Source organism: Populus nigra, chromosome 14, assembly GCF_951802175.1.
Source record: "Populus nigra chromosome 14, ddPopNigr1.1, whole genome shotgun sequence".
NCBI classification, from domain to species: domain Eukaryota; kingdom Viridiplantae; phylum Streptophyta; class Magnoliopsida; order Malpighiales; family Salicaceae; genus Populus; species Populus nigra.
The window spans coordinates 12,655,009-12,727,097 of NC_084865.1; the positions used below are offsets into that span (position 1 = coordinate 12,655,009).

The window sequence follows — 72,089 nt, forward strand, 5'->3', positions numbered from 1 at the left end:
TGATTTATGATTATTAATGGTTTAATGTTAGGTGATTGATTAGTATGTTGTTAGAAATAAGAATTTGTGAGTTGATTTGTTTAAATTAAATTTTTTTTATGGGTTAAGAATTTCATTTCATCCTTGCTGAAAAATTTGGACAGAATGGTCTTCAGGTTGAAGATGACCAAATTTTATTTTGGTCCTTGATTTATGAAAATTACAGTTTAATTCCTAAACTTTGAAAAACTTAGTTTGACCCCTAAATGTGTTTTGAGATCTGTACAGTGTTATTATGAGGTTAAGGATGATGAATCTCAGTCTGATAATTGATTTGGAATATTTTCAGTTTGGTCCCTCAATTTTGGGAATTTACATTTTAGTCCCTAAACTTTATGAAAATTATAGTTCGGTCCCTGGTTTGTTCTAGACATAATTGATGATGTTTTATAGGTGAAATTTCAGTATGGTTATGTATTTACAATTTGGTCCTCCAAATTTGGTAAAATTACATTTTGGTCCCTGTTTTGGAAAATTATCGTTTTAGTCCCTAAACTTAGGATACTAAACCTGGTTTTATTTTATGCATTAGGATCTTTTATTTGTGTTTTTTGGGTTGTTTTTTAGTATATTTTTGTATATTGTTGTAGGTTCTCCTAATGATCTTCAATAGAATTTTCGAGTCTTTCATCTGACATTCCTTTTAATTATATATTTTTCGGGTGAGTGTGATATATATATTGATTATATGATGAGTACGACTAGTTAATCTCTTGAATATCTGTATATGTTACTCTATTTTTCGAGTACTCATTTATTCTTGAATTTACACTTGTATTCTGTTAAACTAAATTCTATTTGATGTGATATACATTTCTTTGATGATTCTATAAATATCTATTATGTCTTGATATAGGACTTGTTAGTAACTTCATGCTAACAGAGAGTTGTTAGCCTATGTGCATATAGTATTCTGTATACTTAGCTGATAAGAGAGACATCAGCCTGTGGCGACTGATCATCCCACAGTGGTCACTTTCGGGTGTCATCTGGTCACCTTCGGGGTTTCATTAGTTTTGAATAATATAATATTTCTGAAGATTATAAAATGCTGCGTATTTTTAAATAACTTGTTTTTTTTATATGTTCGTTCTAAGGTTTAGCGTAAGTAGGGTGTCCTTTCGACACCGCTTCTATGTTGCTGGTCAAGGACCCGAGATTCGGGTTGTGACAAAACCCTTAATAATTATAAATTAATTTTAACAACATAAACTTCAAATCCTTAAAAACCCTAATCTCTTCTTTTAATAATTCCTTAAACAAATTATAATCGAAGTAACATGAAATAGAACCACTTACTTGTTACTTCTACCTTTCTTGAATAAAAAACTCAAGATCAAAAACTAAAATTCTTAGTTTTATGAGGAGAGGGTTACGACGGCCATAAGAATTATTGCAACTTTTCCTTATATATCTAGGTTAACTTAGGTTGGGTTTGGGCTAACTTAGATCTGGGTTTGGATCAAAATTTTGGATCTTACATCTTGTGTCCAATAATTTTGTGATTCGAGAGAATAGCATATTACACTTGCAACTCTTTAAATTATATTATTTCCTTAAATATTTGTATGCATTGTGTTATTTTATCAAAAAAAAAAATTGTAATCTGTTGAACTCTGCTTCACGGTATTCATTATAGCAGCATTACATAATTCGTTGTCTATATCATGAGATTGACAGAAGGAATTTCTAAGCATATCAACCTTGGTTGGCCCCAGATTCAAAACATGAACTGTAATCTACTAAAAAAGTTGCTAAGATATGTAGCTTGTTTCAACTATGATCATAGAAGTTCTAGATTAACGATTTCAAGTGTCGCTATACAGGAAAAGAAATATTTTCTACTGCATTCTATAACCATTAGATGGAAAACCGGAGATGGATAATGACAAGAGTTTCCGAAAGGTATATAGTTGGTGAAAGAATTCACTTCAGCTTCCTTGCTCTTGAGAGCTCTAATTCGAACTATGGTAGCTAGATGTGTTGTTTGACAATTCCCAGGCCAGAGAAGTAATCAAAATTCCTGAGAGAGACTGCACGATTTCATCCATGGCTGGGCGACCTGCTGGATTTTTATTCAAGCAACTATCAATCAATCTGACCATTAAAACGGCGAGTCCTGAAGGATAATTCCCTTGCATTGAAGGATCAATAAGTTGACTCAGACTCTCCTCCAGCCCACCTTCCTCAGAAAGAACACCATTTAAAACATCAGATAGCTCCCTGTTTTCCTCTCTGTATAAAGCAGCAACTTCTTTCCCAGTCATTATCTCCAGTGTGAGAATTCCAAATGCATAGACATCAAGTTTTGGACAGATAATACCATTTTCCAAGTACTCGGGAGCCATGTAACCTTTAGTCCCAACGATGTGCCTTGTCAATGCAAATTCACCTTCCGGCCCATCTGTTGACCTTGCCAGAGAAAAGTTTGCAATCTTAGCCCTTAAATCATTATCAAGAAGTATGTTGCTGCTCTTTATATCCTTGTGGACATGAGGATAGTTAGTAAAACTATGTAGATAGTTAAGCCCTGTAGCTACATCCGTAGCAATCTGTATCCTTTGTGTCCATTTCAAAAACTTTCCTTCGTTGCTGCTAACATAAATCCAATCACTCAATGGTCCATTGGCAGCATACTCGTAAACCAGGTACCAATGCCCATCATTGAAACAAACACCAGAGAGGCGAATTAGATTAGAGTGGTTGATCTTATTCAATAAATCTATCTCCTTGGACACGTCTCCGTTCATCTTCTTAATGGCAGCGAAATCACCATTGATTAGACCACGAAAAACAGACCCTTTGATCCAACAACTGGGACTGAAGTTATCTGTTGCAGCTTTCAGATCTTCATAGTTGTAGACTTTGATGGATTGAGCTATGCTATAAACACTCTCTAACAAATCCTGAGGTTCTTCATCCAACTTCCTGTTGAGTGGTTTCTCATGTGCCTCAAAGCTTTGTGACACGATAATTGGACCCGGTTGCTTCTTACTTTTTCGGAAGAGCATGAAGAAAATAATGGTTCCAATGACTAGTGTAAGAACAATTCCTCCAACAGCCCCAACGAAAACATAAATCCATGTTTTGTTTGAGCTTTTGTCGGAGTTTGGAGACGGTGATGGAGGTGAAGGTGAAGGTGAAGCTGGAGGTGGAGGTGGCACTACAGTTTGTGAACTTCTTGGTGGGTTTTTTAAAGGAATTAGGAGTGTTGTGAAGGGGTAAATCATGGGATTTTTCTCACTGATTTCATTAGCTTCAAGAGCTCTCCCGATATCTGCACCAAATCGTACACCAGCAGTTGAAACTGTATCGCCCCATGTGACTAAGTAACTTAACAGATACCTGATACCTAAATCACTCTGGTTCTTTGTAGGACAGGCACATCTAAGAGGAACAGTGAGTGTTTCACCAGCAAATATATCGACAGTTCGTGTACCCTTTTGACTCCGGATAGCTTGACAGGTTGAGAGGCCTTGATAAGTGTTATTAGCAATCAAGAAAGGAGTGTTACCTGATTGAACAATATAAGATGCGTTTGCCTGAAAATAATCGCCTGAACATGAGCAGTTGACAGGAACCAGCACCAACTGGTTTGTTGGAAATGATGTAGTCTCAGAAACTGAATTTATTTGAGAGAGTTGAGATGGGTCTGAACCCAAAAGAGTAGATATGGAGGCAACAGTAGTGTAAGGAGGCTGGGATCTGAAGATCAGATAAGCTTGGCAACTCTTGTTCAGGCCATTGCAAGAATACCCCAGAGCGGAATTTTCTGTGTTTGAACATTTTGTTGTACCTTTCCCCACGTAAGGCTGCTGAGCTTGAATCAAAGAACAGCAATAAAGAATGAAGAGAGCAAAAGGAGAAACAACAGAACGGAAGCTCATGTTGATTTGGGAAAGAACTAAATGTGTGAATGGCAAAATACAGTTCAAGAGGAATGGATATCTATTCAGGCAAAGCAGAGACGTTGCACGAGGAACTTTTTTCTTAAAAAAGAAGAAAGATTCTTCATATAACTGCACATTGAAATTCATGAAAGAGAAATTCATGAAAGATTATGCGTTTGGTATTACCGTGTAGTTGGTGTTTAAAATTATTATTTTTTTGAAAATATATTAAAATATTTTTTATAATAATATATTTAATATTTTTTAAATCAAATATATTTTTTAAATGGACTCAAATTCATTATCAAACAAAAAAAATAAACAGCATATTAATATTTAGTTATTAAACTCGATCTAAAATTAACTCAGTTAAATAGCCACGTCAATTGGTTTGACTCGGGTAAACTAAAAAAAGAAGAAAGTTGAGCTACAAGTCATCACTGATTACTGAAATGGGATTTCTCACGCTAAGGATCCCCTCGGGTCTAGGTTTCATCCTCGACAAACACCTTCTCTCTGGTTTCACAGAAGATAAGTCTGCATTTAACTCCTCCACAACGAATTCATTTGAAACATAAGATCAAGCTCTCAGGGAATTGCCCAGGTGGAACTACTTGCTATGATTTTATAGTAGATGTTCCTTCACCATTACAAAAGGACCTTGATGCGTACTTGACCAGCACACAAAGAAATTACTGCTTGTGATGAATTGATATGTAACTCTATAAAGAAGATGCATGAGCATCGTCGAAGGCGGGATTTCTTCATTGGTTTCAATCGGTCTCCAGCAGAGTTTATTAATGCTTTAACTGCTTCTCGGAGCAAAGATTTGAAGCTTGTCGCTGGAGATGCGAGCTGCAATGCAGAAAAGGAGCAGCGATCTAGTTTTTATAATCAACCATGGTATGCATTTTTGTTTATTAAATGAAGAATAAGGGAAGAAGGGGAACAGGGATTTGCATCCCTGATACAAAACGACCCTTTTGTTTATTAAAAAAATATAATAAGCTAGTCTCACCCAGATTATACTGGATTGATCTTGCGAGGCACTCGAGTTTAACCAAAATTAATATAAAACTCGGTCAAGATTCTAAGTTATCTGGACTTCAAATCAACTTACCGAGTCAAACTAGATTTTATAACTACGCGCTTAGCCAGAGCATTTCATATCTTTTCACAAGAGTGAACCAGCGAAACAGAGGTGGAGGGATGGTGCTTGATTATGTATATTAAAGTAAAATGCTGCATTTCCAACCTAAACCAATCCTTGAACGGTAAGATTAGAGGAATAATCAAATCAGAACATGGGTTTACCAAAGCAAAGATTGTCACCAATGAATAAAAAAAACATATTTAAGATATTGAATCATGGAAGAAAATATATTTTAGCATTGTTTCCAGGCTAACGTGATCTTCCTTCACCTCCCAGCTATGACAAAAGCAGACACAATCCTTCAAAACAAAACTATATATTCCTATTGCTCCATCCTTTCCTTTTGCTGAAAACCAGCAAAACGAGTTAAAAAGGCAGCCGCTGCATTTGACTTTGGACTGACATCCTATTTGTGCACATTGGAGCCGCGGCCTCCTGGAAGCAGCCCGGTCAGTGGAAAAAGAAGCACATAATTCCAACAATTAACACTGTTCACCCACTTTTGAAATGTGGACTCACTGATGAGATTTTTATTATTATTTTGGTTGTGGTTTTTTTTTTTTTGCCCTATTATATTTTTTAGAGTCAAATTAAAAAGAAATTAATTAAAATTTATTAATCAAGAACAAAATAAAAAAAAGGACCAATAAAAAAAAATTAATTTAAATTTGTTAATCATAACAAATTCAAAAGAAAAGGGTTCAATATAAAAAAAGATCAAAAAAATTTGCTTTAATCCTCGAACTTTTCAAATTATATTTATTAGATATGTCAATAATTTTTGCAATTAATTTTGATATATTTTTTTTTATTTTTAATTTTTTGATTTGAAAGGAGAGAAAAGAATTGCTGAATTTTAATGGTAAAGAAAGAAAATTAATTTTGACAATAATTCTAGCCATTAAAGGAGAGAAAAGATAAGCTCCACTTAGATGTTTTTTCCACCTTGAAAATGCTTTAAAATCATTTCTAAGCTCAGGAAGATATTATATTTCAGATTGATTTTGAGTTTTTGTGCAGCTTTTTAAGTTGTAGCTTTTTAAGTTATTTGAGGTCATTAAAGAGTTTATCAGGATGTTTAGAGTCTTTTCCAAGTAATTTGGGTGAAACATAGGTTAAAAATATATTTTTAGATTAAAAAATCATGAACCCTGATTTTTCAACCATAATTTAGAAAAATTAAACAAGGTGTTATCTAGATTTTAAAAAAGATAAAGGCCCCCACATGCAGACCCTTTCAAAATGGATCAGGCACGCATTGTCTTTTTTTTTGTAATTTTTATAATTTTGCTCTTTTTTAAATTGATGTTTTCTATGTGTTTTTTTAAATAATTTTTTTAATTTATATTTATATTAATACTCTATTTTTTATTTATTATTTTTAAATTACGGTTATTTTTTAATTATTTTATATTATTTAGTTTTTAAAGAGAATATTGTAATTGATCTTTATTTTTAAAATTTCTATATAAATAAAATTTATTTTTAAAAATAAAAAATAGATAATTTTTCTATTAAGTACAACCTTACTGATTTTTTTTCACTTTAATTTTATTTAATTAATTTTATATATGTATCTATTTTTACTATTATTTGATTAAATAAAAAAATTAATTTTACTAAAACGCATTTAACACATAATCGGCTAAATGACTCATGTTATAAGATTAAATATCTTAATTTAAATTAATCTTTTAATTTTTTAATTAAATCTTAGTTATCGTTAATTATTTTTTTATTTATTAATATAATATAGATAGTTCTTGATTTATTTAATTATATATGTAAATAAAATTATTTATTTATACTTAAAAAAATTATATTGAAATTTTTTTACATAAAAAATACATTAAAAATCGAAATAATTAATTTTTTTTTGTTAAAAAAAATATTTACCCCACAGAACACCGTAGGTAGTTAACAACAATCAAGTTAAGGAAACCAGGTGGACCCACCAAATGCCTTTTCTTTTCTTAACGAACGACGACCATCTAGAAGTCCAAAAGCAATTAATTGCTTAATCAATCTGATCCAAGCCCAACAATATATCTAATATTGTGATGGGCTAGGCCCACCATGTTTTTCTACAAGAATGCCAAGGAGGCTGGGACCCTCTTACTCTAGTTTGACCCAAATATAATAGGTTTCACTGCTCACGTTTCGCCACGGCCGAGCAAAATTGTTTTTGATGTAAAAGAAATATTAGGATAAAAAACAATCTAAGCACCAAGCATTTGTTTAAATAGTAATTTAAATAATATAAAAAAATATAACAACAATAAATAAGTTGAAAAAAAAATATGAAAAAAAGTATAAATCCAGGTTCAACTTTCAACCAATTTAATTTTAAATGATAAAATAATTGAGAAATTATTTAAAAAATAACTTGCAAAAGATATTAAAAAAAAACTGCAAAAAAAAAATAAGAATAAAGTTTGATAGAAAAAATACCTAAATTTGAAAAAACAAAATAGATCCTAGACAAAATAAATAGCTATTAAAAAGATGAGTATCAAATTTGAAAGATAAAAAAAAAATATAAATGATTAAATTGAGAAACATTTGTAATTTGATAGATTATTTAGATATTAAAAAATAATAGAGGTAAAATTAAAAAATATTATAGAGAGTTAACTCAATAAAATTAAACTGCAAAAACTAAGAAAAAAAACCTTAAAAAAATAAACAAAATTAAAAAAAACATTAACTTAAAAAAACAAAAACAAACCCAGGCGAATCTTTTTATCAAAGTTTAATCTCTAAAATTTGCAGTTTGTGAAACCTTGAACTTGAGTTCAATCAAGAACTTTAACTCTTAAAAAATTTATTTTTTAAGGGCAAAATCGAGGAAAAAATATTAATAAAAAAACTTGTAAAAAAAAACAAAAACAAAAAAGATAAAATCTGATAAAAAAACTGAAAGATGATGAAATTTGAAAAAAAAACAATTAAAAAAATAATCCCCAACAAAATAAATAATAATTAAAAGAATAAATATCAAATTTGAAAGAAAAAAAAATCATAGGGGAGAAATTTAAAAAAAAATTATAATTTGATAAATTATTTATAAATTTAAAAATAGTATGAGGTGAAATTAAAAAATATTTGTAATTTAATATATTATTTATAGATGAAAAAATAATTAACATCTAAAACTTTTGAAATCTTAGACCCGAGTTCGATAAAAAAAACTTAACTCTCAACAAACTTAATTTTGAATGGTGAAATCGTAAAAAAAAATATTAATAAAAAATATTGCAAAAGAAACAATAAAGATAAAATTTAATAGGAAATAATTGAAAGAGAATAAAATTTTAATAAAAAACAATTAAAAAAATAATTTCAAACAAAATAAATAGCAAATAAAAGAATAAAAATAAAATTTAAAAGATTAAAAAAAATAATAGAGAAAAAATTAAAAAAAAATTGTAATTTTATAGATTATTTATAAATTAAAAAATAATTGAATTACAACCTAATTTTTGACCCAATCTTTTTATAAATTTTTTAAAAAAACCAAAAATAACAAAATCAATGAAAATCTAAAAAATTATATTTTTAATATATTTATATTTTTTAAATGTCGTCTCAAAAAGATTTAAATTTCAAAGGTTTTTTTATTGATTTTTTTCTCATCGACGTTGATATTGCTTAAAGTTTTTAAAATTAAGATACAGATATTTGACTAAGCAATTAGAGAAAACGACAAGATTTCCCACCTATAAATAAGTGCACAAACAACATGCAATGGAGGGGCGATATTTTGAGAAGAAGGGGGGTTAAAAAAAAATAGCCAGAAGGGAACCCTAAAAAATAAACAATCCTTCATCATCTTCTCTGAGCCAAAGCCAAAACAATCTTACCCCTAATGCTTATTTCATTGCCTTTTCTTTTAAGGACAAATTTATAATTAAACTAAACAATAAATACCAATACATAGTAATCTATATCTTGATGCAGTAACTTGATAGAGTGAACGAACCACTTTCTTCTCATTTTAACTTCTTCTGTTCTCAAAACATAGAAAACACGTACAGCTCTTATACAGAATAATCAAGGCATGAGATTTAAGCTGTTTCAAGTCAGCAAAGGCACTGGTCAAGAAAATGATTCCCCGGGTGCATAATTTGAGATGAAAGGGGGTGCGCTTTCTTGGTGGAGGTTATTTCTACCAAGTTCCTAAGCATAGATAATTGATTGTGAAGAAGAACACGAAGGATATAGCAAGACAATAACCCCAGCAGAGAAAACTACATTCACGAATCCTGTTTCCTGCAATTTCTCGAATCTCCATTATGACAGATGAAATTCCAATCAGGAGACAGAAGATAGCACCAGCAATGCTATTGCGCAATCCATCTACCAGCCGGTCAGGCGAGATGACAAATAGGATAAAACGAGAAACTGCAGTTCGTAAGCAAAAAGTACAATTGTTGATGCAAAAATTTCAAATGTCGATGCGAAGGATAAAATAATTATCATATTCAAGAATAATGCAAACCTGGAAAGGCTTCAGGAAAGAATAGGTTTGCCGCAATAGCAAGAAAAGCAATCCAGTAACCAAATTGTCCTCTGAATAAAAGTATTAGTACTTTTAGTGAATCATTGGCTGAAAAAAATGCAAATCAACCAAAGTTATGATTATGAAACTATGCAAGCACCTTAAAACTTTGAACAACACTGTTGGGAAACTTGTGAGCAAATAGAATACAAGAAGGGTAGTCTGCACAGATGATTTCCGTCCTACTCGATTCAGGATCAACAAGAATCTGTTGGAAATGGCAAAAAAAAAGTCCAATTCCTTGAATAAGAAATTGCTAAAACAATAAATAGACTAATATTCAGACTTCAACACTAAAAACCAGGGAGACCATGTAAACAATAGTATGTTTATGTTCAGAGAGAGTGAAAATGACAAGACTGTAATGTTGTTATGCCTCCTGATCGAAGCATTTGCAAGTTATGGCATCCTTTGTTAGAATCAATGAGAAACAAGTTGTTTGAACTTCGATAGCCTTTTGAACAGCATCAACCAGATAAAATCCCATTAGGTTTTTTATAATCCGCCACAAAAAAGTACTACTACTCCTAGTATTTTTATTTTTTTAATCAGCACAAACAATCCAGTTTTTTAGTGAGGCACAAGCAATGAATTCTCCAAAAATACTCGATGCACTCACTTATCCAAATTGGAAGAGCAACCAAGAAAGGGTTTACGTGTTATCATCAAAGCTACTAAACTAGAAAGTCGTATAGAAACACAGCATAAATCCAACTTGCGGTGGTTAACTATACAAAATGAATCACCACTTAATATGAAGCATTTACTCCCAAACCATAGTATTCACAAGCACTATAGGTCATAAAAAGTCTAACTTCTCATAGATTCCTATACAACCCCACCAATATGACACAGGAAAAAGTGCAGTATGATAATTCGATGAAGTAAAGTATATAACAAGACATGATTTTCCTTCTTTTGAGCAATCAGTTAACATTGATGGTGAAAATTAAAGATGAAAACGGACTTTAAAGTATGAAAGGCTAAAAAAATTGAGAACTCACATAGCAAAGATGGTTCCACCCCATTGAAAACTAGCTCGAGCCCTGCTAGATCTTGATTCTATAGCTTCTGCAACTGCTAATGATGTTGAGTTATATACATTAAAACTTGAAGCCATCTCTGTTAATCCCGTTTCAGATTTCTTTCCTTTTTGACAAGAAATCAACTTTCAAGAATCATATGATCTTCCTTCTTCTTTCTTGACAAATCCCTCTCTGTCTGTCTCTCTCTCTCTCTCTCTTGGAAGGAATATGAGACGAATTGGAAGGAGACTGGCTGACTGTACCATGTAGACTGAGCTAATGGTAAACCACGTGGCAGTCCATGTGGCCTTATGGTTCCTCCTTCCTATCAAATTCTATTCCCATGTGAGCGGAAAACGTTATTTTGGGCTTTGTTGCCGTAATGGTCGATTTATAGGCTTGGGCTTTCTTACACTTGAACCTGAATATCGTTACTTCAATTTCATTTGATTTTTTTCTTTTCGTAAAGGAAATGTATATCACTATAGATATGTTTTATATATATATCAAGGAATTTGTGAAATGAAAAATATAAAATAATATATTTATTTAATATAATAAATTAAAAAACATATTAATTGATAAATCAAAAAATAATTTGTAAGCTCTAATTAAAAACTAAAATAAGAAGTTAATTTTTTCAGTAAAATGTAAAAGATAAATATAAATACAAATAATTTATCTTAGATATCCTTTTTATTTTATATTTTAATTATTTATATTGGATATTTATTACCATTTAAAAAATAGTTAAACTAAATAATTTTTAAAAGAAAGAGGATATTAATTAAAAATTCAATTAAAAACAAAACAAATAAAAAAAAATCAAAGGCTTCTGGACTTGAAAATCTAAGTTTGTACATCTCTCTCTCTCTCTCTCTAATGTGCGGATAACAAATCATATGTCTAAAACTGTAGGAAAATAATTTATTATAATATACAGGGTCATCCAAAACCGTAGGAAAATAATTTATTATAGATGAAACGATTGATCCAAATCTAGATGGATTACTTATAAAACAAATATATATATAATTTGGGAGGTCAAAGTAATTAGTTTTCATTTCTGTTAATCAATTTGAATATTTTTTTTATTTTAATATCAAACAGTAAGTGCAATAGAGTGATATATATTGATCTGAGTAGTGTTTAGATTTTTCATGGTTGACTGTCAGTTTTTTTGAAAGTATAGTTGTGGTTATTTTTTAAAGTGTTTTTTATTATAAAATATATTAAAATGATATTTTTTTTATTTTTAAAAAATTATTTTTAAGATTAGCGCATCAAAACGATTCAAAATATTAAAAAAATTAATTTTTTTAAAAATGTGGGTGGCGCACGTTTTCAAAAAAGCTTATTTGAGTGTTTTTTAAATTTTTATGTTTTTGTTTTTCAACTTTACTCTGCTTTTAGTATTTTTTAAAGTGTTTTTTATTATAAAATACATTAAAATGATATTTTTTTTATTTTAAAAAAATTATTTTTAAGATTAGTGCATCAAAACGATTCAAAATATTAAAAAAATTAATTTTTTAAAAAATACGGGTGGCGCACGTTTTCAAAAAAGCTTATTTGAGTGTTTTTTAAATTTTTATGTTTTTGTTTTTCAACTTTACTCTGCTTTTAGTAATTTTCAGGTTTTGTAACAGATACCTTCTCGTTCTTCTTCGCTTTGGTCACCTTCTAAATGATTATTCTAGTATATTCCTTGATTATTATATATATATATAAAAAAAAAAAAAGAACGAAGCAAAAAGTTTGAAGCCAAATCCGGCTGATATTGAAGCTTCATCCAATGGACCAAAGCTGGTGGCATGGTTTTCCCTAATAGTAAAGAAAAGAAAGCAAAAGAAAGGTTTGGGTATTTGATAAACAACAAGGCCTACCTTAATTTGGTCCAAACAAAGGATTGATTGTGAAACATTTCTTGTCGTGAAAGCAAATATTGTTTGTTTCACCTTTTTTTTTTATTATTGAAATATATTATTGGAACCATGCTTCAGCTTCAATGTTGGGTTTTTTTCAACACAGAAGGCATGATGTAAAATCCAGGTTTTTAGATTGAAAATACTATATATACAAAAACAGTGAAACTCAATTCTTAATAAATTTAACATCAAATAAAAAATTATCACTATTATTATTATAATTATTACAATTCCCATCGTTATTATTATCATTCTTATTACTATCACTATCATTACAGTTATCATTATTACTACTATTATCAATAAGTAATATTATTTTTATTATTATTATTATTATCATCATCGTGATTACTAACACTGCCATTGTTGCTATTATTATTATCATTTTTATTATTAATAATACTATTGTTATAATTATTATTATTACTACTACCACCACTAATATTATCATTATTTTTATTTTTATCGCTATTATCATTGTTTTTATTATTATTACTGTTATAATCACTACTACTATTATTATAACATGCTATTATTACCATTATTATTACTGTTAATAGTATTATTATTATAATTGTTATCATTGTTGCAATTATTAGCACTAATATTAACACCACCACCACCACTATTATTATTAGTATTACTACCACCATTATTAACATTATCATCACTATAAGTATCATTATTAATATTGTTTATATCATTGTCATTATTACTATTACTATTATTATTATTGAAATAAAAAAATCATAAACTTAATTTGAAGGATAAAATTAAAAACTATAAAAAATTTGGAGCAAAAAAAACAAATAAGAAATTAAAAGAAGAATGACCAAATTGAAACAAATATCATTACTATTGAAAAAAATCATAAATTTAATTTGAAAGATAAAATAAAAAATTATAAAAACTTTGACAAAAGAGCAAAAAAAAAATCAAAAGTAGAAAGACTGAATAAAAAAACATTATATACACAAATTAGAATTGAAGAACAAAATTAAAAACAAATAAAACTTTTTTTAAAAAGAAAATTACTAAAATCAAAAATCAAACTTAAGATGATGGATTATGAAACACCAACAAAAATTAGAGACATGTTTAGTTTTTTGGGGTAGGAGAGAAAAATAAAAAAGAGAAAGAAAAAGGATCATTAGTGATAAACCGATTATTTTTAAATGACATGGCCATCTATAAAAGAAGAGGACATGGTGGCAAACAAAATGACATCATAAAGATATTTTTTTTACTTGCAGGAAACACCGCACGTGTCACCCAAAATACATAGCACCTCCTAACTTGCTAGTATATGCACAATACACACCGACAACTTTCTCAACTAAAACAATAATAATTAAATGGTAAATTATGTTCTCACCCTTAACAAACCCTATAATTATAGAAAAAAATTAATATGAAAATACAAATATATCCATGTGCCAATGACTTAAAAAATTTAACTCCAGGGTTAAATTGCAAACGATTTCTCATGTATATTCCTTAAACTTTTTTTTTCAAATTATATTCAAGTATGTTAAACAAAATAGTGAGTTAAATTATTTATATTATATAGAGTTACTTTTCCCATACTAATCACTTGATTTTTTATCCAGTTAAGAAGTAAAAATAATATTATTTTGATAAAAAAAATAATGAAGCAAAAATTCAATTATGATCTGTTTTCTTTTGATTTATTTCTTTTTGTTTTGGATTCTTTTTCTATATATTTTTTTTATCTGTACTATTTTTGTTTGATTTTATTTTGTTTTTATATTAAATATGATATTTATTTTCTTGATTGTTGTTCTTTTTTATTATTTTTTTAATTTTATTTCTTATCATTTTATTTTAATTTTTTTATTTTTTTTAAATTTGAAAGTAATTTGATACCAAAAGCATTGAAGTACTTTTACTATTTATTTAAAAAGAAAATAACGACAAAGCTCCTAGTCAAAAGTTTGTTCCGTTTTGTCTATAAAGTTATTTTAGTACTTTCAGTGTAAAAAAAACAAAGAAAAAAAATATTCGTACCACCACTTATTTTTTAAAAGATATGATGTCGCAATAAAAAAACAAAATAACCTCTATTCTCGGACTTTATTTTTGTGTCGAGAGAAGCAAAACGCAGAAAGCACTATGGTTAGAGTGTTCAGCACTATCATTGAAAAGCATTTTTTATTTTTTTATTTTAAATTAATATATTTTTATATTATTTTAATGTACTAATTTTAAAAATAATTTTTTTTTAAATTTTTTTTTAATATATTTTAAAATAAAAAATATTTTAAAAAATAATCATTATTTCCACTTAAAAAAAGAAATTTATTTTTTAAAAAAATAAATATAGTGACATTGGAATCATCCAACGAAAGTTAATGACGAGTTTGACTGATCGTATAAAATACATTGCTTGGAAATTGCTTGGAAACTTCGCCAGAGCTCACGTATTGACTACACTTGGGACAGTTGCCTTCACTTCACTGTAAAGATGCCTGTTGTCAGGGGCTCCGGCGACTGGGAAAGCAAGGTCAGCAGTGGTACGATGTCCGTTGTCAGGGGCTCGGAGACTGGGTCAGCACTATCACTCGATTCATTTTTATTGGATTCATACCCATATTTCTACAACAATTATTATGATCATTTACAACACCATACATGTTGCTAGAACTAAAAATTAACTCAACCATCATTTTTATTATGATCTCATAAGAAACATGATTTTCCGTGTGTAAACCAACACAAGTATTTCTCCAAGAATTTATTTTATAGAAGATGCACCGTTACAATATCTGAATCAAGAAATTTTTTATTTTTACACATTTTACATAGACATCTAATACTGCCCCCACTAATATCTCTTGGATTAGATAGTACATAATTAATAAAACTCTTAACCCCATTACAATAATTCATCATGTCACTACCAGAAAATCGATAAATACAAATGGAAATATGGAGGGAATATTTCTATCGGTAAATTTTCGAGGGATTTTACCGATGAAAATATTTCCTTGGTATATACCGAGGGAATTACAGTAGGAAAAAAATTAAAACAATGCAAAAAAAAAATGATGACATGTCATTTTTACCTTCCGTCGACAATTTCGTTGGTAAACTGTGAACACTATTCATCATGTCAATTACAAAGGGAATCACCGAAGGAATTTTCCGTCAGTATTTTTCAGAGAGCTCCAGAACTGTTCACTTTCCAATTGCACTGTTAATTGTTGTTCTTTACGGATAAAATTGCCGACGGATTGAAAAGTCATCGGTGTTATTTGACGGTTTTCTGAAAAAATTCAATTAATTTAAAATTTTCATTTAAATATTACCGACGGAATTACTAATGGATTGAAAAATCATTAGTGATTGTTGGCGGTTTCTGAAAACTATTTATGAAATTGAAAATTTAAATTAAATATTACATATGGAATTACCGACGGATAATTAAATATTATTAATATTTAATTATCCGTCGGTAATTCCATTGTTAACGCGCCCCCATAAAAAGCCTAAATCCCCTTATTTCACAAGAGACAGATTCATTTCTTCTTCTTCTTCTTTACTATATGTAAAAAAACATCAATATTTATTTCTTTCTCTTCTCTTCTATCCTCATCTTCTTCTCTTTTTCTCCATGCTCGGGTATGTCTTCTTCTTCTTTCTTCTTTTATCCTCTTAGTTTTTTTAATTAATATGCTTTATGAAATTTTCTCTCTCTCCTTAGCTTCACTTGCAACTACATTAAGGTAGTATTTTTTTTCTTTTTTTTCATGATTTTTTTCACTATATTTGTTTTTTATTTTATTTTTAATTGTTTTTGTTTTTAATAATTATATAAATGTTGTTATGAGATTTTTTTTCATATGAGATCAATTTTTAGTTGATTTATTTATAGGATTTATAAATTTTTAGCAATTGCAACTTCATTTTTTTCATATGAATTTTTTTAGTTAAATTTATTTTTTTGTTTTATTTATTTGTTGCAAATTTGTTTGAGTTGATTTTCTTATTCTTTTATCCAAGCATTTTGAGTATATATTACGGAGTGTTGATTTATGTTAATTTAATTATTTTATAATTTTATAAAATGAATTTTTTTAAAATATTTTTAAATAATTACCAATGGTATTTTTCGAGAGATATACCGATGAAATGAAGTGGGTAAATGTTTTCTAACGCGCCTGTTCCGTCAGTAATAATATTTTTTTATTACTAACGAATTTACAGATGGACAAAAAATTACCGATGAAAGATTCACCGACGGAGAATTTTTGTCGGTGATTTTGTTGGTAAATTAATTACCGACGCAATATGTGTCTTACGCCGACGGAGAAAATCCGTCGATGAAACTGTTAAATCTTGTATTGTGCACACCCCTTCGACTGAAACTCGATACATTCAAGAACGATCATCCATTACTTGTATGAAACCTATATAGAATATTGATGATAACATGTATTAATTAATTATGTGAAATAAGCAAATTATCGGTACCCAACTAATTAGCTATAATTTGTTTTAACTCAAACTTATTCAATCTATTTTAACACTATTCTTAAATCATTACCAATTCTCTAAAAAAATTCAAATTCCTTCAAATTTACTAAAATTTTCAACATAACAATAAAATTGATAAAATATGAAACATGCCCATTAAGTAAGCTATTATTTATTTCATTATAAAACACATAAGTTACAAAATCAAACTCAATTTCATCAAGTGACAAACAAATATATATTTTTTAAATCTCAAACAAACTCCAACATATACAAATCATATATTCATATAACAAATTTCTACGGGAAGAAGCTATAAAACAAGTAAACACAAAAACAAACTACATTACTATATCAAAATGCCAAGAAAATCAACATTTTAAAAAATGAATTACAACAAAAAATAGGTAATTTTCTTTACTTGATGTGGTGAATCTTAAAAAAAAATTAAACTAGAACAGGGATACTAATAGATTAAGTGTTGTGATGGTTGAATTTGTGATGATGAGAGTTTGATTTATAAAAAAAAATATGTGGGTGTCGTGTGCTATTTTCTTCAGGATAAATAGGTGGGACATGGGGTCATATGTAAAGTTATAATTTAAATATTATTGATGAATTCACTTATGAGTATACGAGTATATTTTCTTGGTAATTTTGTATGTAATAATAACACGTAATTTTTTTTCATTCTTTCATTTCCAATTGTATTTCATAATGTAGTCACCAATAGAAAATTTCTATATGTACATACAAAAATTGCGAGAAAATATTTTATTTATATTTAATAATTTTCTAATAGAAATCAAAGTTTCAACAATGGCTACCATATTAATTTGAAATTTAGAGTTTTTAGTCGTATTTGTAATTAATGATTTTACATTGTCAAGTTTATCTATAAATAGCTTATGTTATATAACATATATAGTGATCACCGTGGGAGTAAGAAGAAGAATAAGAAAGTATGTTTGAGAGTTTGAAAAGGAAAGTGTCCTCCACTCCTTGTTTATGTTCTAAATTATTGAGCGAAATAAATTTGTTTTTCTTTATTATAAATCCTCCCTTTGTGTTTGTTTGTAAACCACCATAAATGCTTTCCTATCGCTCTCCCACCCTCGTGATCAAGATCACTTCAAGAACACACTAAAACATATGAAGTTGGAAACTCATTTTCGAACTCCAATTTGCTTCATCGATCGAGGGATAATAATATCCATTAATTAATTATATTTTGATAGTCCAAGACATAATATAGATCTGTCAACGAGATTATGAATAAGAAAATGATAAAAGAAAAATATAAATACTACGAATAATAATAAAAATGGTATTAATCAAACGTAAGTTATGCTTTGTTTCCGAATTTGATTCCACCTTACACCACAGGCATAACTGTTGGATTGTTTGGTCTCTATTCTTTTGACTCACGCCAACAAGGGATTCTCAAACACAAGGACAAAAGGAAAGGATTCTCTCTGTTTTTTTGTCCTCTTTTATCATCATATAGATGTAAATATATATCATGAGAATCAAGCTAGCAAATTCTCTTTTTTTATTGGATATTATTTACAAATTCAAAGTTCCAAATCAAGCCATCATTTGATTAAACTCGTAAAAATCAAGAACTCCATTACCATCAATATCAAAAACCTGAATCATGGCCACGCACTCATCGTACGACTTCGCATCTCCTAGACGACGCAGCATCCTTTGCAAGCCCTTAGGAGTTATGTATCCCGATCCCTTCTCCATTTCGAACATTTCAAAGGCCATTTTGAGATCATCAGTATTATCATTAGCCTCCCTCTTCATTAGCCTCAAAAAATCCTGGAAGTCCAACAAGTTGTCCTGGTCTGCATCGAGATCATTGATCGCCAACTGTGCCTCTTCATGTGACATGTACTCCCCTATGGATCCAAAGTATGCCCTAAGTTCTAGGGCTGAGATCCTTCCATCACCATCACTATCGAAACAACGAAAAACTTCTCTAAGCTCATCTTCTTTAGTGCCATCTTTTTTTGGTGTACATGGAGACATAGGAGAGTTAGGGGAACTTGATGTTGAGCAAGACTTTGATCTACGACGATGGAGGCTTAACCTGAGACCCTTGTTAGAGAACCACTTGAAAGATTTTGAAGCTCTTTCAGTTTCCATGAGGGAAGTGAAAACGAAATATATATATATATATATATATGTAAGAAGTTATAAAGTAACAACCGGGCATGCAAGGGTTTAAATAGATAGGGGAAAGCAAGCATCGTATTTATTTTGAAATAAAAATATTCAACAGTGGAAGTTGCAACGAAATGGCAGTACTGCAGAGAAGATGACTGGCAACGTATGCCATTCGGTATGGGAAATTGCACGGCAACTTCCTAAAGCATTAATCCAAGAATTGATTGACCACTACCCTTCAATATATTTTTTGTAACTTGCACGCTCCATATATATAGTGTCAAACACACATGCCTCCCCATGTTCAGTATATTTGCATATTCTCTTCTTTTTCTTTTTCTTTTTCTTTTTTTGTTCGAAGTAAACGAAATCCCTCCCAAAAGATAAGCAAATTCGATCTCATCAGATCCTCCAATATTTTCGGATCAAATATCACAATTAAGTTTGGTGGGAAAAAATATTATTTGACGTTATCTTTTATTATCTCACTGATTCTTCCAATTCTATCTCAATTTTCGTAATGATGGTGTCCACCAAATGCTACATTGAGTGTAAACATGATTTTTCATACACTCGAGTTGGAGTGATTAAGAGCTAGCCGTAGGGAATTCCGACCGGTAATATTCTGATATTTATCCATTGAAGGCTAAGCACACTGATATAATATTTAACGTGGTTTGACAAACCACCTACATCCACGGGAGAAGCCATTGCATTATATAGAAAGAGTACAAGATTTACAACAATAGAGAAGGAGGAATCATCCCCTCTTTGACAACTCTCAACCTCACTCCATTTCTCTTTTCTTAGTGCTGCAATGGTAGCTACTGCTGTCTGCCTTGGCAGCCCACTCTCTCCTACATTTCTCACATCTTTAGCTCTACTTTCCCTCTCTCAACTCTCTCATTTTGCTCTTTAATGTATGCCTCTATTTATAAGTATCCATGGCAGCTCCTCTTGCTCTTTTGTCAATAATGGTGGCTGCCAACTCCAGCTCTTCTTCAACAATGATGGCTGCCAACCTTTGACATCTTGGATGAGTGCACATGGTTGGTGCAACTCCAGCTGCAGTTGCAGCTGCTGCAATTGTCAATGGTTGTTGCACATTAATGGCAACCAACCCAACACTAGCATCACAAATCGTTTTAATAGATTTAAGTATGGATAGTCTATTTAAGATTGTGTGTGTGTGTGTAATGCTTAAAAATTAATATAAAAAAATAACAAATTCTATCATTATTTCTATTGAAAATTATTGATGAAAATTTGTGGATGCTATTTTCATCAAAAAATAGCGAGCAAATGTTATTCGTTGATGTTTTCATGTTAATTTTCTATTAGTGGTTAAAGAAAATGAATTAGTGTCAAGCTCTTTTTTCTTATTTGTGCCATTAAAGTTTGAAAATATTTTTTATATATAAATGGTTAGTCATTGGGATAATAATAATAATATAAATATGAAATCAATAATTTAATTTTTATCTTTTGTCACGTAAGAATCAGAAATGCTTCCAAAATAAAATTTTAAAAAATATTTTGCTGCTTTTAGTTCACAGTTTCTACTATTTTTAAATTACTTAAACTGTCAGAGTTTCTTGTTTTTTCTATCGCTAAAAAATGAATTGAAATTCCGAGAGCTAGAGAGAAGCCACAGGTTGTCCTCCCTCGGGAGTCTTTATTAGAAGATTAACTATATTTTATAAAGCCAAATTAAGTTGATTATTAAAACTGCCTGAAAATGTAGAGGAGGAGGGAGCTGATATACAACAAATGTAGGCAGAAGCACGTTTAGCCGTTTAGGTGACCCATAAAACACTTTTAGGTCTGTTTTTTTAGTGGAGGAAAGAAACCCTAAGACAGCATGACACGCTCGAGTGACGTAGGAGAAGCATATGGTGCAAGCCAAGTTGTTAAATGTCATCAGACGTGTCTTTCACGCTCACAAGGAGTTTACCGATCTCAAGGAATTGCAATACCTCGAAATGGTAGCCTTTTGCCATCACAAGGGCTAGAAAAAGACTAAAGACGAAGACTTAAATGCTGACTGTTGAAATCATGGCCAGCATCAATGTAAACAATAAGTTCTGCCTTTAAAGTAGATGAAATTCGGTGACGAATCCTTTACTTTTTCTCTACCCTTTTTTTTTTTTAATCTTAGTCTTTTAATTTTCCACATCAATGGATTTGAGCTGTAACCTAATTAACCTAACTAATTGCCTATTTAGTATTGATTTGAAATCATGTTTGATGCGTTCTCAAAAGGATGTTTAGCTTTAAAAGAAATTGAATTTACATTTAAAATTTTTAAGTGTTTTACAATGTTTTTTATAAACCAATAAAAGAAATATGATTTTTTTTTAATGTTTTCTGATTTTTTTTTATTTGAATGGCCAAGGTTTTAACTCATGAAGTTAAGGAGTAAACTTTTTTAACCACATGTTATCAATTTTGTTCTGTTTTGTTTAAACAACCGATATATCTCGTTTCAGTTTGAAAAACAAAATAAATTAGAACAAATTTTATCTTGTTCAAAATCTCGGTCTATTTTAAAAATTTTGCCCAAATTTCAACCCAAACATTAAGGCTCCGTTCCGTTCAAACCAAATAGTGATTTTTTTAAAAAAAATATTATCTAATTTTATTAGATCAATTATATCTTTCAATATGATCGTTGAATTGAGCTAAAACTTTAGGAGAAGTCTCCTTGCATATTTTTATATCTCAGGTTAAAATTTTAGGGTAATCATAGTTTAAAAAAACCTTATGAGGCTATTGGTGGTACTTTCATAATTTTGTTCAAATTCAGAATTTTGTTTAGAAAAGTTACTTTATTGTGTTTTTTTTAGATTAACTTTTTTTTCCAATTTCATCAATAAAAAATAGATTTATTGGTAAGAAAGCTTATAATTTTTTTTAATTTGCTTTATTTGGGGTTTTCATGGTATCCTGACCTAGGTCACAGATTTAAAAGGTTAACCTGAGTTGATTCAATATGTTGTTGCCTCAATATTTTTTTTCAAAAAAAATGTTATCTTAAAATTTTTTTTAGTCAAACAATATTTTACCAGTTATCTAGGTTGTTTGTGAACTCGTTGAGTGATCGAGTCATATCAGTTCAACTCCCTTTTTTTTACTTATGTTTGAAATTTGAATTGCAAAATTTCAAGTTAGTTTATTTTTGTATTTGAATTGAAATTATGTTTGTTGAATTGATATATATATATATATATATATATATATATATATATATATATCAATAGTACACTCGAAACGGCATATCAAAATACTCCAAAACTGAAACATACTATTTCAATTGGAAAAACAAAACACTAACCAAAACAGGATTGACAACCTTGCACCAAACCAATCCCTTGAGATTATTGTTATCAAATAATATAAAAACACATCATAGAGCCACAACACAACACTTCAGGAATGGTTAAGAAACACGATAATACTCCAATTTTTTTTATGAAATACTAGAGTTAAAAAAAAGAAAGACGAAAACTTTCTAAGTAGATTTTAAATGTAAAAGGATTTTATTTAATGTATTATAGAATAATATAAAATTATATTCAAGAGTTTTATTCAATAGTTTCAATTTTTAAATTGAAGTGATTTTCTTACATAAATAATTATGAAATTAATTTATCGTTCTTATACATTATAACTAAACACTACAAGATTTAAAAGTTTTACCGACGGAATTTTTCTGTCGATGTAAGACACATATTCCATCGGTAATTATATTACCGACGGAATCACAAACGTAAATGATTTGTCGATGAATCGTTCGTCGGTAATTCCGTTGGTATATTATTACCGACGGATTTACTGACAGAACAGACACGTCGGTAATAATATTTTTTATTATCAATGGAATTACCGAGGGATATACCGACGGAAATTCCATCAGTAATTATATAAAAACATTTTTAAAAAATTATTTTAAAAAATTAAAAAATAATTAAATTAACATAAATCAACACTCTATAATATATACTCAAAATGCTTGGAAAAAAAATAAGAAAATCAACTCAAAACAATTTGCAACAAATAAATAAAATGAAAAAATAAATTCAACTAAAACAATTCATATGAAAAAAATGAACTTGCAATTGCTAAAAATTTAAAAATCCCTATAAATAAATCAACTAAAAATTGATCTCATATGAAAAAAAAAATCTCACAACAACATTTATACAATTATTAAGAACAAAAAAAATTAAAAATAAAATAAAAAACAAATATAGTGAAAACAATCATGAAAAAAAAAAAGAAAAAAAGAAAAATCTTACCTTAATGTAGTTGTAAGTGAAGCTAAGGAGAGAGAAAAAATCGTAAAGCATATTAATTAAAAAAAAACTAAGAAGATAAAAGAAGAAAGAAGAAGAAGACATACCCCGAGCATGGAGGGAAAGAGAAGGAGATAAGGAGAGAAAAGAAGAGAAAGAAATAGATATTGATGTTTTTTACATATAATGAAGAAGAAGAAGAAGAAGAAGAATAATAAGAAATGAGTTTATCTCTTATGAAATAAGGGGATCCAAACTTTTTATTGAGGCGCGTTAACGACGGATTTACCGACGGATAATTGAATATTAATATTTTTTAATTATTCTGTCGGTAATTCCATCGGTAATATTTAATTTAAATTTTTAATTTTGTAAAATGTTTTCAAAAACCGCCAACAATCACCGATGATTTTTCAATCCGTCGGTGATTCCGTCTATAATATTTAAATAAAAATTTTAAATTAATTGATTTTTTTCAGAAAACCATCAAATAACACCGGTGACTTTTCAATCCAACGATGATTTTGTCGATAAAGAACAACAATTAACAGTGCAATTGGAAAGTAAACAGTTCTGGAGCTCTCTAGAAAATACCGATAGAAAATTCTGTCGGTGATTCCCTTTGTATTTGACATGATGAACAATGCTCACAGTTTTATCAACGAATTTACCGACGGAATTTCTTTCGTCGGTAATTCTGTTGGTAAATCATTAATTTTTTTCCCACTGTAATTCCCTCGGTATATACCGACAAAAATATTCCCTCGATATTTTCATTTGTATTTATTGATTTTCTTGTTATGAAATGAGTTGAGTGTTTCACTATGTATGCAAGATGCACCTAAACTCATTTGATTGTTCACAACTTTTTTTATTTATTTCAGGTACCTGAATTGCTTTTGCATTCTAGTCATTAAACTTTATTTTTTTGCAATTCCATCCCTATTGATTATGTTGCCATGCTTTTATATGTTGAGATATGTTTTCATTTGTATGCTATTGATTATCCAATGTGTCATAAAATATTCTAATATTGAATTCAAGATTAATTTTATGAAATCTAATTTTAAATTACTATTCAAAAAAATTGAAAGTTAAAGGACTAAAATTGATGTAAAAAGCAATATTTTTTTCATTTAAGATGTGAGAAAATTCAATTTGATCCGATGCAATTGATCCGATGAAATCTAATTTTAGATTACTATTCGAAAATATTTGTATGTTTGTATTATAAAAAATTTATACTCATAAATTTTATTTAACAACATTTTTTTCTTATAAAAATATACCGATGCAATTTTGTTTCATGACTCTCGTAACTATTATCAACTTTTTTATTACACGATCATGCCTTTGTTAATCTATCCCCTGGTATAACAAGTCATGATTTTATTTCCACGAATAAGAACACATAGGCACGCCTAACAAGGAATAATGGAGACTCGAAAATGTGCATGCACCCCGACTCACTTGACTGCATGCCGCCACTAAACTTAGGACAAAAAAAGTGTAACAGTTCAAGTCCGCAGATCGAGAACGATGGTGAAGGGAAGTATGATGACAGCTTTAAGAAGCATGGATAGACATGAAACGATAAGCCCAAGAGATTGAGACAGACGTGTATTGGGTTTGGATTCACCAGCTTGCAGCGCACCGTCGCTGCCTTTTACTTTTTTACTGTTTGTCTTTGAGGATTAGATCATCCATCCTTGTCCATCCTTGTCCACTCTATTGCCTTCTAGTTGGGTCTCACAAAATTTCATGTCCAGATATTACCTGTATTTTAATCTTGAACAAACAGGCCTTCACTTTTGCATATTTATAGCAATGCCCTCCTTAGATTTGGCATTTGATTTTCTCCCACCATGAGGCCTTCTATCAAAATTTAAAACGTTGAACTGAATGATTGATCCAAGAAAATGAACTGGGTATGAATTAGGATTTTGAGATTCATAGGAGCACATGAACCTGGATGTGTTCTAGGGCATGTTCAAGCCATGAGCAAATAAAGGGTGATTTCATATCATGGTTTTGTCATTTATCTTCGTTGAACTTGGTCTTTATAACGAGTATAATTCACAGTAGGGGATCAGAAAGAGAGATCGAGCGAGTTCTTTTCCATGTTACTCGTGATTGATTTAGCCTGTAGAATTCGGTACAGATATGTCAGTCCACGGCTGGTATTCCATGTATTTATAAATGTCTTTTAAAACAGTAGATCCATTTGATGTTTGATTAAGAAGGGAAATTAGTTCAATTATGTTATAACGTACCCAGTCTTTCGAGTAAAAAATCATCCAAAAGCAGTATGTTTTGTGTAATTTGATAACTGAACCGCATGGAATGGTTGGTTTTGAGTATATTGGCATAAAATCATTTCTGCTTGGAATTGTTCTATGTGAAATGCACTTGAATGATTGTCTAGCCACTGCCCTGTACAGTGGACTGCGAGCTGTAAGAAGTGGACGGCTTTTTGAGCATATCGAAGAGGTGTGATGCATCAGATATCCTCAAACAAAGAAATTGATAAAATAATCCCAGGTAGAGAAATGATATAGCTCATGCTTTATACAACTACTAGATGAATCAAGTTGTATGCAAATGATCCAAATGTTAAGCCTTCAGATGATGTTACAGACAACAAAATGGAATCCATACATGCACCAGTGCCTGAATTTAGAGTAAATTAATAAATTAAAGGAGGAAGAATGAGTCCAGTCAAAAACTTTAACAATGCAAGTGGGTAATTAAAAAAATTATGAGAAGCCAAAAACAAACGAGTACTAGCTAGAAACAAAAGTTTTCATCAAGTGTGTAAACTGTGAATCAAACAATGGCCACAAGTTGTAAAAAAGAAGAAGAAAGAACAATAGCTGTACATAAATTATGGCAGAAGATGTCATCATGCTACTGTCACTCTGCAACTATTTTCATTTTGTTTTTTTCACATTAAGTCATGTTCACCCTCAAATGGGCTTTTGGCTATGCCAATCCAAAGCATCAAAAATCAACTAGAAGAATATGCGTAAACATATCAGTACAAAAATAAAAATAAAAATAAAAATTAACGGCCCTCATTTTTTCTTACAAATATAAGTAACTCTAAAATTAGATAAATCCATTCAAACTTCGAGCATAGAACTATCTAACAAAGGAGAATATGCGGCGTCCGACATGCAAGATGATATATTTATGTCTCCGAGTTTTTGTTTCACAAATCGACCCTCGTAGAAGAAAAACATAAGACGTTTTCGCTTCTATTAAGGATTTTGACTAATCTTTGATCACTTCCTCTCTATATATATATATATCTGTAGTAGTAGTCGCTCTAGCGTCTTGTAATATATTTAATAGAACTAGAGTTTGTAGTGATATTTTCAACTTTTGTTCTCCTCCTTTTGTCTCACCAACTAAAACACTCAAATATCCCAGAGAGAGAGAGAGAGGTGGCCATGTCTCTAGCTTACTGTGTTAAGGAACAGAAACCTTGTGTTCGCTGGGTAGAGAAGTACTTCAAGGATTGCCTTTGCAGTCTAAAAGATGAGTTCTCTTTCACTTTTGGCCTCATTAGTCTGGTGTGTTGGGGAGTTGCAGAAATCCCTCAAATCATCACCAACTTTCGCACAAAGTCCAGCCATGGAGTTTCTCTTGCTTTTCTCCTCACTTGGGTTGCCGGGTCAGTCATCTTCTCTGCACAGACACACATACGTTCCTCCGATTCCAAGAGCTTGTTTTTTCATGTTAAAAATTCTTTTTAAAAATTAAAAAAATATTATTTTATTATATTTTTCAATAAAAACCACTTTAAAAAACAATAATTATCGCATTCACAGGCACAGAACCTCATGTTTCATGTTGCAACACTGCACTTAAAAAGTAAAAAGACAAAACACAAGCCATAACCAAATTTTAATTTTGATGATTTGTATGAACTGCACATATCAACATGCTATATTAAACAAAACTTTGAATTTCTTATTGTATTTTGTTTATTTAAATATCAATCTTTTTTCCTGGTGCAGAGACATCTTTAATCTGGTGGGCTGCTTACTGGAGCCAGCAACGGTGAGTGGTTAGGCTGAGTAAATTAAAGAGAGCCATAGAACTAGAATTGGTAGTGGTGGTCCTCCATAGAAATGGCCTCGAGTATTGGCTGCCTGTGCCTGCACCCACTATCTCTCAAGATTACTACGTGTCAACTTATCCATTATTACTTCTGTCTGGATCATATAAAAATACTGCTATACCAATTCTTTTTTTTTTTGCTGGATGCAGTTGCCAACCCAATATTACACTGCTGTGGTAAGTGACATCTCAATTCAACGGTCCATAACTTTCACTTGAATATTGCAAAATGAACCTCCAATATATCAGTAATTGTGATTTAATCTGGCCTTTGTTGCAAATATAACCTTGTACTGATAAGAACCAGAGGTGCATGATTTGACAGGGCTGGTCCCATCAAACACTACAGGATCATTACAGGCCAAAAACTTTTTACGAATATAAGTTGAATGATAAAAAAGCATAACCTTTCATCCCTACAATCGTTTTTTTCCCCTTCCAGACATCTTTATTATTAATTTCGTCATACACACCACCCCATTTGTATGTTAATTTATTGCATTATAATGTGTTAAGTATTTAGGTCTATTATATTTTTTAAAAATATTTTATTTTAAAATAAATTAAAATAACTTTTTTTAATTTTTAATATTATTATATTAAAATTATAGAAAACCTTAAAAAAATATTAATTTAATGTTTTTAAAAAACTAAATGAAATTTTAGAGTTACAGAACATGCTTATCTTACTTTTTAATTTTTACGCGTAGGTTGCACAATAATGAGGTAAAATACTTAAAAATGTAGCTTTATCCTAATTCCTACCTTAGCTTGCACATTGATGAGGTAGATTATATACTTATTAGGCTAGGCCATGTTTGTTTCTTGAAAAATATAAAAAATTTAAAAATATCTATTATTTACTGATTATATCAAATTTAATCTTTAAACTTTTAATTGTTTTATATATATATATATATATATATATTGTTTTGAATATTTATTTTTGAATTTCATCTCTTAAAATTTAATTTTTATATTAATTTGGTTCCTATTTTTATAATTATTATTTGCTTTTTTCTTATATTTTTTAATTGAAATTTTTTATCTATCAAATTTGATCCTTATTATTTTGATTGTTATTTATTTTATTTGAATTAATTTATGGAATATTAATTATTATTATTTTAATTTCTTAATCTTTTATTTTTTTAGATTTTTTAGATTTAATCTCTATTATTTTAATTATTATTTATTTTATTTGAGATAATTTATGAAATTATTTTTTTTCAATTTTATTCTCATTCAATTTTTTAATTTATAAGATTTGTTTTTTATTATTTTAATAAACTTGAGAAAAATAAAATATTAATAAGTTATTTTTTAATTTATTTTTTATTACACTATCAAACATTAAAAAATAATTTATTTTTCTGGAATTTACTTTTTCATAATTCATTTTATAAAAAGAAATTATTTTCCAGCAAACAAACAAACGAGATCTTAATTTTTTTCCTTTACGAGACAATTTAAGTTTTTTAATTGAGTGATTATCATTAGATACCTAATTACTTCTGGTTTTTTCCACCAAAAAACTACTACGGACATTGTTTGCTTTGTTGATCTCATGTACAGAATGCATAATGTTGTGTAATCTTTTCATGTTTAATTTACAGCTCTACACAACAAGTACTGTAGTACTAGTGTTGCAGGGTCTATACTACGATCATGTCTACAGGTGGTGTAGATGCAGGAAAACCAAAGATAATCAACAAGTATTGTTTCCTTTCCATTTCTTACCTCTTTCTTTCAGCCTTCTTTGAATGTCATGTTTACATACCAAAGGATGGCTTGTTATTGTTTTGTCTTTTAGGTTGATGATGACCAAGACCCATTGAAGCCCAAGTCAGCTGATCGTTCAGGCATTTCCATACCCAAGGCTTCTCCAAGAGCAACCCCTCGTAGAGATTTTTATTATATGTATGCACATTTTATAATGCTGAACATTTATTTTGTGTAAAGAAATTTGTTATAGGAGAATATCATTAACCAAATAATTAGTCATATTTCCTAATTAATTTCTTTTTGTTTCTTTTGGTTTCAGGTCAGCTAGATCTATGGCCGGTAGTAATACTCCACCATTTAGAAGTTACCTTAGGGCAGCCAAAAGTGGTCCATCAGCTGTGGGACTTGACAATGAATCATCCTCAGATGATGAGGTTGCAGCCCCAGTTTCTTCTACTAGCACTGTTAGTCAGCCTAGACCAATTCCACGATCGGTGAGCATTCAATCCAATAAAAATATATATACGTTGCTCTAGGAAATGGAAAATATACAAATGGTTCTGCTCAGCTTTCTTATATTTGTGGTGCCATGGCGATTTTTCCAGGCTGGCTATGGAACATTTCTTGCTACATCCCTCAACCTGCCTCTGCAAAGCAAGGCTTTGACACAAGCCTACATTGGATACACTGGACGAAGACTTTTACATGTATGATCAGTAATGATTGCAAATACTTAACCAAATTCTTAAGCCAAGTAATTTTTTGCTGTGCTAGCTAAGTTCTTACATGCTGTGGTCTATATATCACCAGGAAGGTGGCGGCACGGATCACAGTGCGTTTGGACAATGGTTAGGATGGCTAATGGCAGCTATCTACATGGGTGGCCGGATCCCCCAAATATGGTTAAATGTGAGTGTGATTAACACTGATTAACTTCCAAGTTACAAGACTATGATTAGCTTGCTTCTAATCCAACGTTGTTGTAATTTCTTTGACCAGATTAAAAGAGGGAGTGTTGAGGTGATGCTCTTATATACAATGTTCTTATGTATTTCTTTTCTGCCATTGAAGCATCTTGAATTATCCATACTAATAGCATAACCCTTTTTCTCAAAATGAAATTTATATAGGGCTTGAATCCTCTCATGTTCGTCTTTGCGTTGGTGGCCAACCTCACTTATGTGCTAAGGTCTCTTTCTGTTTTCTCTTTCCCTCACACGCACATTGAACTGGTTAGTGTGTACTGACAAGCCTTTCTCCTCATGAATACAGTATTGTTGTTAGAACCACTGAGTGGGATAGCATCAAACCGAATATGCCATGGTTGCTGGATGCTGCAGTCTGCGTGGCGCTCGACTTTTTTGTATCCTTGCTAATTAATCATACATTGCAGAATGGCTTTTTTCATCACAAACCAAAAAGAAAACCTACATATTTCACAGGAGAATTTCTCCAAGCAAGCAATTGGACATGGCTTAAATAACAATGTTACTGATGATCATTCTATTGATACCTTAACAAGCTTTGTAATAGATCATTTTGCAGTACATTTACTACCGATACTTCCTCGAGAAAAGGGTGGACCATGAAGAATGCTACTACGGAGACTACGTGGATGCAAGTAAAGCTGCTATTTCTTGATTGCAAATTGTGTTGCAATTTTGAGATTTAATCTTTCGAGTAGAGCATCAATTATCATCAATCCGGTATATGAGCTTGTATTTTTTTTTTCGTTTTTAAGGAATTGTTTCTGTCGACAATCATAAACAATGATGTGTTCGTTGCTTTATTAACGGATTGGTATGTATAGTTTGTATCAATAAGCGAGTAGCTCGAGATAATAATAAAGTGGCAAGAAGAGAGAAATGACATCGCTGATTTATATCCTATCACCTTTTCAATTCACATTGATTGATCAAAACCTTGAATTGACATGTTTTTCTTTGTGGATTGGCTTTTAAAAATAGATTGCCTTAACTTGAATGTATTGATTTTTTAAAGTTTTTTTATTTTTGGAAATGTTATTTTATATCATCCCATTAAAATAATTTAAAAACTTAACTTAAAAAAAATAAAAATATTTTTAAAATTTTAAAATAAACAGGCTCTGGTGGGTTTTGACATAATAAATTGGGAGAATTTTTCATGCAGGATACCTGTTAGGCTCCTTGAGCTAAGATAAATATAATACCAAATGTTTTAGTTTGGCCCATTACTTTTGCCAGCATGGACAGGCAACATCCTAATATTACCCATCACTGCTAGCTTTGCCCACTTAAGCTCATTGGAGAGGGCCTCTTAGTGCGGGCCCAGAGATGTGAAGATTACAATCCACAACGACAGCCCGTTCCTATTCTCCTTTTTCTTCTGGATTTCTTCATGTATCTCTCTCTCTCTCTCTCATAAAATTTGAAACTAAAAAGTTTGTTTCTTTTATGAACTCAAATTCGAGCCTTGTGATTGCTTATATAATAATCACTGAAAATTTATATAATCGTTAATTTCAGGGCTCATAAAATTAATCGAGGTACGGGTATGTTGGCTCAGACACTCACATTAAACTAAAAAAACAAAAATATTTACAAACGACTAAATAACATAGCAATCATCATATCAATTAACACCTCAACACATTATACATCAGTTTATTATTATAAATTAGACAATTAACATGTCAATCTGCTGATCATCTATTGATACGAGTTTTTTTATATAAGATAGCATTTATTACTCCCTCGTTTCTTGAATAATCATTCATAATATTAATATTGTTTCAAGATTATTGATATATGATAGCGTAACTGTGTGACATTTAAAAACAAAAACCCTTTACAGAAAAAAAATTGTAACAACACAAATCTAACAGTATTTAATTAAACTAATGTTGAAGCTAAAACGTTTCCTCACAAAATCATTTTCATCCCAAAAGAAATTAGGTTATTCTCCTCCAGCTAGAATCTGTCTCCTGTATATAGGTTTCACTTCATAGTTTTAATGTATTTTTTATTTGGTAATATATTAAAATAATATTTTTTAAAAAAAATTGACATCGAAATTATAAAACAATATTAAAAAAAGTTGATTTTAAATTTAAAAAATCAAATTTTAAACAAATAATATTTTAATCAAAATACCACATACTTAAAGTAGTTATCAATATAAGAACTAGATTGCGAAACAAGAATTTAGTTAAGAACCTTTCGTGCCTTTAATGTAGATCAAATCACAGGCCCTCTTTACATATAAAATACACACAAAATGTTGAATCGAGTGAAGATACAATTAATGCAACAAAGCCCTCTTTAATAATTTGAGGTAATCAATTAACGATGTAGATGTCATAGTCGATCGTGTGTTAGAAGTTAGAACAGCTCACATGGAAGTGCATGTGTCATGTGTGTGAGGGAGACAGGATTGCAAACTTAAGGCGTTTGGTGTGTTCGTCATTTAGTGATTTATTAGTTGAAGCTCAACGAGTCAATGCTTCTATTTTACACTAACACTTCTCTTTAATTTCAATTTTCCTGTTCCTAATCAACCTTTGATTTGATTTCGTTGGACAATCAATATCAATGTATAGTTACTTGTCAATCTCCCTTAGTTTTTTTGGCAAAGTAACAATAAACTAAGTGCGTATTTGGCTTGGCCGTGGTAGTACTTTTTTGTGGTTACGGTTTTTTAAAAATAATTTTAGTTACTTTTTTAAAATATATGTTTTCTTAAAAATTTTATTAGATAGATTTATGCATGCAAAATAAATAAATAAATAAACTATTTATGAATAAAAAACAAGTTATTTTAACTTTTACAAAATCAAAATTTGAAATGTAATTATACATGAGATCAGTGAAAAAAGCAGAAGTTATTTAACTAAAATATTATTTGGTATTGCGTTTGAGCTTTATTTTCTCAATTTTTTTTATTTTATTTTTGTAAAGGCTTCAAAATAATATTTATTTTTAGTTGGTGATATAAGAAAACAAAAACTACCCAAAGGCTGCTTAGAAATAGCTTCGTTATGTTCAAGTCAACACTACAGTATGCTACCAATATTTCTTCCCTTATTTCTCCAAAGAAACTATATAGTATATGCTTAAGGTAGGCGGGCTAAATGTGCCCACCGGCCACTAGAAGGCTACATTTCTCAGCCGTTTCCTTTACGCAGTCAATTGCCTTGTATTCAGTGGTCCTCTCGTATGTGTAGACGAAGAAAACAACGCCAACTATAGACTAGGAGAGATCAGTACTTTAGAGAAATTATATTTTCATAATTGATCTTGTGGTTTTGTAGAAGTAGGAGCACAGCTCTTGCCTCGCCTACTGTAAATTCTGTAGGCTATTTAATTTCGAACCATCAATTATTAAACTAATTGAAGTTTAAGTTAGTACGATTTCACCATGGTTTCAGCTCATCAGCGTGCACAAAATATTATTCTTAATATTCATGATTCCCCGTTTAAGATCTTGCTATACATGAATTAAGCTTTAGATAACTGATGAGTTGACTCGCATTGAGAGTCTAGCTCCTTTAACATTAGTCTATGCCTAGCAAAGAACGATCTAGGCTAAATAATTAATTAGAAAATTCGTAATCCCTATGAGTTGACTCCTAACCCCTATAATTGCAGCAAGAAGGTCGCTGTTGAGCGAAAGATCTCGCAGGCACAGTGACTAGATTGCCGGGGACACCTAGAGAGGACAGAAAAGATTAAAGAAGAAGAACAACTTCCATTAGCATCAATCACTGCTGGCTTCAGGAAATTAAGACTCAATTAGCAAGCTGTGATTTAACCCTACTGGGTTTCTTGGTCACGTAATGTGATGTGCAGTTGAACTGATCCATGCATCCCATGATCATTTCAACTTAAAACCGTACGTGGTTAGGCTAGATTCAAATCCAACTGCTTGGATTGGATGTCCCCTTGTTTATAGTTGGTGGTTTTTTTGCAACCTATGCTAGTTCTCTACTAGTTCTGACTTCCATGATTTTTACTCTTGTTTTGTTTTTGTTGGAGGTTGATTATTTAGGGCGGTCCAAGTCACCGACATCATTCTGTTTTTTGCTTGTTAATATTATTTTTTCGGGCACCAGAGAGTTGAAAATCTTTTATTTTATTTTGTCTAAGAGTCTTCTTGAATCAACAACGTAGGGGGAACCGTGGTTTCATGTGGTAATGATGTTGACTTTATGAAGTGCTTATTAATGCAGTAGTGTTGTTTTTTTTTAAAATATTTTTTATTTGTAAATATATTAAAATAACTTTTTTTAAAATTATTTTTTATATCAGCACATTAAAACAATTCAAAAAATATATATATATATATATAATTAATTTTAAACAAAAAATAAAATTTCAAATTTTGCTCAACCTCCACTCAGAACGCAATACCAAATAAAGGCTTTGTCCGAGTTCTGGTACTAGAACATAGAATTTATTTATTTTTTGAGATAAAAAAATAAAGATAAAGATAAAAAAGTGTTTGGTTCAAAATAAAGAGACATAGATATAATAGGAGATACAAAAAATTGATATTTTTAAAGATAATATTTTTTATTTTTTATTTCTAAAATATATTTGTAAAAACTTTTAAATTTTTATATTGTTCAACTAAAACAAGTAATGATAAAAATAATCAAAGAAATTTTATTTTGATCAAAAAAATATTTTAAAAAAGATAAATAGATTTTTGACTTGTGTTTATCCCAAGTTGACCTGGGTTATTAATTGAGTCTGATCGAGTCAATCTTTTTTTTATTTTTTTAAATTTATTCAGGCCTCAAATTAACTTGTCAAGTCAATCATGATTTTATAAATAAGATTATTATAATATTATTAATTTAATTTAATTTAAATTAAAGTAAAAAATTCTAATAATTTTTTAAAATATATAAGTTTAATACTAAAAATCTATCCAACCCGTCAAATCAATCGTGAATTTTCGTACCACTCATTTTTGTAGTTAAAGGTCAATTTAATCGCTCAATAAACTAAAAAATAAACCCTACTACATTGGTGGGTCGAAATCATATTATTGTCTTTATATATTAACAGCTAGCAATACTTGGAAATTTGGAGCATTGATTAGAAAATTGTATATGTCTAGAAGTTGCCAAATTTTGCACTACAACAAAGTATTTAAAACCAAAACTAGAGAAGGAAGACCGAACAGTTCGGCCATTGGCACTACACCATGACCAAGTGATACGGATTCACTATTTTTTTCCTACAGATTATTAATTTGGCAATCTCACTTTTACATGTTCATCATAATAAATAAACAGTCAAACATTATTATAAGTATATATACTATGATTTGAATATGATCGTAGGACGCATTTTTCTTTTTTCAAGCAACCCTTTGAAGAAACAATTTATAGAATTCTAATAGCTAATGCGTAGTAGCCAGTAATTGGACTTCTAATACACTTGCAGCTATGGATATATTGTCCCATATTTTCTAAAAAAATAATAATAATTGCAGACATGCACTTTTGATGAAACTTGGCAGCAATTGATGAAACCTTTTGCTGGTAAAATTTAATACATATTTAAACAAAAAAATACACATAAAAAACACTTTTCACCACGGTAATATCAAACTCGAAATAATCATGTAATCTGCCCCACTGTCATTAATCAAAAACGAACGGGAGGCTTTGCCACCAATGTAGAATTTACAGTTTAAAGAGAAACGAAGTTTAATCATGTGGTCAAACAGCCAGTGTTCGGCTTTGGCCAGACAAAAAGATCCCAAAAGGAAAGGAAAAATATACAGAAGAAGCATATCAAGAAAAGCAGCGATGAAAATAATTACACTACATCTAATATTGTAGGAGTATCCAATCTCAAGAGGTAGAAATTATTGCATGTAGAACATAGGAATGGGATCTGCCATCCATTTATTTTCTTCTTCGGGTTTTTTTAATTATTATTATTCATATGAATTGGAGGAGGAAAATTCCTCTCAAGAAATAATAAGAAAAATTAGGAACCAGCACTACGTGCTCTTATACAGTTATACCTTTTCCCTCATATTATTATATATATCTTCAAATATCAAGATCAAGTGGAAAGTAAATATATTAGATTTTTAATATTACCGTTAACAAACGAAATTAATTTATATTATAAGTTATTCCTAATTAACTTGTTTTCTTATTCTATAACTGGATTGTAAATCCCTAAAACAAGCTGTAAATTAACTCATCATTTATATTTATTATCATCGTTGTCGTTAATGTTTTAAAAATAGCATAATTAATTACCTCTATAAGTCGATATTTATTCTCTGGTTATAAGAACCTAATTCTATAAATGCTTTAATATCCACGGAATCTTGATCCAACAATTAAAAATAATCCCATTCTTTAAATGCTTTTAAGAATGAACGCGTTTAAAGAATGAACTTGCAAATCAATTTATACATTCAAAGAATCTTGATAAATCTTTATGAATGGTAGTCTTGGAATTTTAATTTAAAAAAATGAATTTATTGAACTACCAAAACAATCTCTTAAATTTCTCTGATTTAACTACTAATCTCATTGTGGTGAGAAATACCATGCCCTTTGAGGTTAACAATAGGCATTTAATTACCATCTAATAGGTGATTTAGTAGTAAAAGTTTGGAATTAAAAAATTTACTCTTCATATGATTTCAAGTTTAAGCAACTGTGGTTGCTAATATAATGACTATTGGAGGCTTATATGGTTGTTAACTTTAAAACCTGTGAGATTAGTCGAGGTATGCACAAATTGGTCCAGTGTATTAATAAAAAAAATAAACATTTAATTCTATAATACTCATTCTTGGATAAAACTAAACCTTTGCTTCGAATCTCTTACCTTATAAATGTAATGACAAAAAAAAAATGAAAAAGAAAGATTATAGAGTCAAATGAGAAATGATATACGCAAATTCAAATCTGATGTTCGGATTTTAGGTCTTTTTTTATATTAAAAAAACAAGAGAGACATTAATAATAATAATTGAAGATCACAGACTCGTTAATCAATTTGAACGCGGGTTACGGCTTGAAAGTTGCTTTTGAGTTAAAAAAAAAAATTAAAGAATCCCCACACTCTGTCTACGTGATGCGACTCCCTGAGACGAATTTTGAGAGAGGGTCCTTGGTCCCACAGAGTCTTAGTGATTTTCAAAATCCCCCCTGATGTTGTGTTTAATTTCAAATAAGTTCTACAAAATAACCCCTCTGAATTAGAAATTACACAATCTTGCAACTTCAAGCACCACGTCCTGGATTCGTCATTGCCTTTCTAATTGCTGGCTTGTTAAAATATTTATATTATTTTGGTATCGCTATGTCTTAGCTAGTGCTAATTTGTTAGTTAACAGAAGCACTAAAACACCTTCCTAATTGCTTGCCTACCTAACGCTTAATCTTAAACATTCACCAAATACTTAGACAATTTACACTGTTAATGAAACAATTTGGGAATTAGCTACTAATCATTTGAAACCAACTAAGAAATCGATCCGGCCTGTGCTGCTGTACAAGAAAAATTGCATACTCAGAAACACAAATCACAGCAATGAACAGCACAAAAATATATAAAAAGGAACTCTGATCTATCTTTTCTGTAATTCCCTCTTCACAGTACTACTTACGAGCTCCTACTATGTACTCCGGTACAAAGCAAAACCCAAAAATAGAAAGAAAAAAAGATGAAATAGAAAAAAAGATGAAATTACTGTAAGGTCTGTTGATGGGCGTATAACCTATGAACATCTTCCCTGTTTCCCATCTGTCTTTATTATTGGAAAATTTATACAAATTGCTGAAATCTAAGATTCAAGAGCAAACGGTGTCCGCAAGAGATCGTAAGGAGCCCATAATGCATCTAAAGGGCATGGCCTGTTGGCATCTAAGCGAACCCAAGGCTTCCCTTTACCACTCCAATGCAAAAGACTAACCGGACCAGGATGCAAATTCCTACAAAGACCTCTGAAATTATCCCCACCAAGACCATGTTGATTCCATTTATGATCCACGGCAGCAATATTCCCTGCAAAAACTAACAAGAACGGAGGCAATGAACCCAGCTCGTAAATCCTCATCCTCTTTTGAAGCTCCATCCATTCAACTATTTTTGTTGTGTAATCTCCTTCTCTCCATCTCTCTAAATCAATGACCATCACTCCTGTGTTAAAATAACAGGCATTGCGTCCGGAAAATGTTAAGGAAAGCATAGGGTTTGCCCAGAATGTGGGCGTAAAGTATGTGGTAAAGTTAGCATTACAATATTCTGGTGCTGCTAACACTGTTCCGGTACCGAGAGGTGTAGCTGCTAGTGATGCAATGTCGTCTACTAGGACTAAATCGGAGTCCAAGTAGACGACTTTTGGGACGCAAGGAGGGAGGATGTTGGCTAGATAATTGCGAGCATAGTTAAGAGGAGAGTCAAGGGCCGAGCGGATGGAGGTGGAGATGAGGCCGGACACGGGGTTGGTATCGAAAGAGTAGATTTGGGAACGGAGGTAAGGGAAGGAGGAGGTAATGGTTTCATGGAGGTGGGTAGAGGAGGGGGAGGAAATGAAGTGGAAACGAATATTTTCCGGGCAGGAAGAGTGTTGGAGGATGGAAAAAATAGCTGCCATAGTGCCGCGGAGATAAGGGAAGTCAAGAGTCATGGCCACATGCACTGCTTGTTGTGAGCACATGTCTTGTGTGGAGATTGAAGGACATGATGGAGAGTTGTAGAATTGTGGGGCTTCTTTGAATCCTTTAGCATTGGCGGTGGCTGTGGCGGTGGAATTGATTATGATTATAGAGAGGAGTAGGAGGGGGAGGAGGTGGTGTGGTGAGGATGATGGTGGAGGTGATTTTAGTCCTAGTTTGAACATGTTTCGGACAAAGGAAGGGAGATCTAGAAAAATGAAAGAGAGATTGAGTTGATTTAGTTCTAAGCTTTTAGAAAGAGAGGAGACATGCCCACATCTCGGCTTTGAATCCAAGTTGGAGGTGCGTTATATATACTTGTAATAAAAGGGAAAATGCTAGGAAGCATAGATAGAAGAGTCAGGGATTTTGAACCAAGTCAAAGTGCAGCCACACGTTTGTTTAATGTGCTTCAAAACCTAAGCCCAAATATAAATGGTGAGAAATGTGCAGATTCTCTCACTGTAATTTTTCAAGCAAAACTTTAACCACTGACCATATTTAGCAATTGACAAGATAAGAAAGTATTTATGAATATTATATTATCTGCTATTACTTCAAATAAATCAGTAACTGAAGGATCTTAGACGAGAAAGGGAGAAATTTGGTACAGTAAAGTGCTGAGGCCACAGACTTTGCTTGCCTCAACAGGCCAGCTTTTGAAAGTAACATTCGATTTGCGGATATTTTAATCTTGTGGATTCATCAAGATTTAAGACAATTCGTACTCTTATGTCTACTGCGTGTTGGTGCTGCCTGAATTTTAGCCATCTAATCTTGTTATTATTATTAAAAGAATTTATTTCTGCTAAATATAGAGATATTTCAACTTTCTGGGCCCTTTCTTTTTAGTTCATCCATCCACGTCGAAGAAAAGCTCCATCCACCTTCCATGTTAACCATTGACGAATTCTGGTGAGGAAATTATTTCTACACTAACTATTTATCGAGGATAAAAAACTTAAAAATATTTGCTATGCAAACTTAAGCTAATTTAATATCTTTATTAAATATCATTGATTTTATTCAAATATTTAATTTTTATTGTTTTTAATATTTAGCATTGTTGTATTTTAAAGAAGCCTGGTATCATCGTAATGAAAAGGCAAATTAATGCAGATGATTAATTAATTTGGAGGTTAAAGGAATATATATGCATGTTAGTACCACTACTACACAATTTCATTAGTTCCGGGAATTTGGTGGATCATTTGGAACCCAGAGACCCGTCGTTTTCTATTGATGATCATTTCATTACAAGCCCGAAATTTATATCCAAAAACCCGACCACATCACCTGATTGTCCGGCTCCCATCTGCCAAAAAACTTAATCACCGGGAACGACCATGTCAAAAAGATTGCCACGTCGCGATTTTAGGGGGACAGATGCAGTTACACGTAGCTTAGTTAGCTATCGTAATGATAAAGAGAGAAAACTTGGCCGAGATTGAAGGGAGAACTTGGTATAACTGCTTTATTTTTTCTTTTTTTGGTATAATGGAAAAGGAGAAAGAAAAACTACGGATATCTATAGAAAGAAAGACCCATAAGATCTGCTGAAGAAAGTGACTCATTCATGGTGGGGGCAAATCCTAAATGATTAAAGCATTCGAGCCCTTCGCTGCTAGCTTCGCCAAATAGTCAGCACAAGCATGGCCTTCCTTGTACGTATGAGAAATTCTGGCTTCTAAATCCCTTGACGACAGGTTTCTAATGTCTGAATCAGAGCACTATATCTGTGGAAATCAACATTATCAACAACTATAAGCCAAATGGCTTCCTTCGAATCTGAGTCAAACTAAAATCTTTCTATAACCTCGATCCCAGGCTAGAAGAAGACCATGTTTTAGAGCCAGTAATTAGGGAGCGGGTTATAATTAATCAATGCCTGCAAATCTTTTGAAGCCTACTAAAAACAAATCTGAAGCAGTTCTAATGAGACCCCCAAGACCAATTCTACATGGGCTGCCAAGCAAGCTATCATCTACATCCAGTTTCACAAAGTCTGTATCCGGTCTCATCCATGTTACTGCCATCAACATGGGAGTTTGCAAAGTTTGTTGTCCTCTCCAAACCAAGTTGCATTCCTCGGCTAAGCATTGGGTTCTTCTCAATAGGCAATCATCTCCAACATTAGGATCTCCAAAAACATGGAAGTTATGTCGACGCCAAATCCACCAAAGACCAGCTAATTCGTTTTTAACCGAATAAAAAAAAAGATGAAGTACTCTTCACGAGAAAGACTTTTTCTGGAGTAAAACTCATCTTTCAATCTGTCTCTATTAATATTGTTAATTAAATGAATAAGCCACATAATAAAACATGAAAATTTCATGAGCTTTTTATCCTTGTAGCTCGTTTTTCTTCTAATTTTAGATTTTGTGTCTTTTTCCAATGTTTTGCGTGATGATAACCACATGTCCGATAGATTTGCAGAACAAGGTGTGACTTTGTGGCCTGACTATAACTTCTTAGGATTTTTTTTCTTGCTGGAATCATCTTCAGGTTCCATCCATCCTATCTTTATAGCGTCATTGTTGTTGTTTTTGGAAGCTATTATTGTTGCCTTCTAGATATTACTAGTTGAAGTTCTTTGCAGGGAAGAAGTGATTTTATATATGGTTTAGAATTTGAGGTTTTTTTTGTTACCAGTCATGGATCTTTGTTTATTGCGGAACTTTTGTTTCTAGAGTTTAGCTTTTGTTTTCTTGTATGCCTCTTTCTTAGCGCTATTTTGCAATATGTTGTTTATAAGAAAAAATTAATAAAAAAAATCAACTTAATCTCTATATCTAAAGAATGACTCAAGAATATCTGTGATCGTCAACGAAAAAAAAAATATATATATATATATATGTAGGTTAGACAAACACTAATCAATAAAAGTAAGCTTTATGCGAGTTAATATCTTACATTTAATACTTTTGATCACGTACATGTTAGTGATATATATATATCTTAATTATGAAAAATTTCTTCATGGAATTCACTTGAATTTGAGTTCAAGAGAAGATATATTGTACTCCATTAGAAGCAAATTCATTTACCATCTAAATCAAGTTTCAATTTTCAAAAGCTCTGATTTACATTTTACATTCGGTTAACAGTTAATTAAACATAATTCCTTTTTTTTATGATATTTAAATATGATTATTTTTTTAAAAAAAAAAAAGGAAAGGAAACAGCAACTAGAGGGACTTAAAACTTGATTCTTGGAAGATTGTTAAGATTAGATTAAAGTTACAGTTTTGTCTTTATAGAACTATCGACATAACGAAAAAGGTGGCAACACTTCATTATTATGGATTCATTGAGGCAACATTTCCATGTGCAACACATGACAAACTCACAAACAATTTCCAATTATTAAGGTAGTCACTTCAAATGACCTCCATGAAAGCATGCATGTTCAAATCTTCACAACGATGGGCTATCCTGTGCTGTCAGGCTTCAACTCAGTCGACACTATTATAATTCTATGAAGAAAGAATTCGTCAACTCATGTAAATTCTGCACCTAAATTCTTTTTAAGTTTATGGTAGTAGTTTAATTTTACCGAAGATTTTACTGAACTCGTTGATCATAGTCACCCCACGTTTCGTTACCGACACCAAGTGGGTCAAGGGGAGGCCAAAAAGTCAGCAGAAAAACGCAGAACTCGTTGTCTAGAAAATGGATTGAGAGTTTTCAAGAGAATTTAATAGGGATCTGTAAGAGTAGTTGTGCCAGTGCCCAAGCGCGTATAATATTTGGTTGCATACGGAGCTTATAGGTGAAAAAGACAAGAGGATTTTATAATTCAGCTCTCATTTCCAGACCAACGTATTTGCGGTCATAGATTTGAGTTTTTTAATTTAATTTCTTCGAAAGTATTTGGCATTTGTGAAAGGTGTCAGCTTCACTGTATTATAAGCTAAGAAGAAAGCTCGAGTCAAAGCTTTTACAATTCTATTATACTAAGCAAGTGCCTGCAATTGACTCCCAAATGACAATTGCCCAAGATCTGCCTAACCATTCCGTCATGGGTTCTCTCTCTCCATGACTTTGGATGAAGGTTTACATTACAAAGCTACTAACAGAGAGATCGCAAGTAAAGTGAAAACAGGCTGAATAAGAGGAGGAAGGAAGGCGATGGATCACACAGTACATGCTGAAAGCAACTGGTTTTGCATTAAGGAATTCCATCAGCAAGAAGACTTTGAGGCCTTGATCTTGACACGGTTTTGTTTTTGTACGATCATGGAATTCAGCCCGCTGTCAAATGGTCCAAAATAAACAGCTAGTCATATTATACTTATTTCTTCTCGCATCAAGGACAAAACAGAGTACATGTTTACTTGGACTCGGTAAGTTTAGAGTTTCCTTTTCTTCCCTTTTGTCGACGTGTTTGGGTTTTTTTTTAAAAAAAAAAAGCGTGGACGCAGTGAGTTACTAGTCAGATACTCAGATGTCCGAGATGTACTACTGTGGATAAGGTTAAAAGTTTTTTTTTCAGTGAAAAAAAATTACAGGGGTTGCCAGCGCTTCCAATATTAAGAAACATTTTAATTATAAAAATTAAATGATAATTATATGTGACAAAAAATATTATAAAAATTCTCAGCTCTAATCGAAAATTAAGTTGATAAGTTAAGATAAAAATATGTATTAAGATATATAATCGCATCACATGAGGAGCTTGTTAATTTTTTTTATTTAATTATAAACTATAAAATTATTTTTTATAAAAAAATTAATAATTTCAAATTCATTTTTTATATTATTAAATCTTGTCAAGCCCTTTGGCTCAACCTGCTAACCTATTAATCCGTTCTATAGACCAGGTTAGGTTTCAAAGTAAACTGAGTAGAAGTTAATTTAATGAGGCTTTACTAACTTGGTAGGTATATTTGTGACTTGGTTGACTTGATAAAAAATTAGTTTTTTTTAATAAAATAAAAGGAGGTTGATTCAATTTTTTTTTATAAAATCAATATTAGATCGATGATGTTTTGGATAAACTCATATCAAACTAGCTAATTAGTTCAACTTATAATTTAGATCATGACTCTTATTGGTCCAATAACCATATTTTTTAGAATTCAATTGTTATTTGATGAAATAATTATAAAAAAACATATTTGCGCGGAGGACAATGAACAAAATCATAGAAAAAAAATGTATTTCTTCAATCTAAACTTCATTTTCTTACCAATGCATCTCTCTATTGTTTAAACAAAAGCATTTTTTTATTGTAAGTAATTTTTAAAAATAAAAACTTCTCATGATATAAAGAAATAATAAATATGATAAAATCATGTTTGAAATAAATAAAAAAATATAAATCTTATATTTATTAAATATTCATGAGTAATTTTTTTTTATTTTTTAACATTAGGTATATAATAATTGAAAAATAAATTATTAATATTTATATAAAAAAATATATAATATTATTTAAGAACCATAACAAAATTGTATAATAATTTAAATATCATTTCAATTATTGTTTGTATAGTGCATTTCAATGATAATAAAAAAAAATTAAAAAATAAAAATAAAAAAGGCCAACATCAAGGCCCAAGAGATAGGGCTCGAGAACTTGGTAGAACAGAAAAATAAAAACTTGGCCAGTTTTACTATCATTCCACTACCAACTTTCTTTCGTTTTAACAAGAACTAAACTTGAAACTTTTTTTTTAAAAAAAAAAAAAGTAAAATATTATATAATTGTATTTATGTTCATGTAAGTAACAAGTTGCATGAAGGGTTGTTTAAAATATTAATCCATTTGATTTGACTAGCTCATGCTCATAGACCAGGGCGCAGACAGGGGCAAGTGGGGACTTGGTCCCCTTTTAAAAACAATTATATTTCTCTAGAATTTGTACATATTTTATTTGTGGTTCTATAAAAAAATAAAAAATAAAATTAAGTCTTGGTCTTACTATAAAATTATCATATTCTCTTTCCTGGAAATTATCCTTGCCTTGTACCTACTTATAAATATTTAGATCTGTGTCAGTTAAAGAATCAAAATATTAATATTTTGTCCTTTTTTTTTAAAAAAAAAAGACCAGCTAGAAAAAAAAAATGTTCAAATACAAATCGATCCAATGTTGGGTGTTTATGCACTTTTGTGTTTTTCAATTTTCAAGCTAACTCATTTTTAATTTTATCATCTTTCTTTTTAATTACTTTCTTTTTTTCATTTTTCTTTTTAAAAAAACTAATTTCATTGCTAGTTATATCATTACTTAGTAAACACATTGTAACTATAAAACTTTACAAAGTTCATTATTTTTTTTTCCAACGTATAAAGGTACCTTTTTCATGTTGGAAAAGATAAATAAATAAACCATATAGTAGTAGGTGGTTCAGTAATAAGAGATTGGAATCAAGAGATTTATTTTTCCTGTGATCTCAGATTTGAGCCATGTGGTTGCTAGTATGATGGTCACTGGAGACTTATATAGTCGTTAACTTCAAGGCTCGTGGAATTAGTCGAGATGCTCGCAAGCTGGCCCAGACACCCACTTTAATAATAAAAAATATAAATATATAAAAATATATAAACATGTTTAATTAAAAAATATATATAAAATAAATCTGCATAAAATATACCGTTTCCTTGTATTGCATCTAGAGATGGCTCTAAATGTTTTGTCCATCGTCTCGTCAAGGATACCCATACCGCTTTACGAGAAGAACAGATCAAATTGCGTGGAATAATTTATCTACCATACAATACTGACCTAATTCGTTTAAAAACAAACTATTTCATCATTTATGAAACATAAAATTAACCATAAAGTATAGTAAAAAAACTCAAATTTATACATATAATTCTAAAAATCATTCATAGGTTATAAAATGAAAATTTATCAATTACATTGAAAAATAAAATAAAAATAAAGGTTGAAAAACGAAATCAAGTGACAATGTGAATGAACCCATCATCTACCCCAATCAAGTCACGTCAAGTTCTAATGAAAATCCAAATTTAGATCAAGTGAAATTGACATCCTACCATTTATTTATTTTCTATGAAACAAATTAAAATGAAGTTTTAAATTTGAAAATATTTTTTTCTAAATATTGCATAAATGATACTTTGATTATTCATAAAAAATTAAGAAAATCAGGACGAAGATGAAATTTCCAAGGAACAGAACATAATTTCTCAAGAGTAAACAAATCTGGATGAAGACAGATTGGAAGGCCAGCTTGGACATCAACAACGAATCATATGATGCCACTCAACATTTAATTATCTAGAGGCCAGCTTGGACATCAACAACGAATCATACGATGCTACTGAATTTCGATCATCATTGGTCATCTGTTTCCGATACCAATAGTGTCATCGCTAGAATTTCAGTGTGTTTTTCACTTTTCTTTATTTACTTTATTTTTTAATCTTTTTTTCACTTTACAAATTGCAAGAATGAGAGGAAAAACTCAAAAAAAAACCTAAAAACATATCAAAAACTCCAATAATAACCCTACTAATATTATAAAAAAATCTTGGCATAACAAATTCAAAAAAATCAAATAAAACCATCAATAATAAATAAAATAGACACATAAACTACCTCATAATAACCAACTACCATATAGTAAGCGAGATCCAACTCTTTAGAATGACTTGTGTGACTCACTATATTCATTAATGTTATTATTAAAGTTTTAGTACTTTCAGAGTCTTTTCCACTTTATTGTAAATTGTAATAATCTATTTTATAATTTGAGATGGTTGCAAATTACGCTCAAATTTAACTTTTGAAATTTGTATTATTTTTTAAAATATTTTTAAAAATTATGTTATTTTATCAAAAACAAATTTTCTATGCTAGAATAAAAGAACTCCATTTGCCGGCATAGGAGTGAAGACCAGTTAAAAAAACAAAAAAAAGAACAGTACCTCCTTTGAGATTAGATAACAAGTCATAGAATAGTTGGAAAACCTACATCCATATATAATTAATCATGCTCCATGACTGCAGGTTCTTGTGGAAACGTAAGAATCCTTCAAAAAAACTTTAAGCATTATAGAATTTACCTAAGTATAACTAACCCAGATTACGTATATGCACAGATACAACAAAGACAATTCGAAAGGACTAAATATCAGTTGAAGTTCAAAGGGCAAATCGTTGATTTACCACCAGAGCAGGGCGATTACCACCAAAAAACCGATAAAAAAGAAGAGATTTTTCAAAACATTATCGGCCCGCTGCCCTCGAATAGTAGCTGGAGGGAACCGGTGTGCATGGTGGCCGTGAAAACCATGAAATCCATACGGAAATCCAGATGTTGTTCCATAGACAGTAGCATCTGGGAACCCTTGAAACTGGACATTAAAAAAAGACGGGAAATGAGACAGACCGCCAAAAGCAGTTGAAAAAGTAAAGTTACCACTCCTTATAGCGGCCGTTGGCATATATCCTCCCGCCATCCCGAACCCAAAATTGGGTGAATTATTGGCATCCGGAGGAGGGGCAGTTTCCGGCCTTTGTCCAGATGGGCGAGTGGGAATATCAATCCCCGGATACGATTTAGATCGAGGGTCAGACTGTGAATTCCCTCTACCATAAAGAGGAACCAGTTTCTCCTCTTGTATGATGGCCTTGCAAACTGGGCATTCATGGGAATGCGAGTGGAGGTGTAACCATTGGTACAGACAAGGCCAACAATAGAGATGACCACAAAGAGTTACAATCGGGTCTCGAGCTAATTCAAAGCAAATATTGCATTCAAAATCACCAGCATCATTGCCATTATTGCTCGAGTAAGACGACCTTTCTGGGGGCACACTTGTCGATTCCGCAAATCCACTTTCCATTCTCTTTATCCAAAAACTCTCAAAATCAACAGCCTGTAATCACATAACATCTTCAATTACCACCATGATAACAATTTTCATGCTTCAAATCTAAAACCCAAAACACAAATAACCTCAAAAAAAGAAAAAAAAAAACTTGCAATCTTCATTTACAATTAATCAAAAACTAAAATTGACCCTATTCCACAAATCTAGCATAAAACAACCTGATCAGGGTAAATTGACCCAGTACAATGAATCACAAGATAACCAAAAACTCAAAATCTCATAAACCTAAAACAATTAAAAAAAATAAAAAAATGACCCGTTACAGTCGGATCACAAGAACATCGTAATTCAACATGTCAAAGCCATGAAAACCATTAAAAGTTTACAACTTTATAAATCCCAGCAGAAAACAGATCATGGTAAACATGTAAAAACAATCAACTAGAGACAAAAATACATTAAAATCCTCTAAAAACAACCCAAATCATACATAAACCACAAGCAATAAAACAGTCAAAGCAAAACTTCACTCACCCTGATCAAGAGAGAGAAGAAAAAACAGAGTTTTTTTTATAGTTTCCCTTTTCTTTTCTGGAGAATAAGGAGTCTTTGAGAGTTTAATATTACTGCTATTATTAAAAAGGAAATAAAGAGAAGTTTGCCTGGAAGATTCTGGATGGGCGATACCTAACCTTCCTGAGATTTTTCCTGGTAAGCGAAGAAAGGGATTTGTTTTGGGTGTGGCATAACTGTATTTGACTGATTCTATTCTAAAGGATCACACGGTCACGAATTTTGAAAAGACGTGATCAAATCATTGAACCGTTTGATGTTTGCTTCTATAGGTTTTGGATTGTGCCTTTTAATTGGATGGACCTTGAGGCGAGCCTGTTAGCCGACATCCTGTCATAGAGAGAACATGTGATGAAGTATGTCAAAAATATTTTTTTAACATGATATAAAATATAAAATATAAACTCATATTATAAACTAGAATTATAAAATTATAAAATAAAAATAAAAATATTTTAATTAATTATATATTAACAATTTCAATCAAATAGTAAATAATAATATAATACAATTAAAATAAAAGTAAAATAAATAATACAAATATCCAAACACCTTAAAATACATAATTCAAATAAAAATTCATATACGGTTTAAATAACTTAAAAATATAATACAATACAATTATGTCTATAGAAATTCATTAACTAAAAATTAACAAATCTAAAACAAACAATTTGTTTAAGAATCAATTTATACATCAATAAGGATGTATCGTGTAGAGAGTTGGCAAAATACAAAAAAAAAAAGGAGCATATATGTATATGGTTAAATTCCTAATTGAATCAAGTTGAGTGGAGTTAGATAAACTACTAAAATCCTGATTGAATCAACCTGATTTTGTTGTGTTAATATTTTATATGGTTAAATTAAAAATTCAATTCTAAATTAAACTTTCAAGTCATCACATAATGAAATGTAAAATTAAACTTTCAATCACATACGAAAAGAAAAAAAATAAGATTGAACAACTATGTTTTATTGATAGAGTTTCAGAACATTTTATAGAGGGTAGGTTTTATACAACCTTCTAAGGTATATCACCAACTTAAAAAAAAAATAGAGACCAATACAGTGAACCCGTGACAAGGAGAACAAAAGCCTACAAAATGACATTAATTTTGTCTCATGCCACCTTACCTTCCACCTTTTTTACGTTAGTGACAAGTTCTAGAAATAATGTCTAAATATCCCACCAAGCAAGACATGTATTCAAGTTCTCTCTCCGAGTCTTTGTCGTCTCTCTTTGTAGTTAACAATGGTTAGTCTAAAACACAGTATTCTCCCCTTTCTCTCTATAAATATTCCTATCTTTTATTTTACTCATTTGATTCCTCATTGTCTACCCCTGTCTTCCCATTGTTTCGATCCTCTGATCATGCCTTCCCAACGTAAAATACAGTATAAGGCTTCTCCATACCTAAGATCCTCTGATGCTGGTGTTAGTCTGCTAAGGTTGAAAATTTAAGATTTGAGCAATGAGGAAAAGGGAGACTTAGGAGTGAGGATTGTGGAGTGGAGTGGTGGGAGACTCGGACAGGGAGACAGTAAATTTTTGAACTTTTGTCAAACTCGTAAAATCGGTATGATTTTACGAGTTTTATCGATTTTAACCGAGTTTGATTGATTTCTAGTTTTTAACCCGATTTTACATGTTATATACATGTTGACTTGTAAAATCGTACGATTTTACGAGTCAACTCGTGATTTTTACCAAGGTTATCACTTCTGTTTTGATAGGTATTTTATTTTTTCAATTGGAATGAAATATTTTGATTTTGGAGTGTCATTTCGGGTTGTACTATATATATATAATTCAACAAACATAATTCAAATTCAAAATAAATTAATTATAAATTATGCAATACAAACACAATGTCCAACAAATATAATTTCAAAATTTAAAATATTCATAAATAGTCAAGACTAAATAGAACTTTAACTTAAAGTAATTCAACTTAAACAAAATATCAATTTGATTTAACGGTTTTTCAAGTCCGAAATGAAACATGTGAAATGAAACTGGAATATTCTGACAGAAATTTATTTGAAAAATTGAAAACGGACCAAGATTTAAAATAAAATGAAAATTATTTTATTATGAATTGATATGAAATGTTTCTTTTATTTTAGATGAAATGAAATGAAATTAACAATCTTTATTTTGATACATGCATGTAATATTCTAGCTAAGGCCCAAGAGAGCGGACTCCAATGGAAGAAAAGGAAGGAGTCAGAATTCAAGACAATAAAGTCGATGCAAATTTTTCTCTCTTTCCAGTCTACTTTGCTCGGTCGGTCATACCATAACTAATGGGTTTTCTGTCTTTTGTTGACAAGCATGCATTACTCTACTCGTCAAAAAAAAAAAAAAAAAAAGAGAGAGAATTTGTTTTTAACCTTGTAACCTGGCAATTTTTTTAGGTTTGTTTAGCAGTGTGGTTGTAGTTACTTTTTAAATAGTTTTTCATGCTAAAATATATGCTAATGATGTTTTTTTATTTTTTAAAAATCATTTTTGATATCAGCATATCAAAATAATTTAAAAACACTAAAAATATATTAATTTGAAGTTAATAAAAAAATAAAAAAATTTTAAATTTTATTAAAAATACTTTTAAAAGGCAGAAATAAACAGCCTAATTATCAAGTGGCACCATGTTCATGGAGTGATATGATAGCTCTGCTCTGCTCTGCTGTGATAGCTCTGCTCTCCACAGCTGCTCTGTCCTTCCTTGAGGCCTCGACACTCTTCTCTGATTCTTTTATCGCATCCTTCTTCCAAGTTCAACAACAGTACTGCTGCATCAAATTTGAATGGTAGTTATAATTATTTTTTAAAATATTTTTTTATTTTTTAAAAAATTATTTTTAATATTAAAACATTAAAATGATTTGAAATTATTAAAAAATATTAATTTTAAATTTCAAAATTTTTTAAAATACAAAAATAAATACTGCCGTAACAGTTAGGTATAAAGAGTTGCAATAGTCACAGCCGCACGAAATTAATTGTTAATTTATTAAGTACTCTTATATTTGACTTCCCTCCCGTCAATCACACTCAGTTTGGTATAAAAACGAACACAGAATCGTGATTCCTACTGTATTTTTAAATCAATTGACAACGACTAGCTTGTACGCAGGTGGAAGTCTGCGCACAAAAATGTTGAAACAAATTTGGCATACGGTATTTTTTTTTATACGACAATTTTCTTGAGGGAAATATCACTAAAATGATGCGGGAATTATTTTTTTGATGTGTATTTTTTATCTGTAAAATTATTAGTTTTTTTATTTTTTTTTACCTATAAAATTAGCAATAAATAATAGAATTATTGACAAGTATTATTTCAACGGACGTATTTTATCAGTAAATTATTTGGGAATAATATTTTACACAATAAAACATCGATATTGGTGAACACACGATGATATTTATACTTCTTTTTTATTCAAAGCAGGTATGATAGTTAAGGAATTATTATTTATCAAGCCAAGGGGAACAAAAATGATTTTTTAGGCATATTTCTTTTATTTTTCTCTTTTTTTTTTTGGGATCTCATGTTTCAATTAGTTTTGCCTTTCCTATTTTTTAAGTTTGGGAAATTAATATTTTTTTTTCTTGTTTGCCTGTATGAGAGTGTTTTTATTGTTGCTTTTCAAAGTATTTTTCACTCGAAAAAATAAAAAATTATTTTTAATATGAGTGCATCAAATTGATCTGAAAACATAAAAAAATATTAATTTAAAGTAAAAAATAATAAATAAATTTTAATTTTTTTAAAAAGCACTTTTAAAACGTAAAAACAAGCAGCATTTAGCTAGTAAAACAAAATCATTGGACAAGTTCAACACAAAAATTCAAATCTAATTGACAATTGCCCTCGTCTGGGAGTATGGATAAATGAGTGTTGCTTAAAATTTATTTTTTTGAAAAAACAATTATTTTTTTTATATTCTTAAATTATTTTGATAGGTTAATATTAAAAATAAATTTTAAAAATTAAATATATATATATATATATTATTTTAATATATTTTTAAAAAAATATTTTAAAACAAACCCCCCACTACAATTCGAAACCAAATAAAAATCAGATGGTCCTTCGTTGTCGATTAAACAATTGCTCTATATATACCTAACGAGAGACAGGTTTTTATTAGCCTGTCCAATTCAATGCCAAAATTTATGATGGTTCGGGTCCCTGCTATGACATTAAAGAAGGCAAAATTAGACTACAAAACGAAGCATTAGAGAGACGATACAAATTTGACCACATTCTAGTAATTCTGTTTGGTTTCCCAGTAAAAAATTAAACTTAATTATGTTGGTGTATTCCATCTTCAAGATTATGAAAGGATAATTAATGCAACGAAGATTGTGCTAATTTTTTTTTTTTATTTCAACCCCACCCAATTTTTTTATTTTTGTTTATCAGGAAATATCTGTTGGACCTTGAATTAAACAAAGAAAAATAACCCCCTTTTTATTGTCATAGAATTAGAAAAGAAAAAAAAAACTAATTGTCCTATTTGTTATAGTGTTTCAGCTAGTATATTAGCCTGTGATTCGTACTGATTCATTATCATATTTTTTTAACTGTAAAAAAATATATTAAAAAGTATAAAGAATATTTTAAGTCTCTTGAGTTTGATAATCATGTCAGATCCAAACAAAAAAACAAATGAATTAAGGATAATTATACACTTTAGTTGTTATGAGAAAGAAAAAAACACAAACAATCGATCACCAGCGACAATCTAATTATGATATGTCTACACGTGCCGTATCATGTGAAAGAGAACACGTCTACACATCTATCTAAACGGTGAATGACCAGATTTGACCACCGAGAGACATTTCATCTGCCTCTTTAATGACACGGGCACCATCCACTTGCTAGGGCGTGTGAAACACGCGTCAACATCTTTTTGAATAAAAAAATAGAAAAGATAATGTGACAATACTAAAACGCCCTCATGATCCTCTTAATTACACACCATGCCCAAGTAAATTTCATTGTCGTAACCCACAATAATATGTGTCTAGAGCTATAGTAAAAACCCCACGCCATCTAGCTTTCTTTATAATTATCGCGTACTCAGTGTTTTTTTTTTCATCCTTAATTTTCATTTTTTTTACATAACAATAAGTTTTTGCTTTTCATTTCAGCCCTTTCACTGTTATTTTTCTTTTTTCTTTATGTTTTTGAATTTTTTTTCATGATTTTTTTTTCGATTTCATCTTTTAATGTTGTAATGGTTGAAAATTTAACTTCATAATTTTTTTTTCTTTTATTTTACCTTTCTATAAAGTTAGCATGGTTTGCGGGTTTAACAAGGTAACTAGGATTGCTCTGGTTTACAAGTTTGGTAGGGTGCTTTTTTTTAAAATCGAACCTAAATTTTTTATTGTCTATTATTTCTCATATAGTTAGAAAAAATAATTTTAGAAAAAAGTTATATTTTTTTCACAGGTTTGACTAATTGACTTGGTTCGTAGGTCTGACAAGTTTTATTTTTTAAAATTAGTTTTATTTTTAACCCTTAGATACAGGTTTAATTGAAAATTAAGTTTCATAATTGGTTTTGTTTTGCCTTTTATAAGGTTATCGTGATAAAAAAAATCTTGATATTGGGTTACTGTTTGATTTCATAATTTTTTTTAATCATGTAGTTAAATAAAAAATAGATTAAAAAAGCAAATTATAATCTTAGTGAAGTCTATAACTCAATTCACGGGTTTGACGTACTAGCTCGGCTTACCTGATTTACAGGTTTAACAAGTTTACCCATTAATATGATATGTTTTTTTTATTTTTTTTTATTTATTCCTTTTTGATTTTATCAATTTAATATTAGATTGGTTGAGAAATTGAGTGCATTAATTTTTATTTGCTTTCTAGGGATAATTGTTTTAAATAAATGTCTATTTTTAGGTTGTTACTTAATTTTATAAATATATGTTTTTATCATATAATTAAATAAAAAAATAAAAAAAAGTTATTCAAACCAATAGAGTTCATGGCCCGGGTCGTTGTGGACAGGGTAAAATCAATCCAATTTATCATCGTCTCAATATTTTTAAAGAAAAATAGGCATTTTAAAGTTTTTTAAAAAGTTAAATTATATTTTTTACTGATCATCAAAGTTATACTTAGACCTATAAAATTAATTTATTTAAATTAAACTAACTCCCGTACGGTTAAGTTAAAAACTTGAGGAGTGGATTTTAAAATTAATCTACTTTGTTAGGTTGAATGAAATTATTAAAAAATTATTTATATTTTTAATATATTTTTAAAAACATTAATATTGATCCGCGACGTAATTAGTAAGAATATTCTAGCAAATCTCTCATAAATGTTCATCCGATCAATGCTGTTGTACTTGTAGTTTTGTACACGTGCAGTAGTATACAATAGAAATTCATCAGCGCAAACATCTGATTTTTTCTCCAACGCGTCCTGTCCACCATTCATTCTAACCAACTACTCATCTTATTTTAATCCTCGCCCACCTCCCATCAAAAACATGTTTCTTCTCTAAAAGAAGAGAAAAGAAAAGACTGTATGACCGAACCACAAAACCAACCACAACAACGGTGGTGCTCCTCCTCTCCAAACCCTCACCTCCACCTTCTAATCCTCCTCCACCGCCAGTAATCTCCATGATCACGCAAACACTAATCTACTACCTCTCCCAACACCCCTCTATAGTTACTTTCCGATGGAGCCACATCCAATCATGGGGCTCTACTTGGTCTTTTCTCTTGACCTCCATAGCCTTTTATCTAACGTTTTGCGCATTAGTCCATCTTTTCTTACAAATCTTTATTAAACGTGGCCGTACTGTCCCTCTCGGTCCAATCCCAGCCGCGTACAGCCTCTTTATGGCCTTAATCTCCGCCGTCATTTTCTCCGGGATCCTCCTCTCAACCGCCGCCGAGATCCAAGAAACGCGGTGGTTTTGGCGTAGATCAAAAACCCCGTTTCAATGGCTTCTTTGTTTCCCTCTGGGAACTCGTCCTTCAGGCCGTGTCTTTTTCTGGTCTTACATGTACTACTTGTCACGATATCTCCATATGTTCCGAACCTTTTTCACAATCCTGAGGTTACGTAAGCTGGTTTCTTTCCAGCTTGTCAACAATTCTATACTGACCTTCATGTCCTTTTTATGGCTTGAATTCTCCCAATCCTTTCAAGTGCTGGCGATTCTAATAGCAACTTTGGTGTACTCTGTTATTTACGGGTACAGATTCTGGACAGCGGTTGGTTTGCCTAGTGCTTGTTTTCCTTTTGTGCTGAATTGCCAGATTGTGCTGTTGGGATGCAATGTTGCTTGCCATGTTGGGGTGCTTTCGCTGCATTTTATGAAAGGTGGGTGTAATGGGATTGGAGCATGGTGGTTCAATTCCGTGCTCAATGGGGCTATCTTGTTCCTGTTTTTGAACTTCTATGTCAAGATGTATTTGGGGAAGAGGAAGGAGGTAATAAGCGAGGCCTTGGAGGAGCCAGAGATGATGAAAGTTCAAGATAAATAAGGGATTTGAATGGTATAGTCTTTTTGGTCACTGTAATTTGGACTCGAAGAAGCACACCCCCTCATCAGAGGGGAAAAAATAAGACAACTGTATAGCATATATGCTAGGTAAAGTAGGGTTTTTTTTGTTCTTGGTTTTTATAAAAATCAATGTATACTATTAGAGGTTTATTTTATTTTATTTTTATGAAATCAAGTTTTCGGGTTAATCTAGATGAATGGATGGAATTCGACATGTTTGTAAGAATCAATCCTAGTTGAAATCACGTTGTGCAAAGATAATTTCTTTGTCTTGTTAGTTTTTCACTGCAAGTTTCTGTTTTTGTTTGCACGCAGGAAAGTAGAAAGCTCCGATTTTTTTAATTTTTTTTAATTATTCCCTCATCTCTCTTTCTTGAAAATCGTTCTTAGTTCTTTGCTAGTTCACAAATTGATTTTTTATTCCATGAAAAAAAGGCCTTGAATCTTATACGGTGGATGGAGTACTCACTTACATTTTCTTTTTCCAGATAAAAAGACGTCTCAGCTTTGCATTTGAAGGTTTCTTTATACACACTGACTTTATTATTTTATGTTAAAAATAAAATTAGCATGGTTAATTAAAAATATTGCCGGAATAGATAGCACAGTTTAAAAAACAATTAATGAAATAATATAGTCAGCAAATGAATAAGAAGAAAAAAAATAAAAAGAAGTACTAAAATATATTATTTCATTATTATTTTTTAATTGTGTTATTTTCACCGATATTTAAAAAAAGGTACTAAAAACCTAAAAAATCACCTTATGCTGAGATTGCCACCAAATTAAAGCACGGTAACTACTGTAACCTTTAATTTGTGACATAACCATCCATCAAGACTAATGAGCTGGAGCTTCATTATCATTGGGAGGACGCTGTCAAAAAAAAAAAGTAAATTTGATAACGATGGAGATGATGAACTGGTAACTTTGTATTTGCAAGGAATCATTAGATAGTCGAAAAGGTATATGCTGACATGCCCAACAAACCAGGTGACTACTAATTTTGGAATCTAACAAATATCTCTTCTCTCTTCTCTCTTTTCTCCTCTCCTTTCCTTTTGGAGACTGCAACGTTGGAATATTTCAGTCCACGTTGATTTTCTGCAGTCAAAAAAGATGAGCGAGCGACGGTGACAGAGATGCTGTAGAGCACTACTAGAGCTTTAATGCTCCGACACTTCGTTTCCACCGCCACTGACCCCGATCTTCGTTAGACCAGTTCTTCCCGTTTCAAGTTCCAATTTGCGAACTTTTCAATTTTAGCTTACCAAGAAACTTCGGTAAACACCTCTCCTTTGTACCCTTGTATACCATGGATGGTTCAATCTTATGTGTTTTGAAGAACCCTTTTCTTAATATAATTTTGGCTTAAATTTGTCGGGAAACATAACTCAAAATAAGAAATTCTCCAATTTTAGGAAAAGGGCATTTCCATTTTTAGGGTTTTTTTTTTTTTTTTTTGCCCCAGGGGAGAGGTTTGGACTTGGTATAAGTTTACAAAACAAGTCCTTGTGATCACCAGGCGTCAGCCCGCATGCTAACAGAGGGAGAAAGACATCATAATTCTTAATTAATCGCAAATAATAACGTTTAATTAATTATTCGTAAGACCTCGTGGATGACAAGTTTTTCTTCAGGGGAAAAAAAAAAAAAAAACATTACCAAGAAGATGTGGTCAAGCAGAAAGTAGGTCCGCCATTAGAGCAAGTGTGGAAAGCAAGTTAAGCTTTTAGTCACATCTACATACTTGTTGTTTTGTCTTGACATAAAAAATTCTGATTTTCACTGATTATGGGACCCCCAGGATTAATTTTTTTTTCTTCATTAAGGAGATGCACTAGCGCTAGTGATAGAGACCGTTTACCAGTAATCAATAAAAGGTGATTGAACTGCTGCTATGAAGTAGTACTTTTCTGCTCATCTAATCTAATGATGATTAAATTTATTTATTTTAGTAATTATAAATTTGAATTTTTTTAAAACCACTAAAAACTTATATAATTATTAATTTAAAAGTTTATAAAATTAATTAAAATACATTCAAATATTTACATTAATAAAAAAAAATAATGATGAAGACCCTTTCAATCTTGAAAATATTTACTGTTTCTTCTCAGCTTATAAAATAAAATTGCAATAACAACGGATTCTTAAGTGGGAAAAATAAATAAAGTAAGGATAAATTTTAATTTACTCTCCTTAATTAGATTTATGAGGTTCGAAACCTTTGCAAGAATTCACGTTTCATACGATGTTGAACTTGTCTTACACTCGAACTATCATTTCCATTTCTGATCATATAATATTTCATTTTTCTTTCAGAGTTATTGTTCAAAATCTGATAGCAGATTTTAATGAAGATTTGGAGGTCCAATTACCTTTGAACTATTAGTACTGATGGAGTCTTAAAAATCAAAGTAATCTAAAAACAAGGCAGTCAGATTGGAAAGTTGGATAATTAATTGGTTGCGGTGATTTTATATATTTTTCCAAACCAATATAATATGTGACTAATACCTATAAAAAATTATTTTTTATGGAGATATAGACTCTACAATATTTAAATAAGTATATTTTTAGAGATAAAAAATACAATAATATTTTCAGGGCATCTCTCGCTAAATTACACTTCAGTTCTTCTTCTTCACAAAAAACCAAGACTCATGAAATATAAATACACCATGAGACCTTTAAAATAAAGGTACATAATTTTCATTCTCTACTGCATATATATTTTCAGGGCATCTCTCACTAGAATATTATTGTATTTTTTCTATATAAAAAAATACTTATTTAAGCATCGGAGAGTTCTCACTTCTACTAAAACGGACCTTTTATATATATTAGCTACAAGCTATTTTGACCTATCAAACACCAAATACAAGCTATCAATTATATTAGCTATAAAAAATAAATGAAATTGTTAGAATCAATTAATTAACTGATTATCTAATTTGAAAATCTTATTTATAGGTTACTTAGATTTTTAAAACTTCATCAATAACCATCCATCCTCCATTTCTAAATCTCATCTCACATTTTTCAAAGGTTGAACTCAAGATTTGAGATCTTCAAATACAAATCTCAAAACGAAATTTTAATGAACCAAGTTTTAACCATTTCCATACAAACACAAAAAGGTTTCTGCTTCTGTTGTTGAGAGAAACGAAAGCAATGCTCTTCACTTCCACCTTTCTATATAATCTAATGTCTTTTTATGTACTCCTTTGAGAGAAACGAAAGCAATGCTCAGTCCTCCTTGTTTTTTCACGATGTCCAAAAATATTTATTCATTTTTAAAATGAAGCGCATAAAAAGATACGTAGGTGATTTAATTAATTATATCTATTTTTAAAAATAAATAGGTTATAGGTTATATATATATATATATATTTCAAGATAAAGATAGTTTTGAGAATTTACATACCAAACAAAGCAATAAATAATATTTTAATAAATATTTAAAATTTTAGTATTGGACAAACAAAATAAAACAAAGAAAAAATCAACTAACTAACTGATCAGATTTTAAATTTATTTTTTAATAACTATAAATTTAAATTTTTCAAAGCACTTACATAATCATTATTTAGACTTTCATTAATTTAGACTTGATTGTTTTTTCGAGTTATTTTCGTTATTTAGATTTTTTATGTTAATTTATACTTGATTCTTTTTTCTTCCTTTGCGTGGGCTCGACAGGAAAGTAAAAATGCTCTTACTTTATTTTGGTGAAGTGCACTAACAGGTGACGTCATCATCATCAGCTTCTGAAAAAAAGGCAACCAAAAAGAGGTGGCTGCACGGCTATCCCTTCTTAAGGTAGTGGTTTACGTTTTATTTTTTAAAATATTATTTTTTATTATTTTAGATAACCAAAAACAAAAGTGGCTGTACTGCTATTTCTTTTGTAGATAGTGGTTAATGTTGAAAGGTTATTTTTTTAATTTTTTTGAAAAGTTAAAAAAATAATTTAAAATTAAAAATTAAAAATTTTAAAAACAACGCTATTATGGTGTAAACAAACACACTTTTAAGTGTTAATTTAATATTATAATACATGATATTTTTTAAAAATATTCATTTTCAGAATTTTATTAAGATAATTTATTTTTTTAATATTAATACATTAAAATTATAAAAAAGTAATAAAAAATATTAATCCTTTAAAACTTTCCCAAAAAAAGAGTTAAAAACGCTAGATAGCAAACTTCTGTTGCATTATCTGGCTGTCGGTGGGTCATTTTTAGACAAAATATCTTTTAATTTGAAAGTCAGCTGTGGTCAAACAATTAGCTTGTTCTTGGTTGCAGCCACTAACGAGGAGAGGACATTGTTTGTGCAGCTAATTGATATCTCCTCGAGGTCTTTTTTACTTCAAATATGAGTATGGAATATCGGTGCTCATCATTTTTTTTTCTGTCGTTAAAAGGTGGTTGGTAAATTTTGATCATGACCATGAGTTGGTTTTTATGTTTTGTAATACGGTGTTTATTATTTTTTAATTGAAAATATATTAAAATAATTTTTTATATAAATATATCAAAACTATTGAAAAAATAATTTGAAAAATATTTTAAAAAACAAAAGTTTATACCACATATATATTATCGAACATGTATCTTGAGGTTTTTTTTTATATGTTTTGAGGATCATTAAAATCCATTCAGGAACACATAAAAACATCAAATTCAGCCTAAACGCACTTCAAAAAGAACTTTGAGGTGATAATTACATTACCGAGCACTGGCCTGCAAATCTTTAAAATGGCCTGTCTCCTTCTTCTTCTTCTTCTTCTTCTTCTTCTTTAACTGTGGATATCCCGATTTGTTTATGCTCATCTCAATTAATTCTTTAAAATTCTAAAATTAATAATTAGATCAGTCTTCCATGAAAAAGTTTAGGATATTTAAACTAGTAATTTTTAAAAAATAAACTAATTAATTTACACATCCAGCACAGAGCAGCTGTTGCAGCGTACCGTACTGTTTGTCACCAAAGAATAATAAAGGAGATTTATTCCATCAAACAGAAACAAATAACAGCAGGGTCTAAGATTGATCGGAAAAACAACTGTGCCTAAAATACCGTGGACCAACTCAGCCGTTGATATTTTCATCAACAAAAATGGGCCTCATGATGTGTCGATGATCCAAAGGGTTCAACACCCAGAGGCCACATAAGAAGGCCAGCGACGATGGACTCCACTGCTGCTAGTCTCAACTCTTGAAGACTTCAAATTTTATTACTGGTGAATACTATCCAGCTGCATTGTTTATTTTCTTATAAAATATTTTTATTTATTTTTTAAAAAAATTATTTTAATTTTTAAAATTTTATTTTGAGTATTATTATTCTTATTTTTTTTTATTATATACATCGTTTGATTTTTTCATAAAATTCATCATATTAAATTAAACAATTTGCCGTCTGCTTGATGCATTATCTAATATTTTTCTAAAAAAATTCAATTGAGCAAATTAAACAATGCATCATTTATTTATTTTTTTCTAAAAAATTATAGAATGACGACGTGGGCCAAATATGGCTCAACTCTCCTTTGGAACTCTACCCGTTTCTTAGGAATTCCGCATATTTAAGATATTCATGCACTTATTTATTCTCTTACCTAAATTAAATAAATAAGTATTTTTTAGTAATGAATTATATCAATAATTAGATCTTTTTTTGTTTTATTTTTCTCATTGTACAGTTACATATTGTTTTTTATTAATTTAATTATATCAATAATTAGATAATTATTTATTTTATTGTTTTTCACGTCATACCATTCATGTAATAGTGGTGTCGCTTCTCATACTTTTTCACCGCATTTGTAACACTAAAAAAAAACTTATCAAGGAACCTATTTCAAATTAAAATTAAAATTTTGTTATTTCAAATTTATTTTATATTACACCAGCCAACCCAAACATAATCATTCAACCCAATTAAATATTTTAGATTTATTTATTGTTTGGAGTTTAATTAAGAAAAATCACACCTCCAACTAAAACAAAACAATTTAAAATTTGAATACATTACATATTTGACATTCATGATGGATATTCAAAATAAAGTTTAATTGCTCTTGATTTTTTAATCAAACATTATGAATTAAATTATATCACTTAATATCATAATTCTATTAAAAATAACTTAATTGAAAAACAATAAGAGTTCAAATGATGTGTAATTTAAAATAAAATAATTTAAAACGTGTATATACAATATAAAGTTTTACCCTTTTTTTTTTTTTTTATCTCATTGCCTACTCTACAGTCTACACATGTAATTTTAGCTAGGCATCGATCGCATTTAGTTTGACATTTCTACTTAATAGGAAAAATAAAACACGACATAGCTTCAATCCAATCGTATTCTGCAATGGCATTATTTATTTGCTAAATTAAAAAAATGTTGTACTTATTCTTTCACTTAAATGTCATTATAAGTTTATTGGTGACCTTAACTCATTGAAAATAAATAAATAAATAAATAAATAAATCCTTGTACAGATTTCCTGCATGCTTTTCACAAACCTAAAATATTTTAAGAAAAGCTAGGTTATAAAAGAAGCTCAGTTGTGGTGGTGGATTTGTGCTGAGATAGTGATATGCAAGCAAAAGGCATAGCTGTACAGAAATAGTTCTGAACAAAAGTTTGTAGAAAATTTCAAATTGAGCTTCTTATTTTAAATCCAAGGCTTGAAATGCATGCCGTAGTTAGCAAAATCTTCAAAATTGCTAACTATCACGTTATTGGCATGACACCAAGAGAAGGCATGCAAACAAATTGTTTCTTGGCTAACCAATTGAACTCAAGGAAAATCAAATTGTTCAATATGAAAGGAGCTAGCTTTGAAAATAGTAGGTAGTTCACTACCAAAAAATTAGCAAAAATAAAGAGAAACATTGATAGAATATTTTCGTTAGTAAATTGCAGAAAATTTCACCAACAGAATATTCTCTCGTTATATCTATCAGTAAACACCGATGGAAATATTCCCTCAATATATACCAAGAGAATTACAGTGGAAGAGAAAAGAATTAAAACAAAGACAAAACGTAAGATGACATGTCTTTTATACCGATGAAATTATAGACGATATTGATACTGTCGGTCAAATCCATCCGCAAAATTGTTGGTAAACTGTTCACTTCTCCTAGCATTGTCCATTATATCAATTACAGAAGTATCACTAGCGGATTAGTTTCGTCAATATTTTCCAGAGAGCTCTGAAACTGTTCACTTCTCAATTGCACTGTTAATTATTGTTCTTTACAGATAAAATCACCGACAGATTGAAAAGTCGTTAGCAATATTTGGGGAGTTTCTTAAATTTTTTGATTAAATTGAAAATTTAAATTAAATATTACATACGAAATCAATGACGGATTGAAAAGTTGTCGATAATATTTGGGGGGTTTCTGAAAAAAAAATTATTAAATTAAAAATTTAAATTAAATATTATAGACAGAATCACTGACGGAATGATTAAAAATATTAATATTTAATTATCCGTCGGTAAAAATATCAGTAAAATGCTTTAATAAAAAAACTAGAATCCCATATTTCATAAGAGATGTGCCTATTCTTCTTCTTCTCTCTCCCCTTTATATAAAAAACACCAACGTCCTTCTCTCCTCAACTACTTCTCTTATCTTCTTTTCTCCTCCACGCGCAAGTATATCCTCTTCTCTCTTCTTCTTTTTTCTTCTCAGTATTTTTTTAACATACTTTATGAATTTTTTTTTCTCAGCTTTACTCACAATTTTTTTTTTCTCAGCTTCACTCGCAAGTACATTAAGGTAACATTTTTTTCCCTTTTTTTTTGTTTTTTTTTGCATTATATTTGTATATTTTATTTTATTTTAAATTTTTTTGTTCTTAATAATTGTATGAATGTTGTTGTATGATTTGTTTTTCATATGAAATAAATTTTGTTGGATTTTAGTTGGATTGTTTTTTCAATTTTGTTGTTCAATTTCAATTAAATTATTTTATTTGTTGTTGGATTATAGGTTTGAAATAGGTTTTCTAGGTTAGGTGGAAATTGTTTTTAGTTGATTTATTTATTTGTTACTGTTGTTTATTTTTTGTTGCAAATTTGTTTGAGTTGATGTTCTTCTTCTTTTTTCCAAGTAACTTAGTACCCGAGTATTATAGTGTTGATTTATATTAATTTAATTATTTTCTATTTCTATTAAATATGTTTTTTAGAATATTTTTAAATAATTACCGATGGTATTATCGACAGATTAAGTTTGATACAGTATATTCCAGAGAGTTGGAAAAGAATTACTGTAAATATTATTGTGTCATTGTTTTATCACAGAAATAATTGCATATGGTATTTCTGTTTATATCGCAAAATTTCCGAAGAAAATACCGATAGAATGAAGTGGACAATTTGTCTTGCACATTTTTCTCGTCAGTAAATCCATCAGTATTTTTATTATCGATAAACCCATTGATGGATAAAAAATTACCAACAAGAATTTTAACAATTAAAAATTTCATAAGTATTTCTAAGAATTGTGGTAGTATTCTATCATAGCTAGAAATCATTAATAAGTTTACCAAACCTTAAGATCGAAGGCATCTCTTCTTTGTATTATAGAATAGGTCATGATTTAGATCGCAGAAAAACAGAGTTTTCAAATTAATTATAAGGTGAGGGGGGTGCAGGCAGATTTGGATGTTTTAGGTAGATCTGATGCTCCTTGTTCATGCACAAACAAACAAAACTAAAGCCCTAAAAAAGTCGAAATCTTGGGACAATACTTGATCATCATTGTTATTTTAGTTTTCTGCTGTCATTATTATTATTATTATTATTATCCTAACAATTTGGATATGGGGTCGGTGGTGAGCACCCTTGTGGGGAGGGGGGGCTCAGGAATTCTGGGATGATCATGTTATATTATAGTAGTAGTGTTCCCTGCCATCCAGGCATTAGGAATTACAGGGGAGATGTATAAAGAGCCTGCAGAATATGAGAGCAATACGAGTCGTATGACCCTCCAATTTCCCAGAGGCTTCTTCTCAAGTCTAGCCAGAAACACGTTTGCCTCTAGGAATCATTGAAATCATTTTTCTTTTCTTGATCTCGTGAGCTATCGACTCAAAGCAATGCCCTGTTTTCGTTAAGCTTTTTCCCGAAAAAAAGTAACCAGTAGTGATTACGTGGGTGGTTTTCTTTTCTGTCCTCTCAAATCCCTAATAAAGACGATGCATTGCCTTGACATGATAGTTTGAGGGATGAAAATAATAATAAATTAAAAGATCAGGGGCTAAGTTGAATTTAATAAGCTATTCAGAGGTCATTTCAGAAATTAGCCATTTTCCAACCCAAAGTTCAGACGCATTGATAAAATCTAGTGAAGGCGAAGACAATGAAAGGTGGAGATAAGGCTTGACAAACAAAACCTTCCCTTCCAAACTGAAAAACATTATTAGCTCACAGCTGAGCACCCGGCACTTCCGGTACTCTCACCACTATTAAAAAACAATATTTTTCATATAAAATAATTTTTATTTATAAAAATTCTATGCAATACAAACGGACCCTTAGAATTTTAATATTTGAAAGTGCCTCGTTAAATCAAACAAATTATTTGAGAAAAAATGCATTATTTTGGTTAGTAAAATACTTGTTTATTGCCCGCACTTTTGCTAGGATTGAACCCATATATTTTTAAACCATAAAAAAATTATATTTAGAAATGTTTTTATATTATTATTAAATTTGGTATAAAGCTTCAAGCTTAAAACAATTTTAAGCCGACTCTTTTATTAATATTTAATCAACTCTCTAAATTTGTTACTAACATTATGGACTCCACTGAGTCAAATTAATTATTTTATATTATTATATAATAAAAATATAAAATATTTTTACTATAAAATTCAATAAAAACCTTACACTAAATGATAAAATTGTAAATAAATAAAAAAAAATCAAAATTCAGTACAACATCTTGAACATGAAAAATCCTAACCTGACCTTTTAATTGATATTTAGTTAATCTATTAAATTCATGACTCAGATTATGAATTCTACTTATTTAAATTAATATTTTTATTTATTATATGATAAAAAAACATGAAAATTTATTTATTATCAATCTATAATAAATTATAAAATTCTATAAAAACCACACTGAAAAATAAAATAAAATAAAAACATCTAAAAAAGTCAAATCCGTTTTATAAACAACACGCCCTAACCACTTGAACCACAACACCAAGCTGGCAACCAAAATACTCTATATATATATATATATTAACTATGTTTATTGTTCGTTGAAAAGAAAATAGGGTGTTCTCAAGTCTCTCACATTATTTCCATACATTAATTACCAAGCTTCAATACAACTAGTATTTAAACAATTAAAAGAAATATATTAACTTGTTTCAATATTCATATTAACGGTGAAACCAAATCTGAAAGTGAATTGAATCTGAAATTTGGATTTTATAAAATACTAAAGACGTTGAATTTGAGTAGTTTTATCAATACGGCTTTAGCTGGCGTATGGGACTTCATTGATCGACTCCTTTGCTACCCAACAAATTCCCATTTCCACTCCATTAAATTACCTTTCCAATCACCAATAACGTTGCCGTTTCATGACCAAGGAACTGCCAAGCTGCAATTATAAACCCCTTTTTTTTTTGTTCCATTTTTGAAAATGACAAGAGTTATCATGTCTTTTGCTCCATGAGAAAAGGTTAATCATAAGCTATAGTAAGCCGGACCTACATTCTAAAAATACAGGCTGTGTAGCCCAAGAGGAAATCCAACAAAATTGTAATATACATTTTTTTTTTCTTATATGCTAATTTCTCTTCTGGTGGTAACAATGGTTCAGCATATTTTCCCAGCTTGATCAAGTGAATTCATTGCTTGGATCTGCTCCACAGATGATGGAAGAGGGTGACAAATCTTTCGAAGCTCATCGTACCTCTCCAGATTGAAATTGTTGAGTTTCATGAGCTGCTTCTGCTTGGCACTAAACCTGCTTTGATAGAACCCTTCGAAAGAAGGCTCCTTTGATGTCCTGAGGAAGAAGGTATAGCCAGCCACGAAATAAAATGATGTAACATAGAAGCAGATCGGCTCCATGACATCCCAGGTAAGTTCCCAGAATGTCAGCCTCATGAACCCAGCTGTCTGAAGAATTAAGAAACCAAGGCCGCACCATAGTTCCCGGCGAACCAGGGTTCCGGCCTTTTGATCTATTACAGCTTTCTTTTTCTCCATTTCCTGCAGCTCCTTTCTTCTTGGATCATTGGGGTCGGTTGCTGGCAATGGAATTAGGCCTCCGATAGCTTTCAATATCTGTAATTAACAGAGATGGAAAAACTAGTTTGGGTAAAAGATGAACTCTATATCACTTAGCATATCAATCTTGTTAGTACATTAACCAACTAATGAAAGTAAATTGCTTTTCAGAAAATAATCATGGAAGAAAATTCATCTCCCACAAAAGAAATCAGTAAAATCAAAATCGGGTTGCTATCTCACTACCCTTAAATTCAGTTGCAAATCCAAGAAAGCCAAGAATTTTTATTTTTATTTTTAAGAACTTCATTTAAATAAGTGAAATAATTAGTAAAAAAACAGAAAATAGCTTTGTCATTGCTAGTGATTTCATCATCTGTACATGGTGAGCTACAGCCTTGCAGCTGACCCATTTTCCAGATCATTCTAGCTAGACTCTTTTGAAAATAGCTAATATATATAACCAAAAAACAGAAAATCTAAACCCCCAACATTTTTGTTTCTTTACTTTTTTGCTACACTGATTCAATTACGAACTTTTCTACCCATAAAAAAACAGAGCGAAAAACAGAAAAAGAACTCCATTATCAAGGTATATATTTCTGCATATTTTTTTCCCCATAGTAAAATCATGTTAATGTGTCTCCTCCTTAAATCATATCACTGATTCTAAGGTTTGTGTCCAGAGTATCATGAAATATAACACCTTTCTGCTCTAATCATCAAGTATAAAAACCCTAATTCCACCATGACCACCCAATTAAATGTGCACTTCCTCCATCATCAACCAACTAAACACCCACTCTAGTTTTTTTCCCAGTCCCAAATTCTCTATCTGCTTTTTAATTTATTTAATTAAATAAATTTTCTTTTGTGAGCATCAAAAAGCACCAAAAGAGTGAAACAAATCTTGTCACTGTAGAAACTGAATGGCCCTTAGATCTGGCTTGTGTAACAACAAAAGTTTCATTCTCCTGCCGAAAGAAAAAAAATATACATAAAGAAATATCAGTTTTCAGCTTTCCAGAAATCGAAGAAAAAACCAAAACCAAAACCAAAACTTGTATTTATCTGTTAATTATCGGTTAAATTGTACTCAATTTAACCTTCACAGAACCATCATTGCCATTATTTTAATCTGTAAAACAAATTAATTAACCCAAAAAAAGCGACACAATAAATCGATTGAACTGCTAATGATACAATAAAAAAGTTAGGTTTTTTACCTGCTCTGGTTTCAGTAAAACAAGATTTCCAAGAACAACAACAGTCCCGGATTCATCAAGATTCCTCGCTACTCGAATACCATACTCAAGATCAGAACACCCCTCACTGCATACCCGAACAAACTCCGAATAACAAATCCATGTTTTCTCCATTTCTCTCAGTCTCGATTTCAGCCCCTCCAACTGAGCCACTTTCAACAACTTCCTCGCATCCTCCGCCGTCAACCCCTCCTCAGCCGCCACCTCCTCCGTCACCACCGGAGGCGGACTCAACACATCCCATCGGATCCTATCCTTCACAATGTCAAACCCCCGGATTCTATCAATCAAGCCCTCCCCAATCGGCAGTTGCCGGAGTTCAGGCGAGAAAATGGCCGGTTTGTGGAATAATCGTCGGAAGATGCCGGGTTCTCCAGGATGGTCAGGTATAGTGTTGGATTGAGCCGGATTTTGGTGGATTCGGGTTTGGAGAGAAGATGAAATGCGGCTATTGGTCAAGTATTGATTAGGGATTTTGGAGAATTTCAGGACACGCTCTGCTAAGGATTTCTTTAGCGACATTGTTGTTATAAATCTGAAAACCTTAAAACAAATGAAAGCGAAACAGAGACAGAGGTTTTGTATTACGGGACGCCGTAAAAATGGAAGCTTTTAGTTTTGAAGGGCCTTGATGGAGAAGTGAGAGGTGGTAGGGCATTTATATAGGTGTCCAAATATGAGGGAGTTGGAAGAAATTGAAAATGTCGTGGTTGTTTTTTTTTTTTCTTTTTTTTTTAAAATTTAATAACAACCTCTAATTTTTGGCATATTCCTTTTCGTTTATTATCGGCGGAAACTTTTTCTTGGAATAAGTATAAACTACTCCTCTAACTATGACAGAAGATTTAATTTAGTTCCCTATATATAAGTTATTACCATAGATTTTGATGGTTTAGTTTGTATTTATAATTTTTATTATTTTTTATGATAACATCGTATTTTTAGATTTTATGTTAGTCTTTAGGGATAAATCTTTTTGCTAAGACAAAAGAAAAATTAATGCAAAAACTTTTCAATTTTTTTTTATTATTGTGTGATCCTTAGAGTTTAAATTTAAATTGTGTGTTTGCTCATACAATACATGTTAATCACTCAATTAACTCTTACATTAAGTTTCTTACATATCATATGTTTATCATGTGATTATAATTAAAAACATGAAATCAATTCAACAAAATGATCTTCAAAAAAGAAATGTTAATTATATTATAGTTGGATCCAACGTATCACATGACTCATGAACTTCTTTTACTAGAATAATGTCCAATTATTTAAGATTACAAGTTAATTTTCAAAATAATAAAAGATTGCATCACAGCACTAATATAACCTCCTTATTTTTTCATTGGTAGTTCAAATTGTGTTCCCTATTATTGAATTATATAGTCTAAGGACTGTATTGAAAACGTTTTAGACATGGCGGACTAGTTTGTTTCCGTGCTCCCATTCTTTTGAAATATATTCGCATCGAGCAATTGAGAAGTTAAAGACATGGGGCCCAAATCACGAGGAGAAATATCACCCGGCCATGCTTAAACACCGTACACGTGTTGGCTAATAGTGCTTAACTAACACAGGCAAGCACCGTCTGATCATAAGAAAACAGGTAAGAGGTAGGCGGCACTGATGTTGACTTGAAATTAAACTTCATATTACTGACGTGGCATGATCATGCTCAACACGTGTAAGAGAGCAGCAAATGGTTATCTGGTAAATATAAAACTTAAAATAGACTTGCTTACATGTTATAAGGGTTGTTTGCGGGACGGGAAAATTGGAAGTGGACAGCTCAGATGAGCCTGGTTGCTTGGGATGTGGTTGGTCGACGGGGTCTATTTTGCGTTCACGCAAACGTGTCGCCACATATTTTTTTATGAACATATCCATAAAAATAGGATTTGTTCCAAGTAAATTTCTCATTGCTCTTAGAGGGATAAAATTAATGCTACAGATATTAAAGTTTATGCTACTTTATGGGATTTTATTGGGCATGAAAAATTTTATGATGCTGGTAAAATGCAATTAATTACATTTTGTGTTCACTTAAAAAATTAATTTTATAACTCGATTTTATTTTTGCTGGGAAGTATTTCCTCTCTTGTTTTTCTGTGTTTATTTCAGAATGATTAGTTATTCTCTAATCTAAATTTTATTTTTTATTTATTTTAAATTAATTTTTTGTGTGTTTTTATATCATTTTGATGTACCCATATCAAAAATAATTTTAAAAAAATAAAAAATATATTATTTAGATGTATTTTCGAGCGAAAAACACTTTAAAAAATAACCGCAACCACACTCTCAAACACCCATGAAGACTTAATTTTTTTTGGTAATGTTTTTGAAAAATATTAATTTTTTTTATTTTTTGTTTTAAATTAATTTTTGTGTGTTTTTAGATCATTTTGATGTACTAATATCAAAAATAATTTTAAAAAAATAAAAAAAATATTATTTAGATATATTTTCAAGCAGAAAACACTTTAAAAAATAATCATAACCACACCCTCGAATACCAACTAAGACTTGGAAACTTTATCATTATCCGTTTTCCACTTTGTCAAGGATTATAAAATTATCAACTTTTGATCTTTTGGTAGATATTGATATGATGATGGTCAATTTATCCCAATCCCACCATAATCAATTGATTATTCTTATTCCATTTCGTCGTCTATGAATCTGATTATAAAATCTTCATAATAAACCATCCTTTGCTGCCAAGAGGTGCATGTTGTAAAGCATTTAATTTAATTAACTCATTTACTTCTATGAAGAGTTAATTTGAAGGTATGGGTTAATGCCCTCAATATCATGGTATTACGCTCAAGTAATGAAATATTTTCTTTTGTGGACATGCCATAGAAAAGTAATGTGCTTGGAACTTCAAATTACATTGAAGGATTATATCCTGTTTCTTTTTATATTTTAAAAATATTTTTGAAAAAAATTAAAATTTTTATATTTTTTTCTATGCTTCAAATTAATATTTTTTTGTATTTTCAGATCATTTTGATGTGATAATGTCAAAAATAATTTTTTAAAAATAAAAAAATATTATTTTAATACATTTCCGAGTAAAAAATACTTTAAAAAACAACCATAACTTCGCTCCCAATCATTAGTAATTTCAAATTTTGATGAAGGCTAACTAGAATGGAAATTTTCTTACTGAGATATTGTAATTAAGGTTGTCAATTCCGTTCCGTTTCATTTGAAATGGTCGAAACATTCAATACCAATTCAAAAAAAAGAACAAAATGAAACAATTTTCATCTTATTTTAAATCTCGGTTCGTTTAAGATTTTTCAGCTAAATTTCAACCAGAACGTTCCGGTTTCATTCCACATGCTCCGTTCCACTTTTAAAAAGCTATTGAATCAAATTGAACTTTGTTCAATTTAATTAATTAAACCATCCAAGTATAAAAAGTTTTTTTTATTACTATTTTCAATAATAGTGATATTAATAATAATATTGAAAATTAT

General features: G+C 30.4%; 8 protein-coding genes across 11 annotated transcripts; 2 read left to right on the top strand and 6 right to left on the bottom strand.

The window, feature by feature from the left end:
- Positions 1 to 1,646: 1,646 nt before the first annotated feature.
- On the bottom strand, positions 1,647 to 4,090 carry LOC133672977 (lysM domain receptor-like kinase 4). Its single transcript, XM_062093553.1, has one exon. The coding sequence runs from the start codon at positions 4,074 to 4,076 to the stop codon at positions 1,995 to 1,997; it is 2,082 nt and encodes a 693-aa protein (XP_061949537.1). The 5' UTR covers positions 4,077 to 4,090; the 3' UTR covers positions 1,647 to 1,994.
- A 4,956-nt stretch (positions 4,091 to 9,046) lies between these two features.
- Positions 9,047 to 10,951, bottom strand: LOC133672811 (cold-regulated 413 plasma membrane protein 4-like). Of its 2 annotated transcripts, none has more exons than XM_062093345.1 (4): positions 10,648 to 10,951; positions 9,744 to 9,851; positions 9,584 to 9,654; positions 9,047 to 9,441 (listed from the first exon to the last, which is right to left on the bottom strand). In XM_062093345.1, the coding sequence occupies exons 1-4, from the start codon at positions 10,761 to 10,763 to the stop codon at positions 9,251 to 9,253; spliced, it is 486 nt and encodes a 161-aa protein (XP_061949329.1). In that variant the 5' UTR covers positions 10,764 to 10,951; the 3' UTR covers positions 9,047 to 9,250. The 2 variants fall into 2 exon arrangements, with proteins under 2 accessions (XP_061949329.1, XP_061949328.1); XM_062093344.1 differs by having other exon boundaries at positions 9,047 to 9,486; positions 10,648 to 10,948.
- A 7,472-nt stretch (positions 10,952 to 18,423) lies between these two features.
- LOC133672882 (probable calcium-binding protein CML41) lies at positions 18,424 to 19,486 on the bottom strand. The gene has a single exon (XM_062093438.1). The coding sequence runs from the start codon at positions 19,245 to 19,247 to the stop codon at positions 18,681 to 18,683; it is 567 nt and encodes a 188-aa protein (XP_061949422.1). The 5' UTR covers positions 19,248 to 19,486; the 3' UTR covers positions 18,424 to 18,680.
- Positions 19,487 to 26,702: 7,216 nt separating this feature from the next.
- Positions 26,703 to 31,300, top strand: LOC133672715 (uncharacterized). 2 transcript variants are annotated; one of them, XM_062093215.1, is made up of 12 exons: positions 26,704 to 27,239; positions 27,586 to 27,628; positions 27,839 to 27,865; positions 29,305 to 29,403; positions 29,502 to 29,608; positions 29,733 to 29,907; positions 30,019 to 30,120; positions 30,224 to 30,322; positions 30,413 to 30,433; positions 30,544 to 30,602; positions 30,686 to 30,776; positions 30,947 to 31,300. In XM_062093215.1, exons 1-12 carry the CDS (start codon positions 27,016 to 27,018, stop codon positions 31,052 to 31,054), a joined length of 1,155 nt encoding a protein of 384 aa, XP_061949199.1. In that variant the 5' UTR covers positions 26,704 to 27,015; the 3' UTR covers positions 31,055 to 31,300. The 2 variants fall into 2 exon arrangements, with proteins under 2 accessions (XP_061949200.1, XP_061949199.1); XM_062093216.1 differs by lacking the exon at positions 27,839 to 27,865 and having other exon boundaries at positions 26,703 to 27,239.
- A 6,660-nt stretch (positions 31,301 to 37,960) lies between these two features.
- Positions 37,961 to 39,481, bottom strand: LOC133672674 (probable galacturonosyltransferase-like 1). Its single transcript, XM_062093159.1, has one exon. The coding sequence runs from the start codon at positions 39,278 to 39,280 to the stop codon at positions 38,222 to 38,224; it is 1,059 nt and encodes a 352-aa protein (XP_061949143.1). The 5' UTR covers positions 39,281 to 39,481; the 3' UTR covers positions 37,961 to 38,221.
- A 7,490-nt stretch (positions 39,482 to 46,971) lies between these two features.
- On the bottom strand, positions 46,972 to 48,733 carry LOC133672717 (uncharacterized). Of its 2 annotated transcripts, none has more exons than XM_062093218.1 (2): positions 48,570 to 48,733; positions 46,972 to 47,952 (listed from the first exon to the last, which is right to left on the bottom strand). In XM_062093218.1, exon 2 carries the CDS (start codon positions 47,917 to 47,919, stop codon positions 47,236 to 47,238), a length of 684 nt encoding a protein of 227 aa, XP_061949202.1. In that variant the 5' UTR covers positions 47,920 to 47,952; positions 48,570 to 48,733; the 3' UTR covers positions 46,972 to 47,235. The 2 variants fall into 2 exon arrangements, with proteins under 2 accessions (XP_061949202.1, XP_061949201.1); XM_062093217.1 differs by having other exon boundaries at positions 48,442 to 48,582.
- Positions 48,734 to 55,016: 6,283 nt separating this feature from the next.
- LOC133672714 (elongation of fatty acids protein 3-like) lies at positions 55,017 to 56,315 on the top strand. Its single transcript, XM_062093214.1, has one exon. It carries the CDS (start codon positions 55,151 to 55,153, stop codon positions 56,021 to 56,023), a length of 873 nt encoding a protein of 290 aa, XP_061949198.1. The 5' UTR covers positions 55,017 to 55,150; the 3' UTR covers positions 56,024 to 56,315.
- Positions 56,316 to 66,783: 10,468 nt separating this feature from the next.
- On the bottom strand, positions 66,784 to 69,246 carry LOC133673132 (calcium uniporter protein 2, mitochondrial-like). The gene is made up of 2 exons (XM_062093789.1): positions 68,563 to 69,246; positions 66,784 to 67,393 (listed from the first exon to the last, which is right to left on the bottom strand). Exons 1-2 carry the CDS (start codon positions 69,121 to 69,123, stop codon positions 66,920 to 66,922), a joined length of 1,035 nt encoding a protein of 344 aa, XP_061949773.1. The 5' UTR covers positions 69,124 to 69,246; the 3' UTR covers positions 66,784 to 66,919.
- Between the last annotated feature and the right edge of the window lie 2,843 nt (positions 69,247 to 72,089).

Coding starts and splice junctions, on each gene's coding strand:
- LOC133672715 (XM_062093215.1), top strand. CDS start 27,016: ATGTCTCTAGCTTACTGTGTTAAGGAACAGAAACCTTGTGTTCGCTGG. Junction 29,404..29,501: donor AAACCAAAGATAATCAACAA/GTATTGTTTCCT, acceptor TTTGTCTTTTAG/GTTGATGATGACCAAGACCC. Junction 30,434..30,543: donor TTAAAAGAGGGAGTGTTGAG/GTGATGCTCTTA, acceptor AAATTTATATAG/GGCTTGAATCCTCTCATGTT.
- LOC133672714 (XM_062093214.1), top strand. CDS start 55,151: ATGATCACGCAAACACTAATCTACTACCTCTCCCAACACCCCTCTATA.
- LOC133672717 (XM_062093218.1), bottom strand. CDS start 47,919: ATGGAAAGTGGATTTGCGGAATCGACAAGTGTGCCCCCAGAAAGGTCG.
- LOC133673132 (XM_062093789.1), bottom strand. CDS start 69,123: ATGTCGCTAAAGAAATCCTTAGCAGAGCGTGTCCTGAAATTCTCCAAA. Junction 67,394..68,562: donor TTTTACTGAAACCAGAGCAG/GTAAAAAACCTA, acceptor TGTTAATTACAG/ATATTGAAAGCTATCGGAGG.
- LOC133672882 (XM_062093438.1), bottom strand. CDS start 19,247: ATGGAAACTGAAAGAGCTTCAAAATCTTTCAAGTGGTTCTCTAACAAG.
- LOC133672811 (XM_062093344.1), bottom strand. CDS start 10,763: ATGGCTTCAAGTTTTAATGTATATAACTCAACATCATTAGCAGTTGCA. Junction 9,852..10,647: donor GGTGGAACCATCTTTGCTAT/GTGAGTTCTCAA, acceptor CATTTCCAACAG/ATTCTTGTTGATCCTGAATC. Junction 9,487..9,583: donor CTTTCCTGAAGCCTTTCCAG/GTTTGCATTATT, acceptor TACGAACTGCAG/TTTCTCGTTTTATCCTATTT.
- LOC133672674 (XM_062093159.1), bottom strand. CDS start 39,280: ATGTTCAAACTAGGACTAAAATCACCTCCACCATCATCCTCACCACAC.
- LOC133672977 (XM_062093553.1), bottom strand. CDS start 4,076: ATGAATTTCAATGTGCAGTTATATGAAGAATCTTTCTTCTTTTTTAAG.